Source organism: Acomys minous, assembly GCF_964271855.1.
Source record: "Acomys minous genome assembly, chromosome: 20".
NCBI lineage: Eukaryota > Metazoa > Chordata > Mammalia > Rodentia > Muridae > Acomys > Acomys minous.
This window is the reverse complement of record NC_140502.1, coordinates 23,988,715-24,059,698: the sequence shown is the minus strand read 5'-3', so window position 1 is coordinate 24,059,698 and position 70,984 is coordinate 23,988,715. Positions and strand designations below refer to the sequence as shown.

General features: G+C 46.4%; 1 protein-coding gene and 4 long non-coding RNA genes across 6 annotated transcripts; all 5 read left to right on the top strand.

The window, feature by feature from the left end:
• Positions 1–2,576: 2,576 nt before the first annotated feature.
• On the top strand, positions 2,577–9,894 carry LOC311591461 (uncharacterized protein). Of its 2 annotated transcripts, none has more exons than XM_084771071.1 (4): positions 2,577–2,663; positions 2,753–2,827; positions 7,008–7,159; positions 8,298–9,894. In XM_084771071.1, the coding sequence occupies exons 2-4, from the start codon at positions 2,821–2,823 to the stop codon at positions 9,609–9,611; spliced, it is 1,473 nt and encodes a 490-aa protein (XP_084627197.1). In that variant the 5' UTR covers positions 2,577–2,663; positions 2,753–2,820; the 3' UTR covers positions 9,612–9,894. The 2 variants fall into 2 exon arrangements, with proteins under 2 accessions (XP_084627197.1, XP_084627196.1); XM_084771070.1 differs by having other exon boundaries at positions 8,274–9,894.
• Positions 9,895–17,765: 7,871 nt separating this feature from the next.
• Positions 17,766–25,575, top strand: LOC311591259. The gene is made up of 3 exons (XR_014777045.1): positions 17,766–17,841; positions 24,437–24,583; positions 25,509–25,575. It is a non-coding gene; the product is annotated as an uncharacterized lncRNA (long non-coding RNA).
• Positions 25,576–31,494: 5,919 nt separating this feature from the next.
• On the top strand, positions 31,495–37,357 carry LOC311591465. The gene is made up of 3 exons (XR_014777110.1): positions 31,495–31,565; positions 34,187–34,338; positions 37,197–37,357. It is a non-coding gene; the product is annotated as an uncharacterized lncRNA (long non-coding RNA).
• A 4,925-nt stretch (positions 37,358–42,282) lies between these two features.
• Positions 42,283–51,181, top strand: LOC311591263. Its single transcript, XR_014777046.1, has 4 exons — positions 42,283–42,335; positions 42,425–42,499; positions 49,273–49,419; positions 50,346–51,181. It is a non-coding gene; the product is annotated as an uncharacterized lncRNA (long non-coding RNA).
• A 6,244-nt stretch (positions 51,182–57,425) lies between these two features.
• Positions 57,426–63,806, top strand: LOC311591029. Its single transcript, XR_014777013.1, has 3 exons — positions 57,426–57,508; positions 60,119–60,270; positions 63,131–63,806. It is a non-coding gene; the product is annotated as an uncharacterized lncRNA (long non-coding RNA).
• Positions 63,807–70,984: the final 7,178 nt, after the last annotated feature.

Genomic DNA, 70,984 nt, shown 5'->3' with positions numbered 1-70,984 from the left:
CTTCAGAGTTTATCAAAGGTGTATTCTAAAATCCATGGGTTTGCAGGACATGATGGCACACGCCTTTAATCCCAGCCTTCTATTAATTTCTCCTCTGCTGAGGCTAAAGTGTAGCGTCTCCAGCATACTAGGCTGGGTATGCTATTGTGGAGATATAACCCCAGCCCCTCACAGGGCCCTATCACTGAGCCACAACCCCAACTCCTCACCGGGGAGTCTAGAGGGGCTCCCCACTGAGCCATGTCCCTTTCCCCTCACTGGGGGAGTCTAGGGAGGTGCTCTACCACTGAGCCACGCCCCCAGGCTATCAGTGTGGGATCTAGGAAAATCCTCTGCCCCTGAGCAGAGCCTTAAAGGCAGATCCTGAACTAGTGCAGCACTAAAGCAAGAAAGGCCATGTCCTGAGAAACGGCCTTTCCCCTCAAGGAAATACACCTTGTTACATAGATGGCTTATATATGCACTTGTGCACACACACACACATACACACACACACACACATCTATAATAGGGTCTTAGGACCTCTTCTGGGATGCAGATATCCATGCAATTACAGCATTCATAAACATAAAATAAATATATAAACATTCTTTTGTTAAGAGTCCCAGCACAACATACTAGGCTCTGCCACTGTCTCCAGACACTAAATAGAGGTGAGGCTGGGATTTAACACAGACACATTGGGCAGCCTGAGCTCAAGGGTGGAAACCCACACTCTGGGTATCAACATACTAGTTTTAGAGTTTTCAGTGTGTGTGTGTGTGTGTGTGTGTGTGTGTGTGTGTGTGTGTGTGTGTGTACACTTCAGTGTTTATATGATTCATCAGTTTAGCAACGTGTATTTGCTTCAGGGAAAAGCAGTTTCTCAGGAGATGGCCTTTCTTTCTTTAGTTCTGGGCTTGTTTGAGATCTACTTTCAAGGCTCTGCTGTTCCTCAAAGTCACAGTGACTTCAGCCTCAGGACAAGGACTGGCGATTTGCTGGTCCCATTTGGAGGGCTGTGTAGTGAGACCCTGTTTCAGGAAGCCTAACACTTGTCAGGTGATGGTGGTGGAAGCCTTTAATGCCAGCACTCAGGAGGAAGAGTCAGGGGGACCTCTGTGAGGCTGAGGCCAGCCTGGTCTACAGAGCTAATTCTAGGACATCCAGAAGTACACAGAGAGACCGTCTGCTTTAAAAATAAAAAAGCCCAAACAAACAAAAAAACCTGTTGTTTTGGGTGACGTGTGTAGAGCCTGCAGCTCTGTAAGAAGACCCTGATTTGGATCCCAGCATCCACATGGTGGCTCACGGTTGCTTGTAAATTCAATCCCAGGAGATCCCATGCCCTCTGTAGGCACCAGAACACAGGAAACACAGAGACTCAGACATACATAGAAAGTAGCAGCTGGTGGAGCTGCCAGAGACTGAGGTGAATCATCACGGGCTTCAGTTTTCCCAAGTAAAAATTTATCTTGGGCCCCTGTGGCTGTGCCCACTAGATTGCCTCCCCATCTCAGTAACAGCTGCCCTGTGTCCACAGGCTGTGGGGGAAGCATTCTGAATTCCACCATCATTTCTGTCTTTGGGATATTAGTTGCCATTGCCAGAATCTGTACCAAAGGGTCCTCACATGGCTGTGTTCAAGGCTGCAGAGGCAGTCCCTGCATCTTCCTGTGCCTGTGGCTGAGTTCCTGGGAGACAGGACTGTGGGAAACCAGATTTCAGATTCGGGAAATATATATTATCTGGGCACCTGTCCATCTACTTGATATGCGGATAAATACTTTTGTGTCTCTCTCTCTGTGTACGTACGTACGTACGTATGTATGTATGTACTTATGTATGTATGCTTGTGTTTTTTTTTTAAAAATAGAGTCTCATGTGTGGCTGTCTGCCCTGGAACTCTGTATGTAGATCAATTCTGCTTGGAATACACAGAGATCCTCTGCATCTGCCTCTCAAGTGCTGGCATTAGAAGTGAGTTCGAGGCCAGCCTGGTCTACAAAGTGAGTCCAGGACAGCCAGCGCTACACAGAGAGACCCTGTCTCAAAAAAACAAAACAAAACAAAACCAACCAAACAAACAAAACAGGAAGTGAGCCCTGCAGGGCCTGGCTGTCAGGGTTACTTTAGAAACAGGGGAGCATGCAGCAGGCTGGCTTCAAACATTCAGTGTTGGTGACGCTGGCCTCAAACTGGTTCAGCTACCTTCACCAGCTCGATATTGGGATTCCAGGCCAACACCACTGTGCCTCGTTTGTAACTTTGTTTTAACTCTTGCTGGGGCTCAGGTGAGCTGTATTTTAGTGGCTCCCGATTTCGCTGTATGAAGTGACACCTGGAGTCCTAGGTATTGTTTTCACGTTGAAAAACAGAATGTTTTGGCTAAGAGTGGGCTTTTTTGGGTTCACCATGTCATGAGCCGCCTAAATTCATTTTTTCTTTTCTTTCCTTTTTTTTCTCCTTACTTTTCCCCCCATGAGGCATGGACTCCGTTTGTAGCCTTGGCTGTCCTGGAACTCAATTTGTAGACCAGGTGGCATCCACCTCACAATGACCCAGGTGCCTCTGCCTCCTTGAGTGCCGGGCTTAAAAGCATGCGCCACCACGCCTCCCGCTTGCTGGTTAGGATTTTTCTACCCACCTCAGGGTCCTAGGTAAAGAAATAGGTATTTTGTACGGTGAGTACTGAAAAGGATTATCGCTCCTGCATTAGGGAGGGTTGGGGTTGGGGCCTGATGACTGAGATATCATTTTTTTTAAATTACAGGTCCTGCGTCGCTGACGGCACAGTCTTGGGGTTCCGAAGCAAAGGACTGACCCAGTCAGAGAGACGCGATGTCAGGTGAGTCAAGGGCAGGGGCCAGGCTTGGGTGCAGAAGGCTGCGGCTGGTCCAGCACGGGAAGTGTCCAAATTCTCTCGGGGTTCCACAGCGAGATCCCACGGGGCCACAGATTGCTTTCTCCCCATCTTTCCAATCTTGTGGTACTGTGTTGTCACTTTCTGTTTCTTTGGTTTCCTGTGTAAGGATTGCACCGCTGAGCCACGCTGCAGGCGGCTTTTCATTATTTTAACTAACTACCGTATTTTGTCTGTGGGTGGGGGATCTCGCGTGTTCCTGGAGACCAGATGAGGGCGAGGGATCCCTGCGTCAGAATCTTGGGTGCTGGGACCCAACTGAACTTCTTTGCAAGAACAAGGTGAGATCTATACTGGTCCTCTTAGAGCTAAGGTTGTGGACTGGCTCATATGGGTGCTGGGAGAAGAATTGGGGTCCTCTGTAAGAGCAGCAAGGGCTCTAAACTCTAGAGTCATCTCTACAGTCCCATAAAATCATAAAAAATACATTTGTCCAGGTGGTAGCACATGCCTCTAACCCCAGCACTCCCAAGGCGACGGATGCAGATCCCTGTGTTTGAGGCCAGGCTGGTCTGCAGAGCTGGTTCCAGGACAACCAGGGCTACAGAAAGAAACCCAATCCCAACACACACGCGCACGCGCACGCGCAGGCGCAGGCGCACGCGCACACACTTTTCCATCTCCTGCATCGCAATTTTAAGAACAGTTGTAATAGCTGTTGGCATATATTAATTGTAGAAAATAATGAGTTTGATGTATTTATGCACATTGGATCATATTTTCTCCTTAGTTAAAGTATTCAAGACACCGTCCACCTCTCTTTAATAGTTCTCCAACCTTTCTTTTTTTTCTCTCTCTTTCCCTGTATTGATGTGGGGGAGACAGTTTCTGTGTAGCCCTGAGTGTCCTGGTACTTTTTTGTAGACTACACTAGCACTTTCTTTCTTTCGTTCTTTCTTTCTTTTTTTCTTTCTTTCTTTCTTCCTCTTTTTCTTGAGACAGGGTTTTCTCTGTGTACTCTTGGCTGATCTGGACATACTTTGTAGACCTCAAACACACAGCGATCCGCCTTCCTCTGCCTCCTGAGTGCTGGGATTAAAGGCGTGCGCCACCATGCCTGGCTCTTCAAACTTGCATAGATTCACCTGTCTCTGCTTCCTGAGTGCTGAGGTTAACCTTTAAGTTACCACAATGCCTTGCTAATATTATTATTGTTAGTTTACCTGCCTCAGTGGAGAGGAATGTGGGCTTTGTGAGTCTGGCTTAATTAGCTGAACAGAATGGTCTCCAGGTCCACCCTGTTGCCTGCACACAGCACAGTTTGCTCTGCCTTGTCACTGAATACAGCTTCCCAGTGTGTTAGACCTCAGTTTGTTCATCCCCTGACTCACTGATGGACATCTAGGCCGATTCCGCCTCTTGGCTGCTGTGAGTAAGGCCACAGTCAACATGTGTGCTCAGGTAACTGTCTGGCCTTCTGATTTCAGTGCCACAGTCAACATGTGTGCTCAGGTACCCTCTGGCCTTCTGATTTCAGTGTTTCCAGATACATGCTGAGGGGTGGTACCCATGGATCAGATGATAATTCTAATTTTACTTTCTGAGTAAATCCATAGTGGTTTCTGGAGTGGTCCCACTGTTTTCTTTCTTTCTTTCTTTCTCTTTCCTTGTATTGATGTGGGGGAGACAGTTTCTGTGTAGCCCTGAGTGTCCTGGTACTTTTTCTTTCTTTCTTTCTTTCTTTCTTTCTTTCTTTCTCTTCCTCTTTTTCTTGAGACAGGGTCTCTGTGTAGTCTTGGCTGATGTGGACACACTTTGTTGACCAGGCTGGCCTCAAACACACAGAAATCTGCCATCTCTGCAGGTCTATTTTTATCATGTTTCTTTTGACTTGATCATACTCTCTCTTTATTACTGTTTTAACTGAAAAAAATCTTCAACAGTGTGTGTGTGTGTGTGTGTGTGTGTGTGTGTGTGTGTGTGTGTAGAGCTGTGAGTGTCAGCCTTTGGCTTCTACCTGTTTGAGAAACGGTGTCTGGTTTGCTGCTGTGTACATCAGGATAGCCAGCCTGAGAGTTGTCTGTTCTTCGGCCTCCACCTCTCATGTCTAGAAGTGCTTGGGCCACACATGGATCCACACACTGTATCCGTGTGTATATAGGTTCTGAGGACCCTCCCACATTGTGACACTCCCCAGTTCCCTCTATTTTATTTAACAAAATTAATTGTATTTGGACATTTTTAATGTGGGGGGGGGCTGTATTCTGAGTGTCCCTGGAGACCAGAAGAGGGTTAGGGGTCCCCGAGTCAGAAGTCATGGGTGCTGGGAACCACACAGGACTCTTTTCCAAGAGCAGAATACGATTTATACTGGGGCCCTTGGAGCTAAATGTGAACAGGCTCACGTGGGAGCTGGGGACAGAACTGAGGTCATCTGTAAGAGCAGCAGGGCTCTTAGCCACAGAGCCATCTCTACAGTCCCATGAGATATTCAATGTACCCTTAAAAATATATTTAGCCAGGTGGTGGTGGCACAAGCCTTTAATCCCAGCACTTGGGAGGCAGAAGCAGGCAAATCTCTGAGTTTGAGGCCAGATTGGTGAATAAGGCCACAGTCCAATTGGAACCCTCTGGCATCTATGTGGTTCTTTTGGATATATGCTGAAGGATGGGACAGCTGGATCATATGGGAATTCAAATTTCATGTCCTGAGGAACTTCCATACTGGTTTCCTGAGTGGTCACACTAATTTACATTTCCTTTGATATTGTAAACATGAGGGTCCTTCCTCCAGTCCTCACAAGGCTGTGTTCTTCCTTCTTTCTTTCTTTCTTTCTTTCAGATTATTAATAGGGAGTTGTGGTATATATTTTTAATTCTGGTGCTTGTGATGCAGCGGCAGGAAGGTCCGTGTGAGTTCCAGGTCAGCTGGAACTACAGAGAGTGGTCACACAGAATTCCAACACATCTGTCTGCCTCTGGCTTCAGCATGAAGAGATTAAAGGTGTGGTCTACACCAGCTGACCAGTATGGGTTTTGTGTTCTCTTTCCTTCTTTCTTTCTTTCTTTCTTTCTTTCTTTCTTTCTGAGAACTGGCTTTCTGTGCGCTGCCTTCTCTATGCTGGAACAGTTTCTTCGACCAGTCTGGCCTCCAATTCAAAGATATCCACCTGCCTCTGCCTCCCCTAGTGCAGGAATTCAAGGTATGTACTACCTCACTCAGCTCAATGTGGGTGTCCAAACGTCAGTGGAATTGGATTTAGGGTGGCTTTTGTATTTCTAAGAGCATTTTTAATTGGAGCATTAAACAGCCACCACCAAAATCCAAAAGAGCCCAGGCTCTTTTTCATGTGAGTGTGTGTGTGTGTGTGTGTGTGTGTGTGTGTGTGTGTGTGTGTGTGTGTATGTGTACACTGGTATGTTTTTCATTTGGCAAAGAACATGGGCCCACAAGAGGTCACTCCTCTGGTAATGGACAAACAACACCTGTTCTCTGACAAGTCTGGTTCCAGGGGACACACACAACACACATTCTCACAAGCCTGTTTCACATCCCACACTTGGGATCAAACCAAAAACATTCACTACAAGTCAGAAGTAAGGTATGACCAATTTTCACAAGAACCCAGAGCAGCCTGTGCAAGAGCAAGTCAGAAAGAATCAGAAAGGGTGAGTTTATCCAGCAATAAGTCTCAGAGGCTGAAAACATTGTAGGTTTAGCTTAGCAAATGGAGGATGAAAGCTGCAGCCTTCAAGGTCAGGGTGTGCAGAAGGTGAGACTGTTTGGAGGCTCGAAGCTTCCAGCCTAGGCTTGGGGTAGTTATATATAAACTCTCTGGGACCCGCCCAAGCCATGTGCTCCTAAAGCTTGTGTACAGCTCGCATCTCATGCCACAGCTCAGGAGAGAAAAAACAACTTTCCCAAGCCTGGTCCACAGAACAAGCAGGGCTACACAGAGAACGCTGTCATGCCAAAAAACAAAACAAAACAAAACAAAACAAACAAACCAAAAAACCCAAAAAAAAAAAAAAAAAACCAAACCAACCGAAACCAAAACAAAACCGGACAACATTAACAAATTTTAATGTAAAGTGGTGGCTAGGGTTTAGCTTTGCATAGTAAACAATTTAAGAATGAAAGTGCTCTTGCCTCTTCCCTCCACAGGCCAGCTCCAATATACTCTGGAATTCTCCTTCATATTAAGTGATGAACAACTCAGAGCACTGGAACACGCCTTCCGCAGGAACATGGTTCCAGATAATGAGGAAATTCAGGAATTGGCATCAAGGCTCCACCTTGATGTCACCATGGTGCAGGTTTGTGTATGGAGCGTCTCTCAGGGTCATCACTTAGTCCAGGGTTTCCTGTGGGCTTTGTTTTGTTCTTGTCACTTAATGTTTTAAAATGATTCATGTGTATGTGTGCACACCTCCTTCTTTGTATGTGCAGCAAACATGCCTGGTGCCTGAGGACGCTAGAGGAGGCTGTTGTTTCCCATGGAGGCGGAGTTGCAGGTGCTGGGTGCTGGGAATGGAACCTGGGTTTTCTGCGAGAACAGCAAGTGCACTTAACCACCAAGCCATCTCTCGAGTTCCACTGCCTTTTGCTTTCATGAGAGAACAGCTGACATATCCAAGGCTGCTCGCTTTTCTTCTCTTCTTCTTCTTCTTCTTTTTGTTTTTTTGTTTTTTTTGTTTTTGTTTTCAAGACAGGATCTCTCTGTGTTAGCCTGGGCTGTCCTGGACTCACTTTGTAGACCAGGCTGGCCTCACAGAGCTCCACTTGCCTCTGTCTCCCAAGTGCAGGGATTAAAGGCGTGCGCCACCACGCCTGGCTCTTCTTCTATTTTTTTGAGACAGAGTTTCTGTGTGTAGCCTTGCTTGTCTGGGATTCACTCTGTAGACCAGGATGGCCTCAAATTGATAGTGTTACTTCTTCCTCTGGGATCTCAGTGCTTGGATGAATGGTGAGGGCTGTTGTTCCTTGCACTGTGTTTTCTTTAAACACGTCCTGTTACTGACAGAGGTATTGTTCAGGAATGGATTCTATAAAGGAATGTGTGGTTTATTTTCACAACCACTCACTTTTTGTTATAAACTAAGGCTCCCTAGAGGGTTATAAATACAAGATCTCCATTGTGAATGTAGGCCTGGCTCTAAGCTCACAGGACTAAATGGCTCTTTTTCTTCTTTCCTTCCAATCTTTTTGTTCCTTTTTATGTTTTTTGAGACAGGTTTTCTCAGTGTATCTTTGACCGCCTTGGCCTACAGAGTGAATTCTATAACAGCCGGGATGACACCGAGAAACCTTGGATCGAAAAGCAAAGCCAAAACCATATCTGTCATACAGTGCATATTAAATATATAGATTAAGCACCTTTAGAATATGAATGATTTCAAAAAAATATTAAACACTGCCCTTTCTTTTCAGATGTGGTTTAATTGTCTTCGACAGGAAGCGCTGTCCTGGAGAGGATGTGATGAATGTATGGCGTCTCTGGTAGTGTTCACTGTGGTGACTGAAATGGGAGGAGCATCACACAACCTCGCCTTCCCACAGAGGTGTGCATCATGCCGCCAGGCCAGGCAAATGAGACGAGCACCAACCAGCCAGGCCATGCCAGTGATGAATATATCATCCAGCCAGGCCATGCCAGCCATGGATGCATCATCCAACCAGGCCATGCCAGCCATGGATGCATCATCCAACCAGGCCATGCCAGCCATGGATGCGTCATCCAACCAGGCCATGCCAGCCATGGACGCGTCATCCAACCAGACCGTGCCAGCCATGGATGCATCATCCGACCAGGCCATGCCAGCCATGGATGCGTCATCCGACCAGGCCATGCCAGCCATGGATGTGTCATCTGACCAGGCCATGCCAGCCATGGATGCGTCATCCAGCCAGGCCATGCCAGCCATGGATGCGTCATCCAACCAGGCCATGCCAGCCATGGATGCATCATCCAACCAGGCCATGCCAGCCATGGATGCATCATCCAACCAGGCCATGCCAGCCATGGATGCATCATCCAACCAGGCCATGCCAGCCATGGATGCATCATCCAACCAGGCCATGCCAGCCATGGATGCATCATCCAACCAGGCCGTGCCAGCCATGGATGCCTCATCTGACCAGGCCATGCCAGTCATGGATGCGTCATCTGACCAGGCCATGCCAGTCATGGATGCGTCATCCGACCAGACCGTGCCAGCCATGGATGCATCATCTGACCAGACCATGCCAGTCATGGATGCATCATCCGACCAGACAGTGCCAGCCATGGATGCATCATCTGACCAGACCATGCCAGTCAGGGATGCATCATCTGACCAGGCCATGCCAGTCAGGGATGCATCATCCAGCCAGGCCATGCCAGCCATGGATGTGTCATCCAACCAGGCCATGCCAGCCATGGATGCATCATCCAGCCAGGCCATGCCAGCCATGGATGTGTCATCCAACCAGGCCATGCCAGCCATGGATGCATCATCCGACCAGGCTGTGCCAGTCATGGATGCATCATCTGACCAGGCCATGCCAGTCATGGATGCGTCATCCGACCAGACCGTGCCAGCCATGGATGCATCATCTGACCAGACCGTGCCAGTCATGGATGCATCATCCGACCAGACAGTGCCAGCCATGGATGCATCATCCGACCAGACCATGCCAGTCAGGGATGCATCATCTGACCAGACCATGCCAGTCAGGGATGCATCTTCCAGCCAGGCTGCACCAAATACCGTAGCTTCACCCAAGTAGGCTAAGAGATGTAGAGGAGGACTATGCAAGCAAGTGGAAGAGCGTGAGATCACAGCACCTGACACTCAAGGAGAAGGAGAAGCAAAGGAGGAGGAAGGACAGGGTCCATCGAAGAGAATGAAGCCAGTGCCTGCTGCCTGGCCTGGGAGGAAGAGCACCTGACAGTGGGTAATAGGTTCATTATCACGGTCACCTTTGTGCTCAACTTTAAAGGCATCGTTGTCTCGATGTGGGATTATTTGGGGGGATATTACTGATTAACAAATAAAGGAGGATTTATTGACTATTGGACTCGATACTAACTATTCATGGTAATAAAAGAGTGGCAAAATATGGGGATTGAATCTAAGTCTGAGAAATCTTGTGTGAAAGGAAGGTTCTTAGTCAAAGTGCCCAAGCTTAAAACCAAAATACTTTTGAATAAAAACTGTCTCCCTCACGTCTCTTTAAGAGAGACTCCTCTTCTCACCCACAGACAAAGGCAGCTTCCTGTGGGCACATGGGAGATAAAGGGAAAGGACTTAACACACCCAGGTTGGCTGCTGCTTCTGGCTTGACTCTCACAGAGCAATGGTGGCTCCAGAGGCGGCGTGGTTAGAAAACAGGAACTGGGAGGCAAGGAATCTTCTAGATGGAGGTGGGGAATGGAATTAACCATCTAAATGAAGAAACAGGGACTGCTATGGTCTCTCTCCAAGGTGCCATGGCACAGGACACTTGGACTTTCTCTGACTTTGTTTTGGTTGCTGTCATGGACCAGGTTGCAGTGTGGGTAATGGTGATCATGGTTTTCCATGCTTTCTCTACAGAAGATCAGGGAGAGACGGGGGAGAAAGCCAAGGGATGGAACACTAAAGCACAGGCAGGCAAAATGGAGGAAGGAACAAAACTCAGGGCTCTCTGGATACAAGATGCCTGTCAGCTAGTTCTGGAAAGGGCCCAGCGATGTGCTGTATCAACCACTTTAAAGATACATGTTATAAAGACACTTATGTAAAAGGCAGAAATGAAGGATCAGCCTAATCCTGGAGGTTTTCAGTGTTACTCCAAAAACAAAAAAACCTGTCCCCAATAGAATAGAACTATGCATTTGTTCATCCTTGAAAAAAATATATAAGAGCCAGGTGTGGTGGCGCACGCCTTTAATCCCAGTACTCGGGAGGCCGAGGCAGGTGGATCTCTGTGAGTTCGAGGCCAGCCTGGTCTACAAAGTGAGTCCAGGACAACCAAAGCTACACAGAGAAACCCTGTCTTGAACAAACCAAAAAAAGCAAAAAGAAAAAAAAGCAAAAAAAAAATTTATATAAAAGGACAATGCAATGGCTGTAAAGGAGTCACAAACCACGCTGTATATCGTGTGACGTACATACCCACTGAGTGTAAAGCAGCAGCTATGGTCTCTAGTGTATCACAGACACCATCAGCTTTCCTCTTCCACAGCCTTCATCGTTTTCAAGCTCTCTGAACTGTACCCCAGAAATTCACATCCTGTAGCACCAAGATAAAGTACAAAATAAGGCCTTCTGCGTGCATGTCAAAATAGTAACAGGCTTGGAAAACTACAGCGTGTTCTCAATGTCTGTACCTTTTCACATAATCCACTCACTACACAGAAAGTAGTTTTACCCCGAATACAAGTAATTGTCATTTTCTTTGTCTTTGTCTTTAAGGTTTTTCAAGACAGGATTTCTCTGTGTCCTTGGTTGTCCTGGACTGATTTTCTAGACCAGGCTGGTCTCGAACTCACAGTGATCCACCTGCTTCTGCCTCCCAGTGTTAATTGTTATTTTCCAGGGTAAAGTAAGGATGTTCATGAATCTTCAACCTTGGCAACCTCACCTAGCACGGTCTCTAAGCCTGTAGCCAGGTCAGCCACTAAAAGATTTTTTTTAATTATATTAACTCAACCTTGAAAAAAAAATCCCTGCAGTGTGTTTTAGGGAAAGAAAGAAAAGTGGATTTGGCACAGACATGCCAACAGGGTAAGAAAGTTTCCCTAAACAAAACTTCATCCTCTACATAGAATCCAAATCTGCCAACCATCTGTGGCAGGTAAGGTGCAGCAGCAACACCGTCATTAGCACAAAAGGAAAGCAGAAACTCTGCAACACATATTACCTTCAGCTGTGGGTTGTTTTTTTTATATCTAAGATGTATTCTAAAATACATGGGTTTGACAGGCTTGGTGGCGCACGCCTTTTTTCCCAGCATTCAGGAGGCAGAGGCAGGCAGATTAGTTTAAAGTCGAGGCCAGCCTGGTCTACAAAGCCAGTCCAGGAAAGCCAAGGAATCATAGAGAAACCCTGTCTCAAAAAACCAAAACCAAAACTAAAAAAAAAAAAAAAAAAAAAAAGAGGGTGGAGCTGGAGAAATGGCTCAGCAGTTAGGAGCACTGTCTGCTCTTCCAGAGGTCCTGTGTTCAATTCCCAGCAACCACATGGTGGCTCACAGCCACCTCTACTGGGTTCTGAAGCCTTCTTCTGGCATGCAGGTGTGCATACAGATAGAACACTCCTATACATAAAATAAATGAATAAATATTCAAAAAAATCCATGGGTTTTTCTGAAATCTGGATTGGAATGTCCATCCCACTTGGACATTAAATGTCGCTTAAACAAAAATCGAGCATTACACCTCAGTGTTCTACCATCCAAGCATTGTAAAGTGATGGCTACACAGCAGCAGCAGCTGGTAAAATGCACCTAGTTTGTGGCCTTGACACCTCTTGTGTAAGTTTACTATATCATAAAATTCTTCACAGTTTAGGACATCAGGAAGCAGAAATTTACATATAATTATATATTCACATACACTCTATGTCCACATGCTTTTTCAGGTGTCCATAAACCAGGAATATGTGCTTTTCCTTAGGGTACCCATCTTGGGCAGCCACCCTGAATAGATTGGTGTGCACTGTCAAACAGTTTCCCAGAAATGCTTAGAAACAGGACAAGAATATCCTTATACACAATTATAATAAAAACCTCACCTCATTTACATAGCACCTGTCTCCCAAGAGATTGAGATGGTTTATGGACATTTTCAGTCTCTCTGTGAGGCAGGACATTGGGGACACCATGAGTTATCTTTTCAGCAGCCCAGTGACTGCCAGGACCAAGCACTGTGACAGCGGTAGAGCAACATAGGGGCACATAAGACCTCGTGGCTCTCAGTCTCCCTTACCACAGTCTTGTGGTTCAGCAGGATTCCCAGCACAAAGGGTTAATGTCCTAGTCTTCCTGTGTCTGCACTGTGCGTTAGACTTGTACCACAGGGAGATCAAGTGGGATTTTGTTTCGGCAGGTGAAAACAATCTAACACTCAATGTGACTAAAATCCAGGGTAATTTCTCCAGGGCATGTGTACCACAGCTGATTGGTCCACGAGGGAGGGAGGGACCATGTCTAACATGGCAAGGAGTCCTCATCCACACAGCTGCTGATGCCTGAGGACACAGACAGCCCAGGGCCTGGCACTGTCTAAGGTCTTTTCTCCTTCCCCATATGGTCTGCACATATAAATAAGGATCTCAGCAAGAAATGTGCGGTCGGCAACAGTTCTCGAGCAAAGGCCTTAAGGGTGAAGTTTAAAGGCCAAGAGCTCCTCAGGGGCCATGTTGGTTAAAGATGGGAGACCTGGCAACCGTGGAAGTAAATGTGTGAAAATGGAGGCCTCATTTCAAAGGAGAGCCTGTGCGGTCACTCTCCAGGACACCATGGATGGTGGAGATCATCGCTGCTTTTGGGATTGCCGTCGGCATCTGAGTTAGAGCCGATTTGGAGGAGATGGAGCTGAGGAGGACGAGAAATGGAAACTGTGCTCAGAACCCTGGCTGTGACAGGAGGCAGAGCTGGAGGAGCTGGTGTAGGCAATTACACCTCCTGCATTCTGTCCACGGTGCTCGGTGTGGTGCTGACTAAGGTGAGGTGTCAGGATGCTTTAGAAGCCAGCTTCTCCCTTTAAACCTGAGACACCGTCATGGGGAACAGGTGGTGCTCATGCCTAGCACAAAGAGACAGAAGGAACTGTGCAGATGACAAGATACATTGCCAACCAGCGTTAGGTCCCCAAACACAAAGGCTAATGAAGGAAAAACTGCCCATTCCATGTGGAGAAAGGGGCAGGGTGAAAATAGCCACAACAAATATAAAAAACCAGGTACCCATAAAACTCATTCATAGTACAAGGTTTACTTCCAGTGTGTTTAAAGTTGCTATTACTACCTGTTTAGGATAAGCAAATAAAGCAAGTTAATTGTTAGTTGGTCTGCTCATGGTTAAATATCTAGTCTAATTCAGCACAGGAGTATTTGTCCTAGGATTAAGAGAGATATGATTCTTTATATAGATAACGTAAAAATTAATTAATTGGTGATCTTCCAAAACCTCAGAGACCTCCAGAAAATGGTCACGACGTAGACACATTCGTGAAACTGGGGATGACTATGCCAAAAGATTTTCTAAGTCTCTTTCCCTAATGGAGCCTGACGGAATCAGAGGGTCTGTGGTGACCTACAAACACATCCATGGCTTTGGGGAAAGACCTGAATAGTCAAAGCTGGAATTTTTCCGTGACGGTGGTTTCCCCGGATGGGGAGCATTCTCCCTTCCACATTCTCCATGCTGAGTTTGCAGACAGCCGGTCTCTATGAGACTAAGCCTTGCCCAGTTCAATGCTTTCTTTGGTCAGAACTGCATCGATCATGGTGTCTCTTCACAGCAATAGAGACTCACCAAGACACTTGCCTTTGGGATGGAGAGATGTCTGAGAGCTTAAGCACTGTGGCTGCTCTTCCAGAGGTCCTGAGTTCAATTCCCAGCAACCACACGGTAGCTCACAACCATCTATAGTGAGATCTTGTGTCTGCCCCCCCCACCCCCCATCTAGAGTACAGACCTACATACAGGCAGAACACTGTATACATAATAAATAAATCTTTTTAAAAAGGGACACTTGCCTTCTATTAATTTCTCCTCTGCTGAGGCTAAAGTGTAGGGTCTCCAGCACACTAGACATGGGCATACTATAACGGAGATATAACCCAGCCCCTCACAGATCCCTTACAACTGAGCCACAACCCCAACTCCTCACGGGGGAGTCTAGGCAGGGGCTCCCCACTGAGCCATGTCCCTTCCCCCTCACTGGGGGAGTCTAGGGAGGTGCTCTACCAAAGCGCCACACCCCCAGGCTGTCAGTGTGGGCTCTAGGAAAATCCTCTGCACCTGAGCCATGATCCCAATACCCAGCTGATATTCCTGCAAGGAGTTGGGTTTTGAGTGTCTTCTCATTTACAGATGCTAGCAGAGGTGTCACACACTAAACATTCCTGTTCAAAAGGGGAAATAGGTCCATAGAGCACGCAAGAAGAAACGTCTATATGGATAAACGGGCACTAGCAGCTTGTGCTGAGAAGTGGCTAATACCCGTAGGTTTCTGTTTTCCTCAGGAGGGATGGCGTTACTCTTTCATCTGAGCTTGGTGGTTGTGGTCCTAACTCCCCTGCAGCAGGGAGTTAGCTGGACAGGAAATGCAGTTCCGGAAGCCAGGGACTGGGAAGTCTTTCCAGGTAATGACTGCTCTGGATGGAAACAGGTTAAATCATCCCACGCAAATGCCTGAAAATACTGACGGAAAGAAAACAAGACGAGCAGGAAGCTATGCGGAAAACTGGCACACAGACCCAAAAGAAAGAGTACAGAAAAAAAAATTGCTACTTAGTTGAGGAACACCTGCATAAAATGTGGGGGGTTCATAACCTAGGCTATCCTGCTACAGCACCAGAGGCACACACAGTGACTGAGACACATCACTGTCAGCTTTCCTGCTGTCCTGTTCTAGCCCTCCAAGGGACACCTGCAAATCCCCAGTCCTTGTCCTAAGCCTGAAGTCACTTTGACTTTGAGGAACAGCAGAGCCTTGAAGGCAGATCCCGAACTACTGCAGCACTAAAGCAAGAAAGGCCATGTCCTGAGAAAGGGCTTTTCCCCTCAAGGAAAGACACCTTGTTACATAGATGGCTTATATACACACTTGTGTACACACTCACACACACACACACCCCTATAATAGGGTCTTATGACCTCTTCTGCCATGTAGATATATATGCAATTAAAGCATTAGTAAACATAAAATAAATATATAAACATTCTTTTTTAAAGAGTTCGGGGGAACAAAACATTTCTGGGATTCCCAGCACAGCAACACGCTAGGCTCTGCCACTGTCTCTAGACACTAGATAGAGGTGAGACATGGTGGGATTGACACAGACACACTGGGCAGGCTGAGGGCAAGAGTGGAAACTCCTGGTAAGTGAAGGCTTTCGTGGGACACGCCCCTTGGGCCAGTATGCAGATATAAGTGAGCAGATACCATTTGCCTCTTTCTGCTTCTGGGTTAACTCACTCATTATGATCATTTCTAGTTCAACCCATTTGTCCACAACTTTTCGGAATTCCTTGTTTTTGATAGCTGAGTAGTATTCCATAGTGTAAATGTACCACAGTTTCTTTATCCATTCTTCTACTGAGGGGCACTTAAGCTGTTTCCATGATCAGGCTGTTATGAATATAAGGCTGCTATGAACCACATCCCCTGGATGGGGAGACCTGGTGGCACTCAGAGGAAGGACAGCAGGCTACCAGGAAGAGACTTGATACCCTATGAGCATGTAGAGGGGGAGGAGGTCCCCCTCAGTCACAGTCATAGGGGAGGGGAGTAGGGGAAAATGGGAGGATACAAGGGAGGGGATAACCATTGAGAGTAATATGAATAAATTAATAAAATAAAATTTAAAAAAAGAGAGTGGAAAATCACCCTCTGGGTCTCAACATTCCTGTTTTAAATTTGTGTGTGTGTGTGTGTGTGTGTGTGTGTGTGTGTGTGTACACTTAGGTGTATGTCTCAGCCATCGATTTAGCAAGGTGTATTTGCTTGAGGGGAAAAGCAGTTTCTCAGGAGACGGCCTTTCTTTAGTTCTGGGGTTGTTTGGGATCTACTTTCTTTCTTTTTTTAATATCTATTTATTTATTATGTATACAGTGTTCTGCCTGCATGTACATGTGCAGGCCAGAAGAGGGCGCCAGATCTCATTGTGGATGGTTGTGAGCCACCATGTGGTTGCTGGGAATTGAACTCAGGACCTCTGGAAGAGCAGTCAGTGCTCTTAAGCGCTGAGCCATCTCTCCAGCCCCTGGGACCTACTGTCAAGGCTCTGCTGTTCCTCAAAGTCACAGTGACTTCAGGCGCAGGATAAGGACTGGCGATTTGCAGGTGCCATTTGGAGGGCTGTGTAGTGAGACCCTGTTTCAGGAAGCCTAACACTTGTCAGGTGATGGTGGTGGAAGCCTTTAACCCCAGCACTCAGGAGAAAGAGTCAGAGGGAGACAAAGTGAGTCCAGGACTGCCAGCGCTACACAGAGAGACACTGTCTCAAAAAAAAAAAAAAAAAAAAAACCAACCAACCAAACAAAACAGGAAGTGAGCCCTGCAGGGCCTGGCTGTCAGGGTTACTTTAGAAACAGGGGAGCATGTAGCAGGCTGGCTTCAAACATTCAGTGTTGGTGACGCTGGCCTCAAACTGGTTCTTCTACCTCCACCTGCCAGATATTGGGATTCCAGGCCGACACCATTGTGCCTCGTTTGTAACTTTGTTTTAACTCTTGCTGGGGCTCAGGTGAGCTGTATTTTAATGGCTCCCGATTTTGCTGTATGAAGTAACACCTGGAGTCCTAGGTATTGTTTTCATGTTGAAAAACAGAACTTTTTGGCTAAGAGGTTTTTTGTTGTTGTTGTTGTTTTTGTTTTTGGTTGACCATGTCATGAGCCACCTACATCCATTTTTTCTTTTCTTTCCTTTTCCCCCCATGAGGCATGGACTCCGTTTGTAGCCTTGGCTGTCCTGGAACTCAATTTGTAGACCAGGTGGCATCCACCTCACAATGACCCAGGTGCCTCTGCCTCCTTGAGTGCCGGGCTTAAAAGCATGCGCCACCACGCCTCCCGCTCGCTGGTTAGGATTTTTCTTCCCACCTCAGGGTCCTAGGTATAGAAACAGGTATTTTGTACAGTGAGTACTGAAAAGGATTATCGCTCCTGCATTAGGGAGGGTTGGGGTTGGGGCCTGATGACTGAGATATCATTTTTTTAAAATTACAGGTCCTGCGTCGCTGACGGCACAGTCTTGGGGTTCCGAAGCAAAGGACTGACCCAGTCAGAGAGACGCGATGTCAGGTGAGTCAAGGGCAGGGGCCAGGCTTGGGTGCAGAAGGCTGCGGCTGGTCCAGCACCGGAAGTGTCCAGATTCTCTCGGGGTTCCACAGCGAGATCCCACGGGGCCACAGATTGTTTCTCCCCATCTTTCCAATCTTGTGGTACTGTGTTGTCACTTTCTGTTTCTTTGGTTTCCTGTGTAAGGATTGCACCGCTGAGCCACGCTGCAGGCGGCTTTTCATTATTTGAACTAACTCCCGGTATGTGTCTGTGGGTGGGGGATCTCGCGTGTTCCTGGAGGCCAGATGAGGGCGAGGGATCCTGCGTCAGAATCTTGGGTGCTGGGATCCACACTGAAATTCTTTGCAAGAACAAGGTGAGATCTATACTGGTCCTCTTAGAGCTAAGGTTGTGGACTGGCTCATGTGGGTGCTGGGAGAAGAATTGGGGTCCTCTGTAAGAGCAGCAAGGGCTCTAAACTGTAGAGTCATCTCTACAGTCCCATAAAATCATAAAAAAGCACATTTGTCCAGGTGGTAGCACATGCCTCTAACCCCAGCACTCCCAAGGCGACGGATGCAAATCTCTGTGTTTGAGGACAGGCTGGTCTGCAGAGCTGGTTCCAGGACAGCCAGGGACACAAACACACACACACACACACACACACACACACACACACACACACACACACACCCCACACACTTTTCCATCTCCTGCATCGCAATTTTAAGAACAGTTGTAATAGCTGTTGGCTTCTATTAATTGTAGAAAATAATGAGTTTGATGTTTTTATACACATTGGATCATATTTTCTCCTTAATTAAAGTATTCAAGATACCGTCCACCTCTCTAATTGTTCTTCCATTTTTCTTTTTCTTTCTTTCTCTTTCCCTGTATTGATGTGAGGGAGACAGTTTCTGTGTAGCCTTGAGTGTCCTGGTACTTTTTTGTGGACCACACTAGCCGTTTCTTTCTTTCTTTCTTTCTTTCTTTCTTTCTTTCTTTCTTTCTTTCTGTCTTTCTTTCGACAGGGTTTCTCTGTGTAGTCTTGGCTGATGTGGACACACTTTGTAGACCAGGCTGGCCTCAAACACACAGCGATCCGCCTTCCTCTGCCTCCTGAGTGCGGGGATTAAAGGCGTGCGCCACCACACCTTGCTCTTCAAACTTGCATAGATTCACCTGTCTCTGCTTCCTGAGTGCTGAGGTTAACCTTTAAGTTACCACAATGCCTTGCTAATATTATTATTGTTAGTTTACCTGCCTCAGTGGAGAGGAATGTGGGCTTTGTGAGTCTGGCTTAATTAGCTGAACAGAATGGTCTCCAGGTCCACCCTGTTGCCTGCACACACCACAGTTTGCTCTGCCTTGTCACTGAATACAGCTTCCCAGTGTGTTGGACCTCAGTTTGTTCATCCCCTGACTCACTGATGGACATCTAGGCCGATTCCGCCTCTTGGCTGCTGTGAGTAAGGCCACAGTCAACATGTGTGCTCAGGTAACTGTCTGGCCTTCTGATTTCAGTGCCACAGTCAACATGTGTGCTCAGGTACCCTCTGGCCTTCTGATTTCAGTGTTTCCAGATACATGCTGAGGGGTGGTACCCATGGATCAGATGATAATTCTAATTTTTCTTTCTGAGTAAATCCACAGTAGTGTCTGTAGTGGTCACATTCTTTTCTATGTTCACTGGTAGTGTAAGTAGGAATAAATTTCCCGCTGATCCTCACCTTAATTTTCCTTTCTAAATCCTCCCTTCTTTCTTTCCTTCTTTCTTTTAGATTATTGGCCGGGTGTGGTGGCACATATATTTAATTCTTATGCTTGGGAGGCAGAGGCAGGAGGATTTCTATGAGTTCCAGGTCACCCAGAACTACAGTGAGTAGACACATGACTCACAGTGGTCTGTCCTCCTCTGGCTCCAAAGCAAGGGCCTTAAAGGTGTCTCCTCCCATCACAGGCTGGGCAAGCGGGGGTTTCTAAGGGTTTGGAATTAGGGTGAGACTTCTAGCTCTTTGTGGGAACCAGGCCCGACTGGGCTGCCTGCCTGTCTTGCTGTTTCATGTCCTGTTTCTAGCAGCTTCCATGTCTGTGTTTATGTTGGTTAGCTAGTCATGTTTACTGCTCTGAGAACGCACCCCTCTCCTCCTGGGGATTTTTCCTCTTGAGGGATTTCACCTGCGAGAGGCATTCCTGTTTTGCTGCCTATAAAAAGGCTCTTTGGACACTGAATAAAAGCTGCTGCCGTTGAGGCTGGAGAGATGAGCACTGCCTGCTCTTCCAGAGGTCCTGAGTTCAATTCCCAATAACCTCATGGTGGCTCCTAACCATGTAGTGTGAGATCTGGCGCCCTCTTCTGGTGTGCAGTGTACATTCAGGCAGAGCACTGTATATGTAATAAATAAACTTTAGGTGGGAAAAAGCTGCCGCCGCTGCTGCTCTCTTGGCACAAAGGACCCGCTGTTTTATTGTGTGTTAAATCCCCAGTCCCTTGCTTTTGACAGGTGCCACAGCTCTTGTCATCTAGCAAACAAACAACCTCCACCCCACCCCCCCAAGAAATCACACCGTCAGGGTGTGCCCAGTTGCTTGGGTTTTGGTTAATTCTAGATGTAATCAAGTCAAGAAATAACATTATCAGTACTTTTCTACATAGGAGTGTTTGCCTGCATCTCTGTCTGTGTACCACGTCCGTGATTTGTCCAAGGAGGTCAGAGAGGGCGTCAGGTCCTGTGCACACAGAGTCATGCATGGTTCCGAGGCACTTGTAGGTGCTGGGAAGCAAACTGGGCTCCTCTGCAAGAGCAGCAAGTGGCTCAGTTGGTGGGGTGTTTGCTTCTCTCCAGCACCAAATTTTATTATTCTTAACTATGATAACACTTGCCTCTGCCTCTTGCATGCTGAGATTAAAGGAGTACGGTATTGTAAAACTCACTGTTTTTTACTTTTGAAATTAATTTTTAATTTTTAAAATTGTTAACGACTTTTTTTTTTTTTTTAGGTTTTTCAAGATAGGGTCTCTCTGTGTTAGCCTTGGCCGCCCTGGACTCACTTTGTAGACCAGGCTGGCCTCGAACTCACAGCGATCCGCCTGCCTCTGCCTCCCGGGTGCTGGGATTAAAGGCGTGCGCCACGACACCTGGCTTGTTCACAACTTTTCTAAAGGATTTCTTAATTTCTTATGTATACAGTGCTCTGCCTGCATGTCCACCTGCCAGCCAGAAGAGGGCACCAGGTCACTTTATTGATGGTTGTGAGTCACCCTGTGGTTGCAGGGAATTGAACTCAGGACCTCTGGAAGAGCAGACAGTACTCTTAACCCCTGAGCCATCTTTTCAGCCCTAAACTCAGCATTTAAAACTTTTTTTTCTTTAAAAATTGAACCAAACAAAAAGAAACTAATGTTTTTTGCATTTAAGGATAGAATGCTGCCTACTGTACTGTTCATAAATAAAAACCCGTTGTACAGTTGAAAACACAAAACCAAAACCAAAAATGAATGAAAATGTTCTAGTCTTATTTATTTATTGGTTTTTCAAGGCAAGATTTCTCTGTGTAGCCCTGGCTATCCTGGAAATCACTCTGTAAGAAAAAGCCAGCCTCCAACTCACAGAGATCTGCCTGCCTCTGCCTCTGCCGTGCTGGGATTAAAGGTGTGAGCCAACACCTCCTGGACCTGAATATGTTTCATTGTCTCTGTCTCCCTCTGTGTCTGTTGCTGTCTGTCTCTGTCTGTCTGTCTGTCTCTCTCTCTCTGGCTCCCCTTCTCTCTCTCTCTCTCTCTCTCTCTCTCTCTCTCTCTCTCTCTGTGTGTGTGTGTGTGTCTATCTGAACACAGGTACACATGGAGGTCAGAGGCATCAGATCCTCTGAGGTTGGAGTTCTGAGCAGTTGTGAGCGTCTCCAGGGGGTCCTGGCAACTTCAGTTAGACGCTCTGCAAGAGCAGTAGACACTCTCCACTGCTGGGCCATCTTTCCAGCCCCTTTAAAGGGTTATTTTATTGCCAAGTATGTGCTCACTGGCTTGTCTCTGTGTGGAGATGTGCGTGTGAGCACAGGCATTTGAAGAAGCCACAGGTGCCGGATTCCATGGAGCTGGGGATATGGTGGCTGTCACTGCCCCAGTGTGGGAAGTGCACTTGTGTGCCCTGGTAAAGCAGTGTGCACTTGGAACTGCTAGGCCATCTTTGCAGGGCTATTTTTTAAAAATCATTTCTCTTGTTTTTTTGATGTGATAATACTTTCTCTTTACTGTTTTAACTGAAAAATTTTTAAACTGTGTGTGTGTGTGTAGTGCTGTGAGTGTCAGTCTTTGGCTTCTACCTATTTGAGAAACGGTGTCTGCTTTGCTGCTGTGTACATCAGGATAGCCAGCCTGAGAGTTGTCAGTTCTTCGGCCTCCATCTCTCATGTCTAGAAGTGCTTGGGCCACACATGGATCCACACACTGTATCCGTGTGTATATGGGTTCTGAGGACCCTCCCACATTGTGACACTCCCCAGTTCCCTCTATTTTATATAATAAAATTAATTGTATTTGGACATTTTTAATGTGGGGGGGGGCTGTATTCTGAGTGTCCGTGGAGACCAGAAGAGGGTTAGGGGTCCCTGAGTCAGAAGTCATGGGTCCTGGGAACCACACAGGACTCGTTTCCAAGAGCAGAACACAATCTATACTGGGGCCCTTGGAGCTAAATGTTGTGAACAGCTTCCTGTGGGAGCTGGGGACAGAACTGAGGTCATCTGTAAGAGCAGCAGGGCTCTTAGCCACAGAGCCATCTCTACAGTCCCATGAGATATTCAATGTACCCTTAAAAAAATATTTAGCCAGGTGGTGGTGGCACAAGCCTTTAATCCCAGCACTTGGGAGGCAGAAGCAGGCAAATCTCTGAGTTTGAGGCCAGACTGGTGAATAAGGCCACAGTCCAATTGGAACCCTCTTGCATCCGTGTGGTTCTTTTGGATATATGCTGAAGGATGGGACAGCTGGATCATATGGGAATTCAAATTTCATGTCCTGAGGAACTTCCATACTGGTTTCCTGAGTGGTCACACTAATTTACATTTCCTTTGATATTGTAAACATGAGGGTCCTTCCTCCAGTCCTCACAAGGCTGTGTTCTTCCTTCCTTCCTTCTTTTCTTTCTTTCTTTCTTGCCCTTCTTTCTTTCTTTCAGATTATTAATAGGGAGTGGTGGTATATCTTTTTAATTCTGGTGCTTGGATGCAGAGGCAGGAGGGTCCGTGTGAGTTCCAGGTCAGCTGGAACTACAGAGAGTGGTCACACAGAATTCCAACACATCTGTCTGCCTCTGGCTTCAGCATGAAGAGATTAAAGGTGTGGTCTACACCAGCTGACCAGGGCGGGTTTTCTTTTTCTTCTTCCTTTCTTTCTTTGACAGGGCTGGGTTTCTGTGTGCTGCCTTGTGTATACTGGAACAGTTTCCTCGACCAGTCTGGCCTCCAATTCAAAGATATCCACCTGCCTCTGCCTCCCCTAGTGCAGGAATTCAAGGTATGTACTACCTCACCCAGCTCAATGTGGGTGTCCAAACTCAATGGAACTGGATTTAGGGTGGCTTTTGTATTTCTAAGAGCATCTTTAATTGGAGCATTAAACAGCCACCAGCAAAATCCAAGAGAGTCCAGGCTCTTTTTCCTGAGTGTGTGTGTGTGTTTGAGTGTGTGTGTAAGCATGCGTGTGTACACTAGGATCTTTTTCATATGACAAAGAACATGGGCCCACAAGAGGTCACTCCTCTCTGGTAATGGACAAACAACACCTGTTCTCTGACAAGTCTGGTTCCAGGGGACACACACAACACACCTTCTCACAAGCCTGTTTCACATCCCAACCTTGGGATCAAACCAAAAACATGTTTGCATTCACTACAAGTCAGAGGTAAGGTATGACCAGTTTTCACAGGAACCCAGAGCAGCCCTTGCAAGAGCAAGTGAGTTCCGGAAGGTATTACAGTAGAGCTCTGGGTACGGTAGAGTTTGGTGTAGCTGAGTGCGGCGGCCATCAGAGGCAGGGTTCCCAAGCAGAGCTATAGAGTGATAAGCAGAGAGAGGCCAGATTGAAGCCCTGAGCTAGCAGAGGCCTTTTGAGCCAGAACAGCTGACTGGAACCAGCCAGTGTTCAGAGAGAAGCAGAAAGGGTGAGCTTATTCAGCAATAAGTCTCAGAGGCTGAAAACATTGTAGGTTTAGCTTAGCAAATGGAGGATGAAAGCTGCAGCCTTCAAGGTCAGGGTGTGCAGAAGGTGAGACTGTTTGGAGGCTCGAAGCTTCCAGCCTAGGCTTGGGGTAGTTATATATAAACTCTCTGGGACCCGCCCAAGCCATGTGCTCCTAAAGCTTGTGTACAGCTCGCATCTCATGCCACAGCTCAGGAGAGAAAAAACAACTTTCCCAAGCCTGGTCCACAGAACAAGCAGGCCTACACAGAGAATGCTGTCATACCAAAAAACAAACAAACAAAAAACCCAAACCAACCAAAACCAAAACAAAACCCAACAACATTAACAAATTTTAATGTAAAGTGGTGGCTATGGTTTAGCTTGGCATAGTAAACAATTTAAGAATGAAAGTGCTCTTGCCTCTTCCCTCCACAGGCCAGCTCCAACTCTGGAATTCTCTTTCATATTAAGTGATGAACAACTCAGAGCACTGGAACACGCCTTCCGCAGGAACATGGTTCCAGATAATGAGGAAATTCAGGAATTGGCATCAAGGCTCCAGCTTGAGTCACCATGGTGCAGGTTTGTGTATGGAGCGTCTCTCAGGGTCATCACTTAGTCCATGGTTTCCTGTGGCCTTTTTTTGTTCTTGTCACTTAATGTTTTAAAATGATTCATGTGTGTGTGTGCACACCTCCTTCTCTGTATGTGCAGCAAACACGCCTGGTGCCTGAAGACGCTAGAGGAGGCTGTCGTTTCCCATGGAGGCAGAGTTGCAGGTGCTGGGTGCTGGGAATGGAACTCGGGTTTTCTGTGAGAACAGCAAGTGCGCTTAACCACCAAGCCATCTCTCGAGTTCCACTGCCTTTTGCTTTCATGAGAGAACAGCTGACATATCCAAGGCTGCTCTTTCCTTTGTTTGGGACAGAGTTTCTGTGTGTAGCCTTGCTTGTCTGGGATTCACTCTGTAGACCAGGATGGCCTCAAATTGATAGTGTTACTTCTTCCTCTGGGATCTCGGTGCTTGGATGAATGGTGAGGGCTGTTGTTCCTTGCACTGTGTTTTCTTTAAACACATCCTGTTTACTGACAGAGGTATTGTTCAGGAATAGATTCTACAAAGGAATGTGTGGTTACTTTCACAACCACTCACTTTTTGTTATAAACTAAGGCTCCCTAGAGGGTTATAAATACAAGATCTCCATTGTGAATGTAGGCCTGGCTCTAAGCTCACAGGGCTAAGTGGCTTTTTCTTCCTTCCTTCTTGTCTTTTTTGTTTCTTTTCATGTTTTCTTTTTTTGAGACAGGTTTTCTCAGTGTATCTTTGACTGCCTTGGTCTACAGAGTGAATTCTATAACAGCCAGGGTAACACAGAGAAACCTTGGATCAAAACACAAAAACAAAACCATATATATCTTACTGTGCATATTAAATATATAAATTAAGCACCTTTAAAAATTTGAATGATTTCTAAAAAAAATATTCAATACTACTCTTTCTTTTCAGATGTGGTTTAATTATCATCAAGAGCAAGTGCTGCCCTGGAGAGGATGTGATGAGTGTAATTTGTCTCTGGTAGCGTTCACTGTGGTAACTGAAATGGGAGGAGCATCACACAACTAGGCTGTTCCAGTGAGGTGTGCATCATGCATCCAAGCCAGGCAAATGAGAAGAGCACCAACCAGCCAGCCTATGCCAGTGAGTGGTGATTCATCCAGCCAGGCCTTGCCAGAGACGGTTAGGATCACCCATCTTGGCCAGGCTATTGACACAATAACCAACCAACTAGACCATGCCAGTGACGGATGAATCATCCAGCCAGGTCATGCCAGTGAGGGATGCAGCATCCAGCCAGGCCTTTCCTGTGACTGTTAGATCACCCAACCTGGTCACAGTATTGACACAAGCACCAACCAACCAGGTCTAGCAACCACCTGCGACTCTGCCTCCATGGGAAACCACAGCCTCCTGTAGCGTCCTCAGGCACCAAGCATGTTTGCTGCACATACAGAAAAGGAGGTGTGCACACATACACATGGATCATTTGAAAACATTAAATGACAAGAACAAAAACAAAGCCCACAGGAAACCCTGGACTAGGTGATGACCCTGAGAGACGCTCCACACACAAACCTCCACCGTGGTGACATCAAGCTGGAGTTTTGAAGCCAGTTTCTGGATTTCAGCTTGTCTGGAAACATGTTTCTGAGGAAGGCATGTTGCGATGCCCTGGTTTGTTCACGACTATGACAGGGAATGTCCGATTTTGTTGTGGCTGTCCTGATGAGGGACCAGACAGGAGCACTTTCATTCTCAAATTGATTACTACACAGAACTAAACCATAGCCACCACTTTAATTATCCTCGAGAGGCAGTGCTGAATTTACCTTCCAGCCAGGCCATGCCAGTGACAGCTGAATCATCCATCCAGTCGATGCCAGAGATGGATGCATCATCCGGCCAGGCCAAGTAAGAGATGGATGCATCTTCCAGCCAGGCTGCACCAAATACCGTAGCTTCACCCAAGTAGGCTAAGAGATGTAGAGGAGGACTATGCAAGCAAGCGGAAGAGCGTGAGATCACAGCACCTGACACTCAAGGAGAAGGAGAAGCAAAGGAAGAGGAAGGACAGGGTCCAGCGAAGAGAATAAAGCCAGTGCCTGCTACCTGGCCTGGGAGGAAGAGCACCTGACAGTGGGTAATAGGTTCATTATCACGGTCACCTTTGTGCTCAACTTTAAAGGCATCGTTGTCTCGATGTGGGATTATTTGGGGGGATATTACTGATTAACAAATAAAGGAGGATTTATTGACTATTGGACTCGATACTAACTATTCATGGTAATAAAAAAGTGGCAAAATATGGGGATTGAATCTGAGAAGTCTTGTGTGAAAGGAAGGTTCTTAGTCAAAGTGCCCAAGCTTAAAACCAAAATACTTTTGAATGAAAAACTGTCTCCCACACGTCTCTTTAAGAGAGACTCCTCTTCTCACCCACAGACAAAGGCAGCTTCCTGTGGGCACATGGGAGATAAAGGGAAAGGACTTAACACACCCAGGTTTAAACCCAGGGTCTCTCTGTGTAGCCTTGGCTGTCCTGGACTCACCTTGTAGACCACGCTGGCCTGAAACTCACAGTGATCTGCCTGCCCCTGCCTCGCGAGTTCTTGGATTAAAGGTGTGTGCCACCACTGCACATCTTTTTCAAGCTCTCTTAACTGTATCACAGATACTCACCTGCTGTAGTGTGATTTAGGGAAAGAAAAAAAAAGTAGACTTGGCACAGACATGTTAATAGGTTAACAATGTTTCCCTAAACAAAACTTTATCCTCCACATAGAATCCAAGTCTGCCAACCACCTGTGGCAGGTAATGGGTCTCAGCATCACCGTCATTAGCACACGTGGAAAGCTGAAACTCTGAAACATGTATTACCCTCAGCTGCAGAGTTTATCAAAGATGTATTCTAAAATCCATGGGTTTGCAGGACATGATGGCACAGCCTTTAATCCCAGCCTTCTATTAACTTCTCCTCTGCTGAGGCTAAAGTGGAGAGTCTCCAGCATACTAGGCTGGGTATGCTATTGTGGAGATATAACCCCAGCCCCTCACAGGTCCCTATCACTGAGCCACAACCCCAACTCCTCACCGGGGAGTCTAGGAAGGGGCTCCCCCACTGAGCCATGTCCCTTCCCCCTCACTGGGGGAGTCTAGGGAGGTGCTCTCCCACTGAGCCACGCCCCCAGGCTGTCAGTGTGGGATCTAGGAAAATCCTCTGCCCCTGAGCAGAGCCTTGAAGGCAGATCCTGAACTAGTGCAGCACTAAAGCAAGAAAGGCCAGGTCCTGAGAAACGGCCTTTCCCCTCAAGGAAATACACCTTGTTACATAGATGGCTTATATATGCACTTGTGTACACACACACACACACACACACATCTATAATAGGGTCTTAGGACCTCTTCTGGGATGCAGATATCCATGCAATTACAGCATTCATAAACATAAAATAAATATATAAACATTCTTTTGTTAAGAGTCCCAGCACAACATACTAGGCTCTGCCACTGTCTCTAGACACTAAATAGAGGTGAGGCTGGGATTTAACAAAGACACATTGGGCAGCCTGAGCTCAAGGGTGGAAACCCACCCTCTGGGTATCAACATACTAGTTTTAAAGTTTTCAGTGTGTGTGTGTGTGTGTGTGTGTGTGTGTGTGTGTGTGTGTGCGTGTGTGTGTGCACTTAAGTGTTTATATGATTCATCAGTTTAGCAAGGTGTATTTCCTTCCAGGGAAAAGCAGTTTCTCAGGAGATGGCCTTTCTTTCTTTAGTTCTGGGCTTGTTTGAGATCTACTTTCAAGGCTCTGCTGTTCCCCAAAGTCACAGTGACTTCAGGCTTAGGACAATGAATGGCGATTTGCAGGTCCCATTTGGAGGGCTGTGTAGTGAGACCCTGTTTCAGGAAGCCTAACACTTGTCAGGTGATGGTGATGGAAGCCTTTAATGCCAGCACTCAGGAGGAAGAGTCAGGGGGACCTCTGTGAGGCTGAGGCCAGCCTGGTCTACAGAGCCAATTCTAGGACATCTAGAATTACACAGAGAGACCGTCTGCTTTAAAAATAAAAAAGCCCAAACAAACAAACAAAACCTGTTGTTTTGGGTAACATGTGTGTAGAGCCTGCAGCTCTGTAAGAAGACCCTGATTTGGATCCCAGCATCCACAGGGTTGCTCACGGTGGTTTGTAAATTCAATCCCAGGAGATCCCGTGCCCTCTGTAGGCACCAGAACACAGGGCACACAGAGAAACTCAGACACACATAGAAAGTAGCAGCTGGTGGAGCTGCCAGAGACTGAGGTGAATCATCACGGGCTTCAGTTTTCCCAAGAAAAAAGTTATCTTGGGCCCCTGTGGCTGTGCCCACTAGATTGCCTCCCCACCTCAGCAACCGCTGCCCTGTGTCCACAGGCTGTGGGGGAAGCGTTCTGAATTCCACCATCATGTCTGTCTTTGGGATACTAGTTGCCATTGCCAGAATCTGTACCAAAGGGTCCTCCCATGGCTGTGTTCAAGGCTGCAGAGGCAGTCCCGGCATCTTCCTGTGCCTGTGGCTGAGTTCCTGGGAGACAGGACTGTGGGAAACCAGATTTCAGATTCTTGAAACATATATTATCTGGGCACCTGTCCATCTACTTGATATGTGGATAAATTTCTCTCTCTCTCAGTCTCTGTGTGTATATGTATGTATATATGCTTATGATTTTTTTAAAAATAGAGTCTCATGTGTGGCTGTCTGTCCTGGAACTCTGTATGTGGACCAATTCTGCTTGGAATACACGGACGTTTCTCTGCATCTGCCTCTCAAGTGCTGGCATTAGAAGTGAGTTCGAGGCCAGCCTGGTCTACAAAGTGAGTCCAGGACAGCCAGCGCTACACAGAGAGACCCTGTCTCAAAAATACCAAAACCAACCAAACAAACAAAACAGGAAGTGAGCCCTGCGGGGCCTGGCTGTCAGGGTTACTTTAGAAACAGGGGAGCACGCAGCAGGCTGGCTTCAAACATTCAGTGTTAGTGACGCTGGCCTCAAACTGGGTCTTCTACCTCCACATGCAAGATGTTGGGATTCCAGGCTGACACCACTGTGCCTCATTTGTAACTTTGTTTTCACTCCTGTTGGGGCTCAGGTGAGCTGTATTTTAGTGGCTCCCACTTTCACTGTATGAAGTGACACCTGGAGTCCTAGGTATTGATTTCACGTTGAAAAACAGAATTTTTTGGCTAAGAGGTTTTTTTTGGGGGGGGGGGAGGTTCACCATGTCATGAACTGCCTAAATTCATTTTTTTTTCTTTCCTTTTCTTTTTTTCTTACTTTCCCCCCATGAGGCATGGTCTCTGTATGTAGCCGTGGCTGTCCTGGAACTCACTTTGTAGATACCTTCTCTTTATTATGTTTTAACTGAAAAAAAAAAAATCTTCGACAGAATGTGTGTGTGTGTGTGTGTGTGTGTGTGTGTGTGTGTGTGTGTGTGTGTGTAGTGCTGTGAGTGTCAGTCTTTGGCTTCTACCTGTTTGAGAAACGGTGTCTGGTTTGCTGCTGTGTACATCAGGATAGCCAGCCTGAGAGTTGTCCGTTCTTCGGCCTCCACCTCTCATGTCTAGAAGTGCTTGGGCCACACATGGATCCACACACTGTATCCGTGTGTATATAGGTTCTGAGGACCCTCCCACATTGTGACACTCCCCAGTTCCCTCTTACTATTTTATTTAACAAAATTAATTGTATTTGGACATTTTAATGTTTGTGTGTGGGGGGGGTTAGATTTCAAGTGTTCCTGGAGACCAGAAGAGTGTAAGGGGTCCCCGAGTCAGAAGTCTTGGGTGCTGGGAACCACACGGGACTCGTTTCCAAGAGCAGAACACGATCTATACTGGGGCCCTTGGAGCTAAACGTTGTGAACAGGTTCACGTGGGAGCTGGGGACAGAACCGAGGTCATCTGTAAGAGCAGCAGGGCTCTTAGCCACAGAGCCATCTCTACAGTCCCATGAGATATTCAATGTACCCTTAAAAATATATTTAGCCAGGTGGTGGTGGCACAAGCCTTTAATCCCAGCACTTGGGAGGCAGAAGCAGGCAAACCTCTGAGTTTGAGGCCAGATTGGTCTACAAAGTGAGTCCAGGACACAGAGAAACAACAACAACAACAAAAAGACATGTGTCACCACCCTTTGTCTCCTCTCTGTCTCTCACATTCTCCCTCCCACTCTTCTTTCTTTCCTTTGTTCCTTCTTTCTCCTTTTTGATGTGCGTGAGACAGAGTCTCTCTCTCTTTCTCCTTTTTTAGTTTTTTTAGTTTTTTTTTTTCCCGAGACAGGGTTTCTCTGTGTAATCTGTCCTGAACTCGGTTTGTAGACCAGGCTGGCCTTGAACTCCCATAAATCCACCTGCCTCTGCTGGGATTAAAGGTGGGCACCACCACATGCATGCCTGGTGCCTGGGTGGGAAACAAGCTCCAAAGCAGTGAGCTCTACTTCCAGAATTACTGAAATTTAGATAAAACCCCAATTCAGCCTAGAATTAGAACTGGCTGCCTTTTATCCCAGCCCTAAGGAGGTAGAGGCAGATGGATCTCTTTGAGTTAAAGGCCAGCAAGGTCTGCAAAGTGACTTCAAGACCAGCCAAGAGACAGAAAAACTCTGTCTGGAAAAAAACAAAACAAAACATAAAAACAAACTCTGTGAGTTTGAAACCAGCCTGCTCTACCAAGCAAGTCCAGAACAGTGAAGGCTACACGGAGAAACCTTGTCTTGACAAACAAAACAAAACAACAATAACAAAACAAACAAAAACCAATCGCAATAAAACCCACCAAGCCAAAACTGGTTCTGTATAGTTTGCAATGGAATAGATTTATCCTCCTGGATTAGGGTAGGGTGGGGAGTGGCCTGAGGATGGAGACACTATAAATGGCCAAGTCCTGCAAGGAGGAGCTCACAGTCTCTGAGGATCCGGAGCATACGACCCATCCAGGAGCAAACCCCAGGGAGGGACACACGGATGCCCCGTGAGTAAAGCGCAGAGCCAGGCTTGGGGTGCAGACAGCTGTGGCTGTGACAAAGATGGGAGGTGTCCAACTTCTCCTGGGGCCCCAAGCTAGGTCCCATGGGGGCCACAGATTTCTTTCTCCCTACCCTGCATAACTTCTGGTAGTGTGCTGTCACACGCTGCTTCTTTTTCCTACTGAGTCTAGAGCCCATGGTGTGGCCTGTGTAAGGAGGAGTCCGTGGCTGAGCCGTGCTCCAGCCCTCTGCTCCATATTATAATTAATACCAGTATGTGTCTGTGAGAGTGGGATATGGAGTCTTCCCGGGGACCAGAAGAGGGTGAGGGGTCCCCGAGGCAGAAGTCGTGGGTGCTGAGAACCACACAGGACTCGTTGCTAAGAGCAGAACACGATCTATACTGGGGCCCTTGGAGCTTAATGTTGTGAATAGGCTCATGTGGGAGCTGGGGACAGAACTGAGGTCATCTGTAAGAGCAGCCAGGGCTCTTAGCCACAGAGCCATCTCTACAGTCCCATGAGATATTCAATGTACCCTTAAAAATATATTTAGCCAGGTGGTAGTGACACACGCCTTTAATCCCAGCACTTGAGAGGCAGAAGCAGGCAAATCTCTTGAGTTTGAGGCCAGATTGGTCTACAGAGAAACCCTGTCTCCGAACAACCAAAAGAGGAAAAAACAAAACCAAAACAAAACAACGACAACAAAAACCCATGTGTCACCATCACTTGTCTCCTCTTTCAGTCTCTCTCTCATCCCCCCGCCCTTTTGTTCTTTTTCTCTTTTTTGATGTGGGTGAGACAGAATCTCTCGGTCTCTCTCTCTGTCTCTGTCTCTGTCTCTGTCTTTCTGTCTTTGTCTCTGTCTTTCTGTCTTTGTCTCTGTCTCTCTGTCTCTCTGTCTCTGTCTCTGTCTCTCTCTCTCTCTCTGTTTCCCTCTCTCTCCCTTCTCTGTGTTTTTTGAGACAGCGTTTCTCTTTGTAATCTATCCTGGCCTCGCTTTGTAGACCAGGCTGAGTTTGAAGTGACATAAATCCGCCTGCCTCTGCCTCCAAGTGCTGGGATTAAAGGTGTGCCCCGCCACGCCCGGCTCGGGACAGAGTCTCTATGTAGCCCTGAGTGTCCTGGAACATCCTCTGTAGACCAGTCTGGCCTACACACACAAATATACATATGTACATACATATGTACACAGAAGCCTGCTTCTGCTTCCTGAGTGCTGGCATTAACCATGCGTGTCACACCGCCCTGCCAACTGACTAGAGGACTGTGTGAAACCAGATTGCAGATTCTGGAAATATATATTATCTGGGCACCTGTCCAGATAAGTGGATATGTGGATAAATACATATGTGCCTGCTTGTGTGTACATATGTATGTATGTATGTATGTATATTTGTGTGTGTTTTTTTTAAAATAGAGTCTCAGTTGGGCATGGTGGCGCACGCCTTTAATCCCAGCACTCGGGAGGCAAAGGCAGGTGGATCACTGTGAGTTCGAGGCACAGTGAGTCCAGGTCTACAAAGTGAGTCCAGGATAGTCAAGGCTACACAGAGAAACCCTGTCTCGAAAAACCAAGAGATAAAAATAAAAAAAAAAAGAGTCTCATGTGTGGCTGTCTGTCCTGGAACTCTGTATGTAGACCAATCCTGCTTGGAATACACAGAGATTCCTCTGCATCTGCCTCTCAAGTGCTGGGATTAGAAGTGAGCCCTGCAGGGCCTGGCTGTCAGGGTTACTTTAGAAACAGGGGAGCATGCAGCAGGCTGGCTTCAAACATTCAGTGTTGGTGAAGCTGGCCTCAAACTGGTTCTTTTACTTCCACCTGGACGATATTGGGATTCTAGGCTGACACCTCCGTGCCTTTTTCTTTTCTTTTTCTTTCTTCCTTTTTTTTTTTTTGTAACTTTGTTTTAACTCCTCTTGGGGCTCAGGTGAGTTGTAGTTTAGAGGCTCCTGATTTCGCTGTATGAAGTGACACCTGGAGTCCTAGGTATTGACTTCACCTTGAAAAACAGATTTTTTTTTTTGGCCTAAGAGTGGTTTTTCTGGGTTCACTGTGTTATGAACCTCTTAAATTCATTTTTTTACTTTCTTTCCTTTTTTCTCTTTCTTTTTCCCCCTGAGGCATGGTCTCTGTTTGTTGCCTTGGCTGTCCTGGAACTCAATTTCCTGAGATTAAAGTAGTGTGCTATCATAACACTCAAAATTTTTTTATTTATAAATTTATTCAAAAATTTTTAAATGTTCACAACTTAAAAAAAAAAGATTTCCTTTATTAAGTATACAGTGCTCTGCCTGCATGTACACATGCTGCCAGAAGAGGGCACCAGATCACTTTATTGATGGTTGTGAGCCACCTTGTAGTTGCTGGGAACTGAACCCAGGACCTCTGGAAGGGCAGCCAATGATCTTAACCTCTGAGCCATCTCTCCAGACCTAAACTCAGCATTTTAAATTTTTCTTTAATAATCCAACCCAACAAAAAGAAACTCATGTTTTGAGGAAATAGCATTTAAGGATAGAATGCTGCCTACTGTATTATTTATAAATAAACACCCTTTGTACAGATCAAAAACAAAAACAAAAACGAAGGAAAATGTTCTTGTCTCCTCCGTGAACAGGAAAGCCAGTGCGCGATGAAGGATTCTGGACCATAATCAGTCTTGAGCAACACTTGGCACTGCAAGATGCCTTCTACAGGACCATGTTCCCAAACCTCCAGGAAATCCAGCAACTGGCCTCAAGACTCCAGCTAAAGGACATGGTAGTGGAGGTTGGTGCCTGGGTGTGTCTCAGGGTAGTCAGCTAGCCCAGGGCCTCCTGTGGGCTTTGCTTTCTTCTAGTCATGTAAAGTTGTAAATTTAGCCTGGCGTGGTGGCACATGCCTTTAATTCCAGCACTCAGAAGGCAGAGGCAGGTGGATCGCTGTGAGTTCGAGGCCAGTCAGATCTACAGGCTCCACGACAGCCAAGGCTACACAGAGAGACCCTGTCTCAAAAAACCAAAAAAAAAAAAAAAACTGTACATTTTTCATGTGAACGTGTGCATGCTTTCTCTATCTGTGCACCATGTGCATGCCTGGTGCCCAGTGAGGCTAGAAGGGGCTGTCTTATCTCATGGAGGCCGAGGTACAGGTGTTGGATGCTGGGAATGGAACCTGGGTCCTCGGCAAGGTCAGCAAGTGCTCTTAACCACTAAGCCATCTCTCCAGTTCCACCCCCTTTGCATTTATGAGCGAGCACCTCCCAGATCTAAGGCTAGCCTTTTATTTATTTGTTTTTTGAGGTAGGGATTCTCTGTGCAGCCTTGGCTGTCCTGGAACTCACTCTGTAGGCTAGGCTGGCCTGGAACCCACAGAAATGTGCCTGCCACTGCCTCACAATGGCTGGGATTAAAAGCATGTGCCAACGTCGCCCGGCTCTAAGGCCTGGCTTGATCTCAGGGTCTTCCTGCTGTCACCTCCCAAAGTGCTGCGTTACAGGCATATGCCCATATTTCACTGTCAATACTGCATTGATATGACTGTATTCCGGATGTAGGGTATCACTGTGCAGCCTTGGATGGCCTGGAACTTGCTATGTAGGTCAGGCTGGCTTGTGCCTTTGCCTCCTGAGTGATGGTAGCACAAGTGCCTGCACTTTTTAAAATCAAATAATTCCTGTTTGTTGACCGTGGCGTTGTCCAGGAATGGATGCTAGAGAGGAATGAGCTTTGTCTTTTCTTTTCTTTTTTTAAAGATGTGGTTATTTATTATGTATACAGTGCTCTGCCTGAATGTACAACCGCAGGCCAGAAGAGGGCGCCAGATCTCACTATAGATGGCTGTGAGCTACCATGTAGTTGCTGGGAATCGAACTCAGGACCTCTGGAGGAGCAGACAGTGCTCCCAACCTCTGACCCATTTCTCTAGCTCCTGAGTTGTTTATTTGCTTACCCACCAACTTTATTCAGATACACTGAGGCTCCCTAGAGGATTACACATACCAGCTGTGCAGTGTGAAGGCAAGCCTGACTTGAGGCCAACAGGGCTCAGTGGGAATCTTTGTTTCTCTCTCTCTCCCTTCCTCTTTCCTTCCTTCCTTCCCTTCTTTTTATTCTTTCTTGTTCTGTTCCCTGCACACTGTGTTTTTCTATCCCTGACGGCCTTGGAACTCACTCTGTAGACCAGTCTGGCCTTGAACTCAGGGATCTACCTGCCTCTGCCTCCTGAATCCAGGATTTAAAGGCATGCCCCACTATGGACTGGCTAGGGCCCTTTCTTAGAGGAGCTGGTTCCTGTCTTCTCCTGTGTTGTATTGATAAAACAAAGCACGTGGGAGTAGGTTGCTTTTTTATTTTTACTATTTATTTATTTATTTTCTATTGCTTCCTTTTATTTGGGACAGAGTCATATTTAGCCTAGGCTAGCCTCACACTTGCATAGCTGAGGATGGCCCTGAACTCCTGTCTCTTCTGCCTCTATTTCCCATGAACTGGGCTACTGGAGTAGGCCACCACACAGGGCTCAGAATATTGTCCTTGACAGTCCAGAGCCATCTTTTCTTACTGTCTTGTGATCTAGGGTGGGAGCACCCTGTCTGCTCCAGCCACTGACAGAGTCTCAAACCATCTACCTCAGGGACCAAGGACAGGGAGGCTGAAAGAGCATATTAAATATCTGTGAGAGATTAGTAACCTGCTTTCTCACCTGAGGATGGGACATTTCTCCTCTGGACTCATCACTTTATTATCCAGCTCTCTGGCTAAAGGTGATGGTGTTAGTTGATGGCCTTGACTTTCAAAAAGTCCTGGGTTCTATCCCTGGCACAGACTATATTGGCCCTGTCTCAAAAACGGAGTCAAATATAAATGTCTGGGGCTGGGGAGGTGGTTCAGTGGTTAAGGGCAATGACTGTTCCTGTGACGGCAAGAGTTCAATGCCAAGCACTGGCCTGGTGGCTCAGAGCCACCTGTATATCCAGCTAGAGGTGCCCTAATGTCCCCTTCTACTCTCTATAGGCACTGCAACCAGGTGTATACAAGCATAACCTAAAATAACAATGAAAAATATCTGTGTGACAGCATACATGTTATATATTAGCCCTTGGTAGGCAGAGGCAGGCACAACTTTGTGTTAGAGGCCAGCTTCGTCTACATAGTGAATTCCAGAACAGACAGGTTTACACAGAGAAACCCTGTCTCAAAAATCAAAAACAGGGAGGCAGAGGCAGGCAGATCACTGTGAGTTTGGGGCCAGCATGCTCTACAAAGTGAGTCCAGGACAGCCAAGGCCACACAGAGAGACTCTGTCTAGAAAAACCAAAAATAAGAAAAAAACACAAAACAAAACAAAAGCAAAAACAAAACCATATAAAAATTTATTATATATATTAAGTATATAAATTAAAGCTCCTTAAAAAGGATGAATCATTTCTTTTTCTTTCTTTTTTTTTGGGGGGGGTGGTTCTCACGACAGGGTTTCTCTGTGTAGCCTTGACTGTCCTGGACTCGCTTTGTAGACCAGGCTGGCCTCAAACTCACAACAATCCACCTGCCTCTGCCTCCCAAGTGCTAGGATTTAAAGGCATCCTCCACCACCGCCTAGCTTGATGAATCATTTCTTAAAAAGATGAAAACTATCCTTTCTCTCAGGAATGGTTTAAGTGTTATCAAGACCTAGTGATGACAAATATGACAGAAAATGAGAGGAGTTCATTTCTGAGAATATTCAAGGAGGCCACGCAAATGAGAGGAGCACCCTCCTCCCAGACCATGCCAATGATGGGTGCGTCATCCGACCACGCCATGACACCGATGACTGCATCACGCACCAGGCCATGCCAGTGATGGATGCATCATCCAACCAGGCCATGCCAGTGATGGATGCATCATCCAACCAGGCCATGCCAGTGATGGATGCATCATCCAACCAGACCATGCCACTGATGGAGTCATCATCCAAACAGTCCATGTCAGTGATGGAGACATCATGCAAACAGGCCAAGCTAATGAGAGGAACATCATCCAACCAGACTCTGCCAGTTATGGATGCATCATCCAGCTTGGCTGCACCAGAGAGAACAGCATCCTCCACCCAGCCTAAGACACAGAGAGGAACATTATTCAAAGAATGTTGACCACAGAGAAGAGCCTCATCCAAGCAGGCTAAGACAGGGAGAGGAGACCTACACAAGCTAGGGGAAGAGCCTGAGATCCCAGCACCTTTAGGAGAAGGTGCAGGAGAGGAAGAGGATGGACAGAATCCACAGAAGAGAAGAAAGCAAGTGCCTGGGACCTTGGATGGGAGGGAGAGTAACTGATAGTGGGATAATAGGTTAATTATCATGTTCAGCTTTGTGCTTAACTTTTAATGACTCATTGCCTCAATGTGTAATTATCTGGAGGATATTATTGGTTAACAATAAAGGAGGTTTTATTAAACATATGACTGAATATTCATTATTAATAGTAATAAAAAAGTGGTTAAACACGGTGCGTGATTTGAGAAGACTTGAGTGAAAGGCAGTCTCTTATCCAAAGAACCGAAGCTGAAAACCGAAATACGTCTGAATGAAAAACTGTCTCCCACACGTCTCTTTAAGAGAGACTCCTCTTCTCACCCAGACAAAGGCAGCTTCCTGTGGGCACATGGGAGATAAAGGGAAAGGACTTAACACACCCAGGTTGGCTGCTGCTTCTGGCTTGACTCTCACAGATCAATGGTGGCTCCAGAGGCGGCATGGTTAGAAAACAGGAACTGGGAGGCAAGGAATCTTCTAGATGGAGGTGGGGAATGGAATTAGCCATCTAAATGAAGAAACAGGGACTGCTATGGTCTCTCTCCAAGGTGCCATGGCACAGGACACTTGGACTTTCTCTGGCTTTGTTTTGGTTGCTGTCATGGACCAGGTTGCAGTGTGGGTAATGGTGATCATGGTTTTCCATGCTTTCTCTACAGAAGATCAGGGAGAGAGGGGAGAAAGCCAAGGGATGGAGCACTAAGGCACAGGCAGGCAAAATGGAGGAAGGAACAAAACTCTTCCTGATAGAGAATGGAAACTTGACAGCAGCTGCATCTCAGGGCTCTCTGGATACAAGATGCCTGTCAGCTGTTTCTGGAGAGGGCCCAGCTAAATGCTGTAACAACCACTAAATTCAAAAAAGGATGCACAGGGCTGCTATGTCACATTATGAGATGGGACAACTGGCCCCAAACTTAGACTTTTCTTTTGTTTCCCATTACTATAGGTAGAGTTTATTAAAATACAAATTTCCAAGACAAAATGTAAATCTACATGCTTATATTTAGATGTGTACATGTATATAGTAACCCTAAATAAAGCATTTGCAAGCAATGTTAACATCCTGGTGACATGTTTCCAAAGACTTAATTGCTTCCCCCCCCCATCCCCCAGAAAGGGTCTCTCTGTGTAGCCTTGGCTGTCCTAGACTCGCTCTGTAGACCAGGCTGGCCTCGAACTCACAGCGATCCGCCTGCCTCTGCCTCCCGACTGCTGGGATTAAAGGCGTGCACCACCCCGCCCAGCTATCAAAGACTTAACTGCTTTAAAGATCCATGTTATAAAGTCACTTAAGTAAAAGGCAAAAACGAAGAATTAATATGATCTTTGCAGTGTCAGTATTACTAAAAAAAAACTTTCTATCCCCTTTAGAATAAAACCATGCATTTGTTCATTCTAGAATGACATGTAAGAGGACAGTGCTGTCACTATAAAGGACTCACAAACCACGCTGTGTATCCCGTGAGGTCCATACACACTGAACATAAGCAGGAGCAATGGTCCCTGGTGCCTGTCTGTGTGGCCCGGGCTGTCCTGGACACGCCTTGTAGACCAGGCTGGCCTCGAACTCACAGGGATCCACCTGCCTCTGCCTCCCCAGTGCTGGGACTAAAGTTGTGTACCACCACTGCACATCTTTTTCAAGCTCTCTTAACTGTATCACAGATAGTCACCTGCTGTAGTGTGATTTAGGGAAAGAAAAAAAAAGTGGAATTGACACAGACATGTTAATAGGGTAACAAGGTTTCCCTAAACAAAACTTTATCCTCCACATAGAATCCAAATCTGCCAACCACCTGTGGCAGGTAATGGGTCTCAGCAACACCGTCATTAGCACACGTGGAAAGCTGAAACTCTGAAACATGTATTACCCTCAGCTGCAGAGTTTATCAAGGTTTTATTCTAAAATCCATGGGTTTGCAGGACATGATGGCACAGCCTTTAATCCCAGCCTTCTATTAATTTCTCCTCTGCTGAGGCTAAAGTGGAGAGTCTCCAGCATACTAGGCTGGGTATGCTATTGTGGAGATATAACCCCAGCCCCTCACAGGTCCCTATCACTGAGCCACAACCCCAACTCCTCACCGGGGAGTCTAGGAAGGGGCTCCCCACTGAGCCATGTCCCTTTCCCCTCACTGGGGGAGTCTAGGGAGGTGCTCTCCCACTGAGCCACGCCCCCAGGCTGTCAGTGTGGGATCTAGGAAAATCCTCTGCCCCTGAGCAGGGCCGTGAAGGCAGATCCTGAACTAGTGCAGCACTAAAGCAAGAAAGGCCATGTCCTGAGAAACGGCTTTTCCCCTCAAGGAAATACACCTTGTTACATAGATGGCTTATATATGCACTTGTGTACACACACACACACACACACACACACACACACATCTATAATAGGGTCTTAGGACCTCTTCTGGGATGTAGATATCCATGCAATTACAGCATTCATAAACATAAAATAAATATATACACATTCTTTTGTTAAGAGTCCCAGCACAACACACTAGGCTCTGCCATTGTCTCTAGACACTAAATAGAGGTGAGGCTGGGATTTAACAAAGACACATTGGGCAGCCTGAGCTCAAAGGTGGAAACCCACCCTCTTGGTATCAACATACTAGTTTTAAAGTTTTCAGTGTGTGTGTGAGTGTGTGTGCACTAAGTGTTTATATGATTCATCAGTTTAGCAAGGTGTATTTGCTTCAGGGGAAAAGCAGTTTCTCAGGAGATGGCCTTTCTTTCTTTAGTTCTGGGCTTGTTTGAGATCTACTTTCAAGGCTCTGCTGTTCCTCAAAGTCACAGTGACTTCAGGCTTAGGACAATGAATGGCGATTTGCAGGTCCCATTTGGAGGGCTGTGTAGTGAGACCCTGTTTCAGGAAGCCTAACACTTGTCAGGTGATGGTGGTGGAAGCCTTTAATGCCATCACTCAGGAGGAAGAGTCAGGGGGACCTCTGTGAGGCTGAGGCCAGCCTGGTCTACAGAGCCAATTCTAGGACATCCAGAAGTACACAGAGAGACCGTCTGCTTTAAAAATAAAAAAGCCCAAACAAACAAACAAAACCTGTTGTTTTGGGTAACATGTGTGTAGAGCCTGCAGCTCTGTAAGAAGACCCTGATTTGGATCCCAGCATCCACATGGTGGCTCACGGTTGCTTGTAATTTCAATCCCAGGGGATCCCGTGCCCTCTGTGGGCACCAGAACACAGGAAACACAGAGACTCAGACACACATAGAAAACAGCAGCTGTGGAGCTGTCAGAGACTGAGGTGAATCATCACGGGCTTCAGTTTTCCCAAGTAAAAAGTTCTCTTGGGCCCCTGTGGCTGTGCCCACTAGATTGCCTCCCCACCTCAGCAACCGCTGCCCTGTGTCCACAGGCTGTGGCGGAAGTGTTCTGAATTCCACCATCATTTCTGGTTTGGGATATTAGTTGCCATTGCCAGAATCTGTACCAAAGGGTCCTCCCATGGCTGTGTTCAAGGCTGCAGAGGCAGTCCCTGCATCTTCCTGTGCCTGTGGCTGAGTTCCTGGGAGACAGGACTGTGGGAAACCAGATTTCAGATTTGGGAAATATATATTATCTGGGCACCTGTCCATCTACTTGATATGTGGATAAATTTGTATGTATCTCTGTGTGGTCACATATGTATGTATGCTTGTGGTTTTTTTAAAATAGAGTCTCATGTGTGGCTGTCTGTCCTGGAATTCTGTATGTAGACCAATTCTGCTTGGAATACACAGAGATTCCTCTGCATCTGCCTCTCAAGTGCTGGCATTAGAAGTGAGTTCGAGGCCAGCCTGGTCTACATAGTGAATCCAGGACAGCCAGTGCTACACAGAGAGACCCTGTCTCAAAAAAACCAAAACCAACCAACCAAACAAAACAGGAAGTGAGCCCTGTGGGGCCTGGCTGTCAGGGTTACTTTAGAAACAGGGGAGCATGCAGCAGGCTGGCTTCAAACATTCAGTGTTGGTGACGCTGGCCTCAAACTGGTTCTTCTACCTCCACCTGCTCGATATTAGGATTCCAGGCCAACACCACTGTGCCTCCTTTGTAACTTTGTTTTAACTCTTGCTGGGGCTCAGGTGAGCTGTATTTTAGTGGCTCCCGATTTCCCTGTATGAAGTAACACCTGGATTCCTAGGTATTGTTTTCATGTTGAAAAACAGAACTTTTTGGCTAAGAGCTTTTTTTGTTGTTGTTGTTGTTGTTTTTGGTTGACCATGTCATGAGCCGCCTACATCCATTTTTTCTTTTCTTTCCTTTTTTCCCCCTTACTTTTCCCCCCATGAGGCATGGACTCCATTTGTAGCCTTGGCTGTCCTGGAACTCAATTTGTAGACCAGGTGGCATCCACCTCACAATGACCCAGGTGCCTCTGCCTCCTTGAGTACCGGGCTTAAAAGCATGCGCCACCACGCCTCCCGCTTGCTGGTTAGGATTTTTCTTCCCACCTCAGGGTCCTAGGTAAAGAAACAGGTATTTTGTACGGTGAGTACTGAAAAGGATTATCGCTCCTGCATTAGGGAGGGTTGGGGTTGGGGCCTGATGACTGAGATATCATTTTTTTAAAATTACAGGTCCTGCGTCGCTGACGGCACAGTCTTGGGGTTCCGAAGCAAAGGACTGACCCAGTCAGAGAGACGCGATGTCAGGTGAGTCAAGGGCAGGGGCCAGGCTTGGGTGCAGAAGGCTGCGGCTGGTCCAGCACGGGAAGTGTCCAAATTCTCTCGGGGTTCCACAGCGAGATCCCACGGGGCCACAGATTGCTTTCTCCCCATCTTTCCAATCTTGTGGTACTGTGTTGTCACTTTCTGTTTCTTTGGTTTCCTGTGTAAGGATTGCACCGCTGAGCCACGCTGCAGGCGGCTTTTCATTATTTGAACTAACCACCGGTATGTGTCTGTGGGTGGGGGATCTCGCGTGTTCCTGGAGACCAGATGAGGGTGCGGGATCCCTGCGTCAGAATCTTGGGTGCTGGGACCCAACTGAACTTCTTTGCAAGAACAAGGTGAGATCTATACTGGTGCTCTTAGAGCTAAGGTTGTGGACTGGCTCATGTGGGTGCTGGGAGAAGAATTGGGGTCCTCTGTAAGAGCAGCAAGGGCTCTAAACTGCAGAGTCATCTCTACAGTCCCATAAAATCATAAAAAAGCACATTTGTCCAGGTGGTAGCACATGCCTCTAATCCCAGCACTCCCAAGGCGACGGATGCAAATCTCTGTGTTTGAGGCCAGGCTGGTCTGCAGAGCTGGTTCCAGGACAGCCAGGGCTACAGAAAGAAACCCTATCCCAGCACACATGCACACGCACACGCACACGCACACGCACACACTTTTCCATCTCCTGCATTGCAATTTTAAGAACAGTTGTAATAGCTGTTGGCATCTATTAATTGTAGAAAATAATGAGTTTGATGTTTTTATACACATTGGATCATATTTTCTCCTTAATTAAAGTATTCAAGACACTGTCCACCTCTCTAATTGTTCTTCCATTTTTCTTTTTCTTTCTTTCTCTTTCCCTGTATTGATGTGGGGGAGACAGTTTCTGTGTAGCCCTGAGTGTCCTGGTACTTTTTTGTGGACCACACTAGCCGTTTCTTTCTGTCTTTCTTTCTTTCTGTCTTTCTGTCTTTCTTTCTTTCGACAGGGTTTTCTCTGTGTAGTCTTGGCTGATGTGGACACACTTTGTAGACCAGGCTGGCCTCAAACACACAGCGATCCGCCTTCCTCTGCCTCCTGAGTGCTGGGATTAAAGGCATGCTCCACCACACCTGTCTCTTCAAACTTGCATAGATTCACCTGCCTCTGCTTCCTGAGTGCTGAGGTTAACCTTTAAGTTACCACAATGCCTTGCTAATATTATTATTGTTAGTTTACCTGCCTCAGTGGAGAGGAATGTGGGCTTTGTGAGTCTGGCTTAATTAGCTGAACAGAATGGTCTCCAGGTCCACCCTGTTGCCTGCACACACCACAGTTTGCTCTGCCTTGTCACTGAATACAGCTTCCCAGTGTGTTAGACCTCAGTTTGTTCATCCCCTGACTCACTGATGGACATCTAGGCCGATTCCGCCTCTTGGCTGCTGTGAGTAAGGCCACAGTCAACATGTGTGCTCAGGTAACTGTCTGGCCTTCTGATTTCAGTGCCACAGTCAACATGTGTGCTCAGGTACCCACTGGCCTTCTGATTTCAGTGTTTCCAGATACATGCTGAGGGGTGGTACCCATGGATCAGATGATAATTCTAATTTTTCTTTCTGAGTAAATCCACAGTAGTGTCTGGAGTGGTCACATTCTTTTCTATGTTCACTGATAGTGTAAGTAGGAATAAATTTCCCGCTGATCCTCACCTGAATTTTCCTTTCTCAATCCTCCCTTCTTTCTTCCCTTCTTTCTTTTAGATTTTTGGCCGGGTGTGGTGGCACATATATTTAATTCTAGTGCTTGGGAGGCAGAGGCAGGAGGATTTGTATGAGTTCCGGGTCACCCAGAACTAGTGAGTAGACACATGACTCACAGTGGTCTGTCCTCCTCTGGCTCCAAAGCAAGGGCCTTAAAGGTGTCTCCTACCATCACAGGCTGGGCAAGCAGGGGTTTCTAAGGGTTTGGAATTAGGGTGAGACTTCTAGCTCTTTGTGGGAACCAGGCCCGACTGGGCTGCCTGCCTGTCTTGCTGTTTCATGTCCTGTTTCTAGCAGCTTCCATGTCTGTGGTTATGTTGGTTAGCTAGTCATGTTTACTGCTCTGAGAACGCACCCCTCTCCTCCTGTGGGCCACCACGTCTTGAGGGATTTCACCTGCGAGAGGCATTCCTGTTTTGCTGCCTATAAAAAGGCTCTTTGGACACTGAATAAAAGCTGCTGCTGTTGAGGCTGGAGAGATGGCTCAGCGGTTAAGAGTACCGTCTGCTCTTCCAGAGGTCCTGAGTTCAATTCCCAGCAACCACATGGTGGCTCAAAACCATCTATTGTGAGATCTGGTGCCCTCTTCTGGTGTGCAAGTGTACATGCAGGCAGAGCACTGTATATGTGATAAATAAATCTTTAAAAAAAAAGAAAGAAAGCTGCTGCTGCTGCTGCTCTCGGCATAAAGGACCCGCTGTTTTATTGTGTGTTAAATCCGCAGTCCCTTGCCCTTGATGGGCATTGAGGTGGGGCAGGTGCCACAGCTCTTGTAATCTAGCAAACAAACAAACACCCCCCACTCCCACCCCCAGCCCCAAGAAATCTAACCCTCAGGGTGTGCCCAGTTGCGTGGGTTTTGGTTAATTCTGGATGTAATCAAGTCAGCACATAACATTATCAGTACTTTTCTACATAAGAGTGTTTGCCTGCATCTCTGTCTGTGTACCATGTATGTGATGTGTCCAAGGACGTCAGAGAGGGCATCCGATCCTGTGCACAGAGTCATGCATGGTTCTGAGGCACTTGCAGGTGCTGGGAAGCAAACTGGGCTCCTCTGCAAGAGCAGCAAGTGGCTCAGTTGGTGGGGTGTTTGCTTCTCTCCAGCACCAAATTGTATTATTCTTAACTATGGTAACACTTGCCCCTGCCTCTTGCTTGCTGAGATTAAAGGAGTGTGGTATTGTAAAACTCACTGTTTTTTACTTTTTAAATTGTTTTTAATTTTTAAAAATGTTCACGACTTTTAAAAAGGATTTCTTAATTTCTTATGTATACAGTCCTCTGCCTGCAGGTCCACCTGCCAGCCAAAGAGGGCACCAGGTCACTTTATTGATGGTTGTGAGTCACCCTGTGGTTGCAGGGAATTGAACTCAGGACCTCTGGAAGAGCAGACAGTACTCTTAACCCCTGAGCCATCTTTTTCAGCCCTAAACTCAGCATTTAAATTTTTTTTTCTTTAAAATTGAACCAAACAGCCGGGCCTGGTGGCGCACGCTTTTAATCCCGGCACTCGGGAGGCAGAGGCAGGCAGATTGCTGTGAGTTCAAGGCCAGCCTGGTCTACAAAGCGAGTCCAGGACATCCAGGGCTACACAGAGATACCCTGTCTCGAAAAACAAAAAAAAAAAAAAAAATTGAACCAAACAAAAAGAAACTTATGTTTTTTTGGGAAATAACATTTAAGGATAGAATGCTGCCTACTGTATTGTTTATAAATAAAAAATCTTTGTATAGTTGAAAACACAAAAACAAAACCAAAAATGAATGAAAATGTTCTAGTCTTATTTATTTATTGGTTTTTCAAGGCAAGATTTCTCTGTGTAGCCCTTGCTAACCTGGAAATCGCTCTGTAAGAAAAAGCCAGCCTCCAACTCAAAGAGATCTGCCTGCCTCTGCCTCTGGTGTGCTGGGATTAAAGGTGTGAGCCAACACCTCCTGGACCTGAATATGTTTCATTGTCTCTGTCTCTGTCTCTCTCTGTGTCTGTCTGTGTCTGTCTGTCTGTCTCTCTCTCTCTCCTTCTCTCTTTCTCTCTCTCTCCTTCTCTCTCTCTCTCTCTCTCTCTCTCTCTCTCTCTCTCTCTCTCTCTGTGTGTGTGTGTGTGTGTGTCTGTTTGTCTGTTTATCTGAACACAGGTACACATGGAGGCCAGAGGCATCAGATCCTCTGAGGTTGGAGTTCTGAGCAGTTGTGAGCGTCTCCATGGGGTCCGCTCTGCAAGAGCAGTAGACACTCTCCACTGCTGGGCCATCTTTCCAGCCCCTTTAAAGGGTTATTTTATTGCCAAGTACGTGCTCATTGGCTTGTCTCTGTGTGGAGATGTGCATGTGAGCACAGGCATTTGAAGAGGCCACAGGTGCGGGATTCCATGGAGCTGGGGATATGGTGGCTGTCACTGCCCCAGTGTGGGAACTGCACTTGTGTGCCCTGGTAAAGCAGTGTGCACTTGGAACTGCCTGGCCATCTCGCCAGGCCTATTTTTTTTTTAAATCATGTGTCTTGTTTTTTTGATGTGATAATACTTTCTCTTTACTACTGTTTTAACTGAAAAAACTTCAACTGTGTGTGTGTGTATGTGTGTGTGTGTTGTGTGTGTGTGTGTGTGTGTGTGTGTGTGTGTGTGTGTGTGTGTGTGTAGAGCTGTGAGTGTCAGTCTTTGGCTTCTACCTGTGTGAGAAACGGTGTCTGGTTTGCTGCTGTGGACATCAGGATAGCCAGCCTGAGAGTTGTCAGTTCTTCGGCCTCCACCTCTCATGTCTAGAAGTGCTTGGGCCACACATGGATCCACACACTGTATCCGTGTTTATATAGGTTCTGAGGACCCTCCCACATTGTGACACTCCCCAGTTCCCTCTATTTTATTTAACAAAATTAATTGTATTTGGACATTTTAATGTGTGTTTGTGTGTGGGGGGGGCTGTATTCTGAGTGTCCCCGAGACCAGAAGAGGGTTAGGGGTCCCTGAGTCAGAAGTCATGGGTGCTGGGAACCACACAGGACTCGTTTCCAAGAGCAGAATATGATCTATACTGGGGCCCTTGGAGCTAAATGTTGTGAACAGGTTCATGTGGGAGCTGGGGACAGAACTGAGGTCATCTGTAAGAGCAGCCAGGGCTCTTAGCCACAGAGCCATCTCTACAGTCCCATGAGATATTCAATGTACCCTTAAAAATATATTTAGCCAGGTGGTGGCAGCACAAGCCTTTAATCCCAGCATTTGGGAGGCAGAAGCAGGCAAATCTCTTGAGTTCGAGGCCAGACTGGTGAATTAAGGCCACAGTCCAATTGGGTGTTCATGGAACCCTCTGGCATTCATATTTAGTTCTTTTGGATATATGCTGAAGGATGGGACAGCTGGATCATATGGAAATTCAAATTTCATGTCTTGAATTTCCATACTGGTTTCTTGAGTGGTCACACTAATTTACATTTCCTTTGATATTGTAAACATGAGGGTCCTTCCTCCAGTCCTCACAAGGCTGTGTTCTTCCTTCCTTCCTTCCTTCCTTCCTCCTTTCTTTCTTTCTTTCTTTCTTTCTTTCAGATTATTAATAGGGAGTGGTGGTTTATATTTTTAATTCTGGTGCTTGGATGCAGCGGAAGGAAGGTCTGTGTGAGTTCCAGGTCAGCTGGAACTACAGAGAGTGGTCACACAGAATTCCAACACATCTGTCTGCCTCTGGCTTCAGCATGAAGAGATTAAAGGTGTGGTCTACACCAGCTGACCAGGGCGGGTTTTCTTTTCTTTCTCTCTTTCTTTCATTCTGTCCTTCTTTCTTTCCATCTATCTTCTGAGAACTGGGTTTCTGTGTGCTGCCTTGTCTATACTGGAAGAGTTTCTTCGACCAGTCTGGCCTCCAATTCAAAGATATCCACCTACCTCTGCCTCCCCTAGTGCAGGAATTCAAGGTGTGTACTACCTCACCCTGCTCAATGTAGGGGTCCAAACTCAATGGAAGTGGATTTAGGGTGGCTTTTGTATTTCTAAGAGCATCTTTAATTGGAGCATTAAACAGCCACCAGCAAAATCCAAGAGAGTCCAGGCTCTTTTTCATGTGAGTGTGTGTGTGAGTGTGTGTGTGAGTGTGTGTGTGTGTGTGTGTGTGTAAGCATGCGTGTGTACACTAGGATGTTTTTCATTTGGCAAAGAACATGGGCCCACAAGAGGTCACTCCTCTGGTAATGGACAAACAACACCTATTCTCTGACAAGTCTGGTCCCAGGGGACACACACAACACACAGTCTCACAAGCCTGTTTCACATCCCAACCTTGGGATCAAACCAAAAACATGTTTGCATTCACTACAAGTCAGAGGTAAGGTATGACCAGTTTTCACAAGAACCCAGAGCAGCCCGTGCAAGAGCAAGTGAGTTCCGGAAGGTATTACAGTAGAGCTCTGGGTACGGTAGAGTTTGGTGTAGCTGAGTGCGGCGGCCATCAGAGGCAGGGTTCCCAAGCAGAGCAATATAGTGATAAGCAGAGAGAGGCCAGATTGAAGCCCTGAGCTAGCAGAGGCCTTTTGAGGCAGAACAGCTGACTGGAACCAGCCAGTGTTCAGAGAGAAGCAGAAAGGGTGAATTTATTCAGCAATAAGTCTCAGAGGCTGAAAACATTGTAGGTTTAGCTTAGCAAATGGAGGATGAAAGCTGCAGCCTTCAAGGTCAGGGTGTGCAGAAGGTGAGACTGTTTGGAGGCTCGAAGCTTCCAGCCTAGGCTTGGGGTAGTTATATGTAAACTCTCTGGGACCCGCCCAAGCCATGTGCTCCTAAAGCTTGTGTACAGCTCGCATCTCATGCCACAGCTCAGGAGAGAAAAAACAACTTTCCCAAGCCTGGTCCACAGAGCAAGCAGGGCTACACAGAGAACGCTGTCATACCAAAAAACAAACAAACAAACAAAAAACCCAAACCAAACAAAACCCAACAACATTAACAAATTTTAATGTAAAGTGGTGGCTACGGTTTAGCTTGGCATAGTAAACAATTTAAGAATGAAAGTGCTCTTGCCTCTTCCCTCCACAGGCCAGCTCCAACTCTGGAATTCTCTTTCATATTAAGTGATGAACAACTCAGAGCACTGGAACACGCCTTCCGCAGGAACATGGTTCCAGATAATGAGGAAATTCAGGAATTGGCATCAAGGCTCCAGCTTGAGTCACCATGGTGCAGGTTTGTGTATGGAGCGTCTTTCAGGGTCATCACTTAGTCCAGGGTTTCCTGTGGGCTTTGTTTTGTTCTTGTCACTTAATGTTATAAAATGATCCATGTGTGTGTGTGCATACCTCCTTCTGTGTATGTGCAGCAAACATGCTTGGTGCCTGAGGACGCTAGAGGAGGCTGTCGTGTCCCATGGAGGCAGAGTTGCATGTGCTGGGTGCTGGGAATGGAACCCGGGTTTTCTGTGAGAACAGCAAGTGCGCTTAACCACCAAGCCATCTCTCCAGTTCCACTGCCTTTTGCTTTCATGAGAGAACAGCTGACATATCCAAGGCTGCTCTTTTCTTTGTTTGGGACAGAGTTTCTGTGTGTAGCCTTGCTTGTCTGGGATTCACTCTGTAGACCAGGATGGCCTCAAATTGATAGTGTTACTTCTTCCTCTGGGATCTCGGTGTTTGGATGAATGGTGAGGGCTGTTGTTCCTTGCACTGTGTTTTCTTTAAACACGTCCTGTTACTGACAGAGGTATTGTTCAGGAATGGATTCTACAAAGGAATGGGTGGTTTATTTTCACAACCACTCACTTTTTGTTATAAACTAAGGCTCCCTAGAGGGTTATAAATACAAGATCTCCATTGTGATTGTAGTCCTGGCTCTAAGCTCACAGGGCTAAATGGCTTTTTTTCTTCCTTCCTTCTTGTCTTTTTTGTTCCTTTTTATGTTTTCTTTTGTTGAGACAGGTTTTCTCAGTGTATCTTTGACCGCCTTGGTCTACAGAGTGAATTCTATAACAGCCAGGGTAACACAGAGAAACCTTGGATCGAAACACAAAAACAAAACCATATATATCTTACTGTGCATATTAAATATATAAATTAAGCACCTTTAAAAATTTGAATGATTTCTAAAAAATATTCAATACTACTCTTTCTTTTCAGATGTGGTTTAATTATCATCAAGAGGAAGTGCTGTCCTGGAGAGGATGTGAAGAGTGTAATTTGTCTCTGGTAGCGTTCGCTGTGGTGACTGAAATGGGAGGAGCATCACACAACTAGGCTGTTCCAGTGAGGTCTGCATCATGCATCCAAGCCAGGCAAATGAGAAGAGCACCAACCAGCCAGCCCATGCCAGTGAGTGGTGATTCATCCAGCCAGGCCTTGCCAGAGACGGTTAGGATCACCCATCTTGGCCAGGCTATTGACACAATAACCAACCAACTAGACCATGCCAGTGACGGGTAAATCATCCAGCCAGGTCATGCCAGTGAGGGATGCAGCATCCAGCCAGGCCTTTCCTGTGACTGTTAGATCACCCAACCTGGTCACAGTATTGACACAAGCACCAACCAACCAGGTCTAGCAACCACCTGCGACTCTGCCTCCATGGGAAACGACAGCCTCCTGTAGCATCCTCAGGCACCAGGCATGTTTGCTGCACATACAGAAAAGGAGGTGTGCACACATACACATGGATCATTTTAAAACATTAAATGACAAGAACAAAAACAAAGCCCACAGGAAACTCTGGACTAGGTGATGACCCTGAGAGACGCTCCACACACAAACCTCCACCGTGGTGACATCAAGCTGGAGTTTTGAAGCCAGTTTCTGGATTTCATCTGGTCTGGATACATGTTTCTGAGGAAGGCATGTTGCAATGCTCTGGTTTGTTCACGACTATGACAGGGAATGTCCGATTTTGTTGTGGCTGTCCTGATGAGGGACCAGACAGGAGCACTTTCATTCTCAAATTGATTACTACACAGAACTAAACCATAGCCACCACTTTAATTATCCTCGAGAGTAAGTGCTGAATTTACCTTCCAGCAAGGCCATGCCAGTGACAGCTGAATCATCCATCCAGTCGATGCCAGAGATGGATGCATCGTCCAGCCAGGCCATGTAAGAGATGGATGCATCTTCCAGCCAGGCTGCACCAAATACAGTAGCTTCACCCAAGTAGGCTAAGAGATGTAGAGGAGGACTATGCAAGCAAGCGGAAGAGCGTGAGATCACAGCACCTGACACTCAAGGAGAAGGAGAAGCAAAGGAGGAGGAAGGACAGGGTCCAGCGAAGAGAATGAAGCCAGTGCCTGCTACCTGGCCTGGGAGGAAGAGCACCTGAGAGTGGGTAATAAGTTCATTATCACGGTCACCTTTGTGCTCAACTTTAAAGGCATCGTTGTCTCGATGTGGGATTATTTGGGGGGATATTACTGATTAACAAATAAAGGAGAATTTATTGAATATTGGACTGACTATTCATGGTAATAAAAAAGTGGCAAAATATGGGGATTGAATCTAAGTCTGAGAAGTCTTGTGTAAAAGGAAGGTTCTTAGTCAAAGTGCCCAAGCTTAAAACCAAAATACTTTTGAATAAAAAACTGTCTCCCACACGTCTCTTTAAGAGAGACTCCTCTTCTCACCCACAGACAAAGGCAGCTTCCTGTGGGCACATGGGAGATAAAGGGAAAGGACTTAACACGACCAGGTTGGCTGCTGCTTGTGGCCTGACTCTCACAGAGCAATGGTGGCTCTGGAGTCGGCGTGGTTAGAAACTGGCACCGACAGGCCAGAAAACTTACAGATAGAGGTGGGGAAAGAATTTAGCCATCTAAATTAAAAAATAGAGACTGCTATGGTCTCTCTCCAATGTGCCATGGCACAGGACACTTGGACTTTCTCTGGCTTTGTTTTGGTTGCTGTCATGGACCAGGTTGCATGGTGGGTAATGGTGATCATGGTTTTCCATGCTTTCTCTACAGAAGATCAGGGAGAGACGGGGGAGAAAGCCAAGGGTTGGAGCACTAAGGTACAGGCAGGCAAAATGGAGGAAGGAACAAAACTCTTCCTGATAGAGAATGGAAACTTGACAGCAGTTGCAGCTCAGGGCTCTCTGGATACACGATGCCTGTCAGCTGTTTCTGGAAAGGGCCCAGCTAAATGCTGTAACAACCACTAAATTCAAAAAAGGATGGACAGAGCTGCTATGTCACAGTAAGAGATGGGACAACTGGCCCCAAACTTAGACTTTTCTTTTGCTTCCCATTACTATGGGATGAGTTTATTAAAATACAAATTTCCAAGACAAAATGTAAATCTACATGCTTATATTTAGATGTGTACATGTATATAGTAACCCTAAATAAAGCATTTGCAAGCAATGTTAACATCCTGGTGACATGCTTCCAAAGACTTAATTGCTTTTTTTATTTTTTTATTTTTTTTTGGTTTTTCGAGACAGGGTCTCTCTGTGTATCCTTGGCTGTCGTAGACTAGCTCTGTAGACCAGGCTGGCCTCGAACTCACAGCGATCCGCCTGCCTCTGCCTCCCGAGTGCTGGCATTAAAGGCGTGCACCACCACACCCGGCTATCAAGACTTAACTGCTTTAAAGTTCCATGTTATAAAGACACTTAAGTAAAAGGCAAAAATGAAGAATTAACATGATCTTTGCAGTGTCAGTATTACTCCAAAAAAACTTCCTATCCCCTTTAGAATAAAACCATGCATTTGTTCATTCTAGAATGACATGTAAGAGGACAGTGCTGTCACCATAAAGGACTCACAAACCACACTGTATATCCCGTGAGGTCCATAACCACTGAACATAAGCAGCAGCGATGGTCCCTGGTGCCTGTCTGTGTAGCCTTGGCTGTCCTGGACTCACCTTGTAGACCAGGCTGGCCTCGAACTCACAGCGATCCGCCTGCCTCTGCCTCCTGAGTGCTGGGATTAAAGGTGTGTGCCACCACTGCACATCTTTTTCAAGCTCTCTTAACTGTATCACAGATACTCATTTGCTGTAGTGTGATTTAGGGAAAGAAAAAAAAAAGTGGATTTGGCACAGACATGTTAATAGGGTAACAAGGTTTCCCTAAACAAAACTTTATCCTCCACATAGAATCCAAATTTGCCAACCACCTGTGGCAGGTAATGGGTCTCAGCAACACCGTCATTAGCACACGTGGAAAGCTGAAACTCTGGAACATGTATTACCCTCAGCTGCAGAGTTTATCAAAGATGTATTCTAAAATCCATGGGTTTGCAGGACATGATGGCACAGCCTTTAATCCCAGCCTTCTATTAACTTCTCCTCTGCTGAGGCTAAAGTGGAGAGTCTCCAGCATACTAGGCTGGGTATGCTATTGTGGAGATATAACCCCAGCCCCTCACAGGTCCCTATCACTGAGCCACAACCCCAACTCCTCACCGGGGAGTCTAGGAAGGGGCTCCCCCACTGAGCGATGTTCCTTCTCCCTCACTGGGGGAGTCTAGGGAGGTGCTCTACCACTGAGCCACGCCCCCAGGCTATCAGTGTGGGATCTAGGAAAATCCTCTGCCCCTGAGCAGAGCCTTGAAGGCATATCCTGAACTAGTGCAGCACTAAAGCAAGAAAGGCCATGTCCTGAGAAACGGCCTTTCCCCTCAAGGAAATACACCTTGTTACATAGATGGCTTATATATGCACTTGTACACACACACACACACATCTATAATAGGGTCTTAGGACCTCTTCTGGGATGCAGATATCCATGCAATTACAGCATTCATAAACATAAAATAAATATATAAACATTCTTTTGTTAAGAGTCCCAGCACAACATACTAGGCTCTGCCACTGTCTCTAGACACTAAATAGACGTGAGGCTGGGATTTAACAAAGACACATTGGGCAGGCTGAGCCCAAGTGTGGAAACCCACCCTCTGGGTATCAACATACTAGTTTTAAAGTTTTCAGTGTGTGTGTTGTGTGTGTGTGTGTGTGTGTGTGTGTGTGTGTGTGTGTGTGTGCACTTAAGTGTTTATATGATTCATCAGTTTAGCAAGGTGTATTTGCTTCAGGGGAAAAGCAGTTTCTCAGGAGATGGCCTTTCTTTCTTTATTTCTGGGCTTGTTTGAGATCTACTTTCAAGGCTCTGCTGTTCCTCAAAGTCACAGTGACTTTAGGCTTAGGACAATGAATGGCGATTTGCAGGTCCCATTTGGAGGGCTGTGTAGTGAGACCCTGTTTCAGGAAGCCTAACACTTGTCAGGTGATGGTGGTGGAAGCCTTTAATGCCAGCACTCAGGAGGAAGAGTCAGGGGGACCTCTGTGAGGCTGAGGCCAGCCTGGTCTACAGAGCCAATTTTAGGACATCTAGAATTACACAGAGAGACCGTCTGCTTTAAAAATAAAAAAGCCCAAACAAACAAACAAAACCTGTTGTTTTGGGTAACATGTGTGTAGAGCCTGCAGCTCTGTAAGAAGACCCTGATTTGGATCCCAGCATCCACATGGTGGCTCACGGTGGTTTGTAAATTCAATCCCAGGGCATCCCGTGCCCTCTGTGGGCACCAGAACACAGGAAACACAGAGACTCAGACACAAATAGAAAGTAGCAGCTGGTGGAGCTGCCAGAGACTGAGGTGAATCATCACGGGCTTCAGTTTTCCCAGGTAAAAAGTTCTCTTGGGCCCCTATGGCTGTGCCCACTAGATTGCCTCCCCACCTCAGTAACCACTGCCCTGTGTCCACAGGCTGTGGGGGAAGCGTTCTGAATTCCACCATCATGTCTGTCTTTGGGATATTAGTTGCCATTGCCAGAATCTGTACCAAAGGGTCCTCACATGGCTGTGTTCAAGGCTGCAGAGGCAGTCCCTGCATCTTCCTGTGCCTGTGGCTGAGTTCCTGGGAGACAGGACTGTGGGAAACCAGATTTCAGATTCTTGAAACATATATTATCTGGGCACCTGTCTATCTATTTGATATGTGGATAAATTTTTCTCTCTCTCAGTCTCTGTGTGTGTATGTATGTATATATGCTTATGATTTTTTTAAAAATAGAGTCTCATGTACGGCTGTCTGTCCTGGAACTCTGTATGTGGACCAATTCTGCTTGGAATACACGGACGTTTCTCTGCATCTGCCTCTCAAGTGCTGGCATTAGAAGTGAGTTCGAGGCCAGCCTGGTCTACAAAGTGAGTCCAGGACAGCCAGCGCTACACAGAGAGACCCTGTCTCAAAAAAACCAAAACCAAACAAACAAACAAAACAGGAAGTGAGCCCTGTGGGGCCTGGCTGTCAGGGTTACTTTAGAAACAGGGGAGCACGCAGCAGGCTGGCTTCAAACATTCAGTGTTGGTGACGCTGGCCTCAAACTGGTTCTTCTACCTCCACATGCAAGATGTTGGGATTCCAGGCCAACACCACTGTGCCTCGTTTGTAACTTTGTTTTAACTCTTGCTGGGGCTCAGGTGAGCTGTATTTTAGTGGCTCCCACTTTCACTGTATGAAGTGACACCTGGAGTCCTAGGTATTGATTTCACGTTGAAAAACAGAATTTTTTGGCTAAGAGGTTTTTTTTTGGGGGGGGGGTGGTTCACCATGTCATGAACTGCCTAAATTGATTTTTTTTTCTTTCCTTTTCTTTTTTTCTTACTTTCCCCCCATGAGGCATGGTCTCTGTATGTAGCCGTGGCTGTCCTGGAACTCACTTTGTAGATACCTTCTCTTTATTATGTTTTAACTGAAAAAAAAAAATCTTCGACAGAATGTGTGTGTGTGTGTGTGTGTGTGTGTGTAGTGCTGTGAGTGTCAGTATTTGGGTTCTACCTGTTTGAGAAACGGTGTCTGGTTTGCTGCTGTGGACATCAGGATAGCCAGCCTGAGAGTTGTCAGTTCTTCGGCCTCCACCTCTCATGTCTAGAAGTGCTTGGGCCACACATGGATCCACATACTGTATCCATGTGTATATAGGTTCTGAGGACCCTCCCACATTGTGACATTCCCAAGTTCCCTCTATTTTATTTAACAAAATTAATTGTATTTGGACATTTTAATGTGTGGGGGGGGGGCAGGGGGTTGGATTTCCTGTGTTCTTGAAGACCAGAAGAGTGTAAGGGTTCTCTGAGTCAGAAGTCATGGGTGCTGGAAACCACACAGGACTCGTTTCCAAGAGCAGAACACGATCTATACTGGGGCCCTTAGAGCTAAATGTTGTGAACAGGCTCATGTGGGAGCTGGGGACAGCACTGAGGTCATCTGTAAGAGCAGCAGGGCTCTTAGCCACAGAGCCATCTCTACAGTCCCATGAGATATTCAATGTACCCTTAAAAATATATTTAGCCAGGTGGTGGTGGCACACGCCTTTAATCCCAGCACTTGGGAGACAGAAGCAGACAAATCTCTGAGGTTGAGGCCAGATTGGTCTACAAAGTGAGTCCAGGACACAGAGAAACAACAACAACAACAAAAAGACACGTGTCACCACCCTTTGTCTCCTCTCTCTCTCACATTCTCCCTCCCACTCTTCTTTCTTTCCTTTGTTCCTTCTTTCTCCTTTTTGATGTGGGTGAGACAGAGTCTCTCTCTCTTTCTCCTTTTTTAGTTCTTTTGTTTTTGTTTTTGTTTTTTCCCCGAGACAGGGTTTCTCTGTGTAATCTGTCCTGAACTCGGTTTGTAGACCAGGCTGGCCTTGAACTCCCATAAATCCACCTGCCTCTGCTGGGATTAAAGGTGGGCACCACCACATGCATGCCTGGTGCCTGGGTGGGAAACAAGCTCTAAAGCAGTGAGCTCTACTTCCAGAATTACTGAAATTTAGATAAAACCCCAATTCAGCCTAGAATTAGAACTGGCTGCCTTTTATCCCAGCCCTAAGGAGGTAGAGGCAGATGGATCTCTTTGAGTTAAAGGCCAGCAAGGTCTGCAAAGTGACTTCAAGACCAGCCAAGAGACAGAAAAACTCTGTCTGGAACAAAACAAAACAACAAAAAACCATAAAAACAAGCTCTGTGAGTTTGAAACCAGCCTGCTCTACCAAGCAAGTCCAGAACAGTGAAGGCTACACGGAGAAACCTTGTCTTGACAAACAGAACAAAACAACAATAACAAAACAAAGAAAAACCAATCGCAATAAAACCCACCAAGCCAAAACTGGTTCTGTATTGTTTGCAATGGAATAGATTTCTCCTCCTGGATTAGGGCGGGGTGTGGAGTGGCCTGAGGATGGAGACACTATAAATGGCCAAGTCCTGCAAGGAGGAGCTCACGGTCTCTGAGGATCCGGAGCATACGACCCATCCAGGAGCAAACCCCAGGGAGGGACACACGGATGCCCCGTGAGTAAAGCGCAGAGCCAGGCTTGGGGTGCAGACGGCTGTGGCTGTGACAAAGATGGGAGGTGTCCAACTTCTCCTGGGGCCCCAAGCTAGGTCCCATGGGGGCCACAGATTTCTTTCTCCCTACCCTGCACAACTTCTGGTAGTGTGCTGTCACACGCTGCTTCTTTTTCCTACTGAGTCTAGAGCCCATGGTGTGGCCTGTGTAAGGAGGAGTCCGCGGCTGAGCCGTGCTCCAGCCCTCTGCTCCATATTATAATTAATACCATCTGCTCAATATTATAATTAATACCAGTTTGTGTCTGTGAGAGTGGGATATGGCGTCTTCCCGGAGACCAGAAGAGGGTGAGGGGTCCCCGAGGCAGGAGTCGTGGGTCCTGAGAACCACACAGTACTCGTTTCCAAGAGCAGAACACGATCTATACTGGGGCCCTTGGAGCTAAACGTTGTGAACAGGTTCCTGTGGGAGCTGGGGACAGCACTGAGGTCATCTGTAAGAGCAGCAGGGCTCTTAGCCACAGAGCCATCTCTACAGTCCCATGAGATATTCAATGTACCCTTAAAAATATATTTAGCCAGGTGGTAGTGACACACGCCTTTAATCCCAGCACTTGGGAGACAGAAGCAGGCAAATCTCTTGAGTTTGAGGCCAGATTGGTCTACAGAGAAACCCTGTCTCTGAACAACCAAAAGAGGAAAAACAAAACCAAACCAAAACAACAACAACAACAAAAAACCATGTGTCACCATCACTTGTCTCCTCTTTCAGTCTCTCTCTCATCCCCCCCTTTTGTTCTTTTTCTCTTTTTTGATGTGGGTGAGACAGAATCTCTCTGTCTGTCTCTCTGTCTTTGTCTCTGTCTTTCTGTCTTTGTCTCTGTCTCTCTGTCTCTCTGTCTCTGTCTCTGTCTCTCTCTCTCTCTCTCTCTCTCTGTCTCTGTCTCTCTCTCCCTCCTCTGTGTTTTTTGAGACAGCGTTTCTCTTTGTAATCTATCCTGGCCTCACTTTGTAGACCAGGCTGAGTTTGAAGTGACATAAATCCGCCTGCCTCTGCCTCCAAGTGCTGGGATTAAAGGTGTGCCCCGCCACGCCCGGCTCGGGACAGAGTCTCTATGTAGCCCTGAGTGTCCTGGAACATCCTCTGTAGACCAGTCTGGCCTACACACACAAATATACATATGTACATACATATGTACACAGAAGCCTGCTTCTGCTTCCTGAGTGCTGGCATTAACCATGCGTGTCACAACGCCCTGCCAACTGACTAGAGGACTGTGTGAAACCAGATTTCAGATTCTGGAAATATATATTATCTGGGCACCTGTCCAGATACGTGGATATGTGGATAAATATATATGTGCCTGCTTGTGTGTACATATGTATGTATGTATGTATATTTATGTGTTTTTTTTAAATAGAGTCTCAGTTGGGCGTGGTGGCACATGCCTTTAATCCCAGCACTCGGGAGGCAGAGGCAGGTGGATCACTGTGAATTCAAGGCCAGCCTGGTCTACAAAGCGAGTCCAGGACAGCCAAGGCTACACAGAGAAACTCTGTCTCGAAAAACCAAAAAATAAAAATAAAATAAAATAAATAAAATAGAGTCTCATGTGTGGCTGTCTGTCCTGGAACTCTGTATGTAGACCAATCCTGCTTGGAATACACAGAGATTCCTCTGCGTCTGCCTCTCAAGTGCTGGCGTTAGAAGTGTGCCCTGCAGGGCCTGGCTGTCAGGGTTACTTTAGAAATGGGAGCATGCAGCAGGCTGGCTTCAAACATTCAGTGTTGGTGAAGCTGGCCTCAAACTGGTTCTGCTACCTCCACCTGGACGATATTGGGATTACAGGCCCACACCACCATGCCTTTTTTTTTTTTTTTTTTTTTTTTTGTAATTTTGTTTTAACTCTTCTTGGGGCTCAGGTGAGTTGTAGTTTAGAGGCTCCTGATTTCACTGTATGAAGTAACTCCTGGAGTCCTAGGTATTGACTTCACCTTGAAAAACAGATTTTTTTTTTGGCTTAAGAGTGGTTTTTCTGGGTTCACTGTGTTATGAACCTCTTAAATTCATTTTTTTACTTTCTTTCCTTTTTTCTCTTTCTTTTTCCCCCTGAGGCATGGTCTCTGTTTGTAGCCTTGGCTGTCCTGGAACTCAATTTCCTGAGATTAAAGTAGTGTGCTATCATAACACTCAGCATTTTTTATTTTTTAAATTTATTTAAAAATTTTTAAATGTTCACAACTTAAAAAAAAAAAGATTTCCTTTATTAAGTATACAGTGCTCTGCCTGCATGTACACATGCTGCCAGAAGAGGGCACCAGATCACTTTATTGATGGTTGTGAGCCACCTTGTAGTTGCTGGGAACTGAACCCAGGACCTCTGGAAGGGCAGCCAATGATCTTAACCTCTGAGCCATCTCTCCAGACCTAAACTCAGCATTTTAAATTTTTCTTTAATAATCCAACCCAACAAAAAGGAACTCATGTTTTGAGGAAATAGCATTTGAGGATAGAATGCTGCCTACTGTATTATTTATAAATAAACACCCTTTGTACAGATCAAAAACAAAAACAAAAACGAAGGAAAATGTTCTTGTCTCCTCCGTGAACAGGAAAGCCAGTGCGCGATGAAGGATTCTGGACTATAATCAGTCTTGAGCAACACTTGGCACTGCAAGATGCCTTCTACAGGACCATGTTCCCAGACCTACAGGAAATCCAGCAACTGGCCTCAAGACTCCAGCTAAAGGACATGGTAGTGGAGGTTGGTGCCTGGGTGTGTCTCAGGGTAGTCAGCTAGCCCAGGGCCTCCTGTGGGCTTTGCTTTCTTCTAGTCATGTAAAGTTGTAAATTTAGCCAGGCGTGGTGGCACATGCCTTTTATCCAGCACTCGGAAGGCAGAGGCAGGTGGATCGCTGTGAGTTCGAGGCCAGTCAGATGTACAGGCTCCACGACAGCCAAGGCTACACAGAGAGACCCTGTCTCAAAAAACTAAAAAAAAAAAATGTACATTTTTCATGTGTATGTGTGCATGCTTTCTCTATCTGTGCACCATGTGCATGCCTGGTGCCCAGTGAGGCTAGAAGGGGCTGTCCTATCCCATGGAAGCCGAGGTACAGGTGGTGGGTGCTGGGAATGGAACCTGGATCCTCTGCAAGATCAGCAAGTGCTCTTAACCACTAAGCCATCTCTCCAGTTCCATCCCCTTTTTATTTCATGAGCGAGCATCTCACAGATCTAAGGCTAGCCTTTTATTTATTTGTTTTTTGAGGTTGGGATTCTCTGTGCAGCCTGGCTGTCCTAGAACTCACTCTGTAGTCTAGGCTGGCCTGGAACCCACAGAAATGTGCCTGCCTCTGCCTCACAATGGCTGGGATTAAAAGCATGTGCCAACGTCACCCGGCTCTAAGGCCTGGCTTGATCTCAGGGTATTCCTGCTGTCACCTCCCAAAGTGCTGCGTTACAGGCATATGCCCATGTTTCACTGTCAATGCTGCATTGATATGACTGTATTACGGATGTGGGGTCTCACTGTGCAGCCTTGGATGGCCTGGAACTTGCTATGTAGGTCAGGCTGGCTTGTGCATTTGTCTCCTAAGTGATAGTAGTACAAGTGGCTGCACTTTTTAAAATCAAATAATTCCTGTTTGTTGACCGTGGCGTTGTCCAGGAATGGATGCTAGAGAGGAATGAGCTTTGTCTTTTCTTTTCTTTTTTTAAAGATGTGGTTATTTATTATGTATACAGTGCTCTGCCTGCATGTACACCCGCAGGCAAGAAGAGGGCGCCAGATCTCATTGTAGATGGTTGTGAGCCACCATGTGGTTGCTGGGAATCGAACTCAGGACCTCTGGAGGAGCACACAGTGCTCCCAACCTCTGACCCATTTCTCTAGCTCCTGAGTTGTTTATTTGCTTACCCACCAACTTTATTCAGACACACGGAGACTCCCTAGAGGGTTACACATACCAGCTGTGCAGTGTGAAGGCAAGCCTGACTTGAGGCCAACAGGGCTCAGTGGGAATCTTTGTTTCCCTCTCTCTCTCTCTTCCTCTTTCCTTCTTTCCTTCCTTCCCTTCTTTTTATTCTTTCTTGTTCTGTTCCCTGCACACTGTGTTTTTCTATCCCTGACGGCCTTGGAACTCACTCTGTAGACCAGTCTGGCCTTGAACTCAGGGATCTACCTGCCTCTGCCTCCTGAATCCAGGATTTAAAGGCATGCCCCACTATGGACTGGCTAGGGCCCTTTCTTAGAGGAGCTGGTTCCTGTCTTCTCCTGTGTTGTATTGATAAAACAAAGCACGTGGGAGTAGGTTGCTTTTTTATTTTTACTATTTATTTATTTTCTATTGTTTCCTTTTATTTGGGACAGAGTCATATTTAGCCTGGGCTAGCCTCACACTTGCATAGCTGAGGATGGCCCTGAACTCCTGCCTCTTCTGCCTCTATTTCCCATGAACTGGGCTACTGGAGTAGGCCACCACACAGGGCTCAGAATATTGTCCTTGACAGTCCAGAGCCATCTTTTCTTACTGTCTTGTGATCTAGGGTGGGAGCACCCTGTCTGCTCCAGCCACCGACAGAGTCTCAAATCATCTACCTCAGGGACCAAGGACAGGGAGGCTGAAGGAGCATATTAAATATCTGTGAGAGATTAGTACCCTGCTTTCTCACCTGAGGATGGGACATTTCTCCTCTGGACTCATCACTTTATTATCCAACTCTTTGGCTAAATAAAGGTAATGGTGTTAGTTGATGGCCTTGACTTTCAAAAAGTCCTGGGTTCTATCCCTAGCACAGACTATACTGGCCCTGTCTCAAAAACTGAGTGAAAGATAAATGTCTGGGGCTGGGGAGGTGGTTCAGTGGTTAAGGGCCATGACTGTTCCTGTGACGGCAAGAGTTCAATTCCCCAGCACTGGCCTGGTGGCTCAGAGCCACCTGTATATCCAGCTAGAGGTGCCCTAATGTCCCCTTCTCCTCTCTATAGGCACTGCAACCAGGTGCACCGAAGTGCAACTAAAAATAACAATGAAAAAATATCTGTGTGACAGCATCCGTGTTATACATTAGCCCTTGGTAGGCAGAGGCAGACACAACTTTGTGTTAGAGGCCAGCTTCGTCTACATAGTGATTTCCAGAACAGACAGGTTTACACAGAGAAACCCTGTCTCAAAAATCAAAAACAGGGAGGCAGAGGCAGGCAGATCGCTCTGAGTTTGGGGGCCAGCCTGGTCTACAAAGTGAGTCCAGGACAGCCAAGGCCACACAGAGAGACTCTGTCTAGAAAAACCAAAAATAAGAAAAAAACACAAAACAAAACAAAAGCAAAAACAAAACCATATAAAAATTTATTATATATATTAAGTATATAAATTAAAGCTCCTTAGAAATGATGAATCATTTCTTTTTCTTTCCTTTTTTTTGGGGGTGGTGGTTCTCACGACAGGGTTTCTCTGTGTAGCCTTGACTGTCCTGGACTCGCTTTGTAGACCAGTCTGGCCTCAAACTCACAACAATCCACCTGCCTCTGCCTCCCAAGTGCTAGGATTAAAGGCATCTGCCACCACCGCCTAGCTTGATGAATCATTTCTTAAAAAGATGAAAACTATCCTTTCTCTCAGGAATGGTTTAAGTGTTATCGAGACCTAGTGATGACAAATATGACAGAAAATCAGAGGAGTTCATTTCTGAGAATATTCAAGGAGGCCACGCAAATGAGAGGAGCACCCTCCTCCCAGACCATGCCAATGATGGGTGCCTCATCCAACCAGGCCATGACACCGATGCCTGCATCATCCAACCAGGCCATGCCAGTGATGGATGCATCACCCAACCAGGCCATGCCAGTGATGGATGCATCACCCAACCAGGCCATGCCAGTGATGGATGCATCATCCAACCAGGCCATGCCACTGATGGAGTCATCATCCAAACAGTCCATGTCAGTGATGGAGACATCATCCAAACAGGCCAAGCTAATGAGAGGAACATCATCCAACCAGACTATGCCAGTTATGGATGCATCATCCAGCTTGGCTGCACCAGAGAGAACAGCATCCTCCACCCAGCCTAAGACACAGAGAGGAACATTATTCAAAGAAGCCAGACCACAGAGAAGAGCACCATCCAACCAGGCCATGCAAGTTATGGATGCTTCATCCAGCCGGGCTGCAGCAGAGACAGTAGCATCAGCCAGCCAGCCTAAGCCAGGGAGAGGAACATTGTTCCGAGCCAAACCACAGAGAAGAGCATCATCCAAGCAGACTAAGACAAGGAGAGGAGACCTACACAAGCTAGGGGAAGAGCGTGAGAGCCCAGCACCTTTAGGAGAAGGTGCAGGAGAGGAAGAGGATGGACAGAATCCACAGAAGAGAAGAAAGCACGTGCCTGGGACCTTGGATGGGAGGGAGAGTAACTGATAGTGGGATAATAGGTTAATTATCATGTTCAGCTCTGTGCTTAACTTTTAATGACTCATTGCCTTAATGTGTAATTATCTGGAGGATATTATTGATTAACAGTAAAGGAGGTTTTATTAAACATATGACTGAATATTCATTATTAATAGTAATAAAAAAGTGGTTAAACATGGGGCTTGATTTGAGAAGACTTGAGTGAAAGGCAGTCTCTTATCCAAAGAACGGAAGCTGAAAACCGAACTACGTCTGAATGAAAAACTGTCTCCCACACGTCTCTTTAAGAGAGACTCTTCTTCGCCGGGCATGGTGGCGCACGCCTTTAATCCCAGCACTCAGGAGGCAGAGGCAGGTGGATCGCTGTGAGTTCGAGGCCAGCCTGGTCTAACAAAGTGAGTCCAGGACAGTCAAGGCTACACAGAGAAACCCTGTCTTGAAAAACCAAAAACCAAAACCAAACAAACAAACAAAAGAGAGACTCTTCTTCTCACCCACAGACAAAGGCAGCTTCCTGTGGGCACATGGGAGATAAAGGGAAAGGACTTAACACACCCAGCTTGGCTGCTGCTTCTGGCTTGACTCTTACAGAGCAATGGTGGCTCCAGAGGCGGCATGGTTAGAAACTGGAACCAAGAGGCCAGAAAACTTACAAGTAGAGATGGGGGATGAAATTTGCCATCTAAATTAAAAAATAGAGACTGCTATGGTCTCTCTCCATGGAGCCATGGCAAAGGACACTTGGACTTTCTCTGATTTTGTTTTGGTTGCTGTCATGGACCAGGTTGCATGGTGGGTAATGGTGATCATGGTTTTCCATGCTTTCTCTACAGAAGATCAGGGAGACGGGAGAGAAAGCCAAGGGATGGAGCACTAAGGCACAGGCAGGCAAAATGGAGGAAGGAACAAAACTCTTCCTGATAGAGAATGGAAACTTGACAGCAGTTGCAGCTCAGGTCTGTCTGGATACAAGATGCCTGTCAGCTGTTTCTGGAAAGGGACCAGCTATATGCTGAAACAACCACTAAATTCAAAAAAGTATGCACAGGGCTGCTATGTCACAGTATGAGATGGGACAACTGGCCCCAAACTTAGACTTTTCTTTTGTTTCCCATTACTATGGGTAGAGTTTATTAAAATACAAATTTCCAAGACAAAATGTAAATCTACATGCTTATATTTAGATGTGTACATGTATATAGTAACCCTAAATAAAGCATTTGCAAACAATGCTGACATCCTGGTGACATGCTTCCAAAGACTTAATTGCTTTTTTTTTTCTTTTTTTTTGGTTTTTCGAGACAGGGTTTCTCTGTGTAGCCTTGGCTCTCCTAGACTCGCTCTGTAGACCCGGCTGGCCTCGAACTCACAGCGATCCGCCTGCCCCTGCCTCCCGAGTGCTGGGATTAAAGGCGTGCACCACCACGACCGGCTATCAAAGACTTAACTGCTTTAAAGATCCATGTTATAAAGTCACTTAAGTAAAAGGCAAAAATGAAGAATTAACATGATCTTTGCAGTGTCAGTATTAGTCCAAAAAAACTTCCTATCCCCTTTAGAATAAAACCATGCATTTGTTCATTCTAGAATGACATGTAAGAGGACAGTGCTGTCACTATAAAGGACTCACAAACCACGCTGTATATCCCATGAGGTCCATAACTCTGAACATAAGCAGCAGTGATGGTCCCTGGTGCATGTCTGTGTAGCCTTGGGTGTCCTGGACTCACCTTGTAGACCAGGCTGGCCTCGAACTCACAGCGATCCGCCTGCCTCTGCCTCTGAGTGCTGGGATTAAAGTTGTGTACCACCACTGCACATCTTTTTCAAGCTCTCTTAACTGTATCACAGATAGTCACCTGCTGTAGTGTGATATAGGGAAAGAAAAAAAAAAGTGGACCTGGCACAGACATGCTAATAGGTTAACAAGGTTTCCCTAAACAAAACTTTATCCTCCACATAGAATCCAAATCTGCCAACCACCTGTGGCAGGTAAGGGGCCTCAGCATCACCGTCATTAGCACTCGTGGAAAGCTGAAACTCTGGAACATGTATTACCCTCAGCTGCAGAGTTTATCAAGGTTTTATTCTAAAATCCATGGGTTTGCAGGACATGATGGCACAGCCTTTAATCCCAGCCTTCTATTAACTTCTCCTCTGCTGAGGCTAAAGTGGAGAGTCTCCAGCATACTAGGCTGGGTATGCTATTGTGGAGATATAACCCCAGCCCCTCACAGGGCCCTATCACTGAGCCACAACCCCAACTCCTCACAGGGGAGTCTAGGAAGGGGCTCCCCACTGAGCCATGTCCCTTCCCCCTCACTGGGGGAGTCTAGGGAGGTGCTCTCCCACTGAGCCACGCCCCCAGGCTGTCAGTGTGGGCTCTAGGAGAATCCTCTGCCCCTGAGCAGAGCCTTGAAGGCAGATCCTGAACTAGTGCAGCACTAAAGCAAGAAAGACCATGTCCTGAGAAACGGCTTTTCCCCTCAAGGAAATACACCTTGTTACATAGATGGCTTATATATGCACTCGTGTACACACACACACACACACACACACACACACACACACACACATCTATAATAGGGTCTTAGGACCTCTTCTGGGATGCAGATATCCATGCAATTACAGCATTCATAAACACAAAATAAATATATAAACATTCTTTTGTTAAGAGTCCCAGCACAACACACTAGGCTCTGCCACTGTCTCTAGACACTAAATAGAGGTGAGGCTGGGATTTAACACAGACACATTGGGCAGCCTGAGCTCAAGGGTGGAAACCCACCCTCTGGGTATCAACATACTAGTTTTAAAGTTTTCAGTGTGTGTGTGTGTGTGTGTGTGTGTGTGTGTGTGTGTGTGTGTGTGCACTTAAGTGTTTATATGATTCATCAGTTTAGCAAGGTGTATTTCCTTCAGGGGAAAAGCAGTTTCTCAGGAGATGGCCTTTCTTTCTTTAGTTCTGGGCTTGTTTGAGATCTACTTTCAAGGCTCTGCTGTTCCTCAAAGTCACAGTGACTTCAGCCTCAGGACAAGGACTGGCGATTTGCAGTTGCCATTTGGAGGGCTGTGTAGTGAGACCCTGTTTCAGGAAGCCTAACACTTGTCAGGTGATGGTGGTGGAAGCCTTTAATGCCATCACTCAGGAGGAAGAGTCAGGGGGACTTCTGTGAGGCTGAGGCCAGCCTGGTCTACAGAGCCAATTTTAGGACATCTAGAATTACACAGAAAGACCGTCTGCTTAAAAAAAAAAAAAGCCCTAGCAAACAAACCAAACCTGTTGTTTACGGTGACATGTGTGTAGAGCCTGCAGCTCTGTAAGAAGACCCTGGTTTGGATCCCAGCATCCACATGGTGGCTCACGGTTGCTTGTAATTTCAATCCCAGGGGATCCCGTGCCCTCTGTGGGCACCAGAACACAGGAAACACAGAGACTCAGACACACATAGAAAGTAGCCGCTGGTGGAGCTGCCAGAGGCTGAGGTGAATCATCACGGGCTTCAGTTTTCCCAAGTAAAAGTTCTCTTGGGGACCCTGTGGCTGTGCCCACTAGATTGCCTCCCCATCTCAGTAACCGCTGCCCTGTGTCCACAGGCTGTGGGGGAAGCGTTCTGAATTCCACCATCATTTCTGGTTGGGATATTAGTTGCCATTGCCAGAATCTGTACCAAAGGGTCCTCCCATGGCTGTGTTCAAGGCTGCAGAGGCAGTTCCTGCATCTTCCTGTGCCTGTGGCTGAGTTCCTGGGAGACAGGACTGTGGGAAACCAGATTTCAGATTCAGGAAATATATATTATCTGGGCACCTGTCCATCTACTTGATATGTGGATAAATTTCTCTCTCTCTCTGTCTCTCTCTGTGTCTCTGTGTCTCTGTCTATGTCTCTGTCTCTGTCTCTGTCTCTGTCTCTGTCTCTCTCTCTCTCTCTCTCTCACTGTGTGTGTGTGTGTGTATGTATGTATGTATGCTTATGATTTTTTTTTAAAATAGAGTCTCATGTACGGCTGTCTGTCCTGGAACTCTGTATGTGGACCAATTCTGCTTGGAATATACGGACGTTTCTCTGCATCTGCCTCTCAAGTGCTGGCATTAGAAGTGAGTTCGAGGCCAGCCTGGTCTACAAAGTGAGTCCACGACAGCCAGCACTACACAGAGAGACCCTATCTCAAAAAAACCAAACCAAAACAAACAAACAAAACAGGAAGTGAGCCCTGCAGGGCCTGGCTGTCAGGGTTACTTAGAAACAGGGGAGCACGCAGCAGGCTGGCTTCAAACATTCAGTGTTGGTGACGCTGGCCTCAAACCTGTCCTGCTACCTCCACATGCAAGATGTTGGGATTCCAGGCTGACACCACTGTGCCTCGTTTGTAACTTTGTTTTAACTCTTGTTGGGGCTCAGGTGAGCTGTATTTTAGTGGCTCCCACTTCCACTGTATGAAGTAACACCTGGAGTCCTAGGTATTGATTTCTCGTGGAAAAACAGAATTTTTTGGCTAAGAGGTTTTTTTTGGGGGGAGGGGGTTCACCATGTCATGAGCTGCCTAAATTCATTTTTTTTTCTTTCCTTTTCTTTTTTTCTTACTTTCCCCCCATGAGGCATGGTCTCTGTATGTAGCCGTGGCTATCCTGGAACTCACTTTGTAGATACCTTCTCTTTATTATGTTTTAACTGAAAAAAAAAAATCTTCGACAGAATGTGTGTATGTGTGTGTGTGTGTGTGTGTGTGTGTGTGTGTGTGTTTTATGTGTGTGTAGAGCTGTGAGTGTCAGTCTTTGGCTTCTACCTGTTTGAGAAACGGTGTCTGGTTTGCTGCTGTGTCCATCAGGATAGCCAGCCTGAGAGTTGTCAGTTCTTCGGCCTCCACCTCTCATGTCTAGAAGTGCTTGGGCCACACATGGATCCACACACTGTATCCTTGTGTATAGAGGTTCTGAGGACCCTCCCACATTGGGACACTCCCCAGTTCCCTCTATTTTATTTAACAAAATTAATTGTATTTGGACATTTTAATGTGTGTGGGGGGGGCAGGGGGTTGGATTTCAAGTGTTCCTGGAGACCAGAAGGGTGTAAGGGGTCTCTGAGTCAGAAGTCTTCGGTGCTGGGAACCACACAGGACTCGTTTCCAAGAGCAGAACACGATCTATACTGGGGCCCTTGGAGCTAAATGTTGTGAACAGGTTCCTGTGGGAGCTGGGGACAGTACTGAGGTCATCTGTAAGAGCAGCCAGGGCTCTTAGCCACAGAGCCATCTCTACAGTCCCATGAGATATTCAATGTACCCTTAAAAATATATTTAGCCAGGTGGTAGTGACACACGCCTTTAATCCCAGCATTTGGGAGACAGAAGCAGGCAAATCTCTTGAGTTTGAGGCCAGATTGGTCTACAGAGAAACCCTGTCTCTGAACAACCAAAAGAGGAAAAAACAAAACCAAACCAAAACGACAACAACAAAAACCCATGTGTCACCATCACTTGTCTCCTCTTTCAGTCTCTCCCTCATCCTCCCCCCTCTTTTGTTCTCTTTCTCTTTTTCGATGTGGGTGAGACAGAATCTCTCTGTCTCTGTCTCTGTCTCTGTCTCTGTCTTTCTGTCTTTGTCTCTGTCTCTGTCTCTGTTTCTCTCTCTCTCCCTCCTCTGTGTTTTTTGAGACAGCGTTTCTCTTTGTAATCTATCCTGGCCTCACTTTGTAGACCAGGCTGAGTTTGAAGTGACATAAATCCGCCTGCCTCTGCCTCCAAGTGCTGGGATTAAAGGTGTGCCCCGCCACGCCCGGCTCGGGACAGAGTCTCTATGTAGCCCTGAGTGTCCTGGAACATCCTCTGTAGACCAGTCTGGCCTACACACACAAATATACATATGTACATACATATGTACACAGAAGCCTGCTTCTGCTTCCTGAGTGCTGGCATTAACCATGCGTGTCACACCGCCCTGCCAACTGACTAGAGGACTGTGTGAAACCAGATTTCAGATTCTGGAAATATATATTATCTGGGCACCTGTCAGGATACATGGATATGTGGATAAATACATATGTGCCTGCTTGTGTGTACATATGTACGTACGTATGTATATTTGTGTGTGTTTTTTTTTAAAATAGAGTCTCAGTTGGGCGTGGTGGCGCACGCCTTTAATCCCAGCACTCGGGAGGCAGAGGCAGGTGGATCACTGTGAATTCAAGGCCAGCCTGGTCTACAAAGTGAGTCCAGGACAGCCAGGGCTACACAGAGAAACTCTGTCTCAAAAAACCAAAAAATAAAAATAAAATAAAATAAATAAAATAGAGTCTCATGTGTGGCTGTCTGTCCTGGAACTCTGTATGTAGACCAATCCTGCTTGGAATACACAGAGATTCCTCTGCATCTGTCTCTCAAGTGCTGGCGTTAGAAGTGAGCCCTGCAGGGCCTGGCTGTCAGGGTTACTTTAGAAACAGGGGAGCATGTAGCAGCCTGGCTTCAAACATTCAGTGTTGGTGAAGCTGGCCTCAAACTGGTTCTGCTACCTCCACCTGGACAATATTGGGATTACAGGCCCACACCACCATGCCTTTTTTTTTTTTTTTTTGTAATTTTGTTTTAACTCTTCTTGGGACTCAGGTGAGTTGTAGTTTAGAGGCTCCTGATTTCGCTGTATGAAGTAACACCTGGAGTCCTAGGTATTGACTTCACCTTGAAAAACAGATTTTTTTTTGGCTTAAGAGTGGTTTTTCTGGGTTCACTGTGTTATGAACCTCTTAAATTCATTTTTTTACTTTCTTTCCTTTTTTCTCTCTCTTTTTCCCCCTGAGGCATGGTCTCTGTTTGTAGCCTTGGCTGTCCTGGAACTCAATTTCCTGAGATTAAAGTAGTGTGCTATCATAACACTCAGCATTTTTTATTTTTTAAATTTATTTAAAAATTTTTAAATGTTCACAACTTAAAAAAAAAAAAAGAATTCCTTTATTAAGTATACAGTGCTCTGCCTGCATGTACACATGCCGGCCAGAAGAGGGCACCAGATCACTTTATTGATGGTTGTGAGCCACCTTGTAGTTGCTGGGAACTGAACTCAGGACCT

What these genes read in the sequence shown, in the direction of transcription:
- LOC311591461 (XM_084771070.1), top strand. An exon ending in TTGATGTCACCATGGTGCAG is followed by an intron (nt 7,160 to 8,273) that starts GTTTGTGTATGG and finishes CTTTCTTTTCAG; the next exon opens with ATGTGGTTTAATTGTCTTCG.